The following is a 62,607-nucleotide window of genomic DNA, read 5'->3' on the forward strand; positions in this document are numbered from 1 at the left end:
TCCTTTCTGAACACCAAGCACGGATAATAACTTTGGAGCTAGGCCAGAGGAAGTCCTGGGAACACATGAAATTTGGTTGTTACGGAGAACTTTTGACTTTTTCCTTGGAATTTTACATCAATCCAGCTATCTCCACCGTCTCCCGGAAATAAACCAAAACATTCTGAGAGATGGATTAACAGTTCTATATTCTGCAAATGCCTCAAAACAACCTGTGGCTTGCATGAAACATTCTCTATTTATACATGTGAAAATATACGAGTAAGAGATTTGTTTTATAGAATAATTCTTTGTGCCAGGTTTTTAAAAAAAAACTTTTAAAAGATAAGAGGTGATAAACGACATTGTGCAACATTTGGTACTTTGATCACAATCAAGTTATGAACATACGAGCATACAAAATTGACGGGCAGGAAAAGATCAGCTGATCCATCAAGCCTGCCTCACACCATGATGGCCAGACCATCATAGCTAAATACTTCTTCCCTTCTCTGATCTCGCTCCACCCCCGCAGCCTTGTAATCTCCTGGGAGTTGTACAATCATGCTGTGGGTTCCTCCCTACCGGTTCCTCCCTATCGGCCACCAAAATGAAGCAAAGATATCAGATTGCACCATTTCCATGATGCCTTTCCCTTTCATCACCTTGTCTACGTATTGACTCATCATTGATAAATATCTTCAAACACTAAAATATTTAACTGTGTATTTGATAACCTCTTTAAATGCAGGCTGCAAAAATAATCAGACAATGAACTGCAGAAAGTAATATACCCACCTACTGCAATTGTTTTGCAACCAACCACAGATTCATCTGTGGTAGTCTTGCATGCTGAAGGCATACTGGAGTAAAGAACTCACTCAGCACTGAGTTGGCTTAGCACTTTGGAAAATAAGATATTTTGAACCTAATAAAAATCTGCCCATCTCAGTCTTGAAAAATTCAATTGACCCAGCATCCACCACGTTTTGGGGGAAGAGTTTTCCACATTTCCACTACCCTTTGAGTGAACTGGTTTAGCACTTGGGAAAATAATGTATTCTGAAACTATCACGAAAATGGTTTTAAAAGTGTCTTTAGCAAAAACCAGCAAGTTAATTCCTGCAACCTTATCTCAGAGTTCACCTGACGTTCATTAAACCTCAGGTTTTGTTCGCAGGATTTGTAAGTCGTTTTAATTGTACTGATTAAGATGATTTTTTTTTTAAAAAACCTGGTACAAAGGATTGTGAGATAATGATTTCACTGAACTAGTTCTAATCATGTGTGGGAGCAAAAGAGGCTAAACATTTCAACACCTGCCTTTTCTCTTCAACGAAAGGCTTGGCTCATGCTTTAAACAACAAATATTTCCCTAGCAACCAACAAGCAGAATTAGGTTGCTCAATTTCCTGTGTTCACCCATCACCCCTGTGCTCACTGGCCTACATTGGCTCCCAGTCCGTCAAGGCCTCAATTTTAAAATTCTCATCCTTGTTTTCAAATCCCTCCATGGCCTCTCCCCTCCCTATCTCTGTAACCTCCTCCAGCCCAACAACCCTCCAAGGTCTCTACACTCCTTCAATTTTGGCCTTTTCAACATTCCCAATTTTCATTGCTCCACCATTGGTGGCCGTGCCTTCAGCTGCCTAGACCTTAAGCTCTGGAATTCCCCCTCTAAACCTCTCCACTTCTCGACCTATCTCATCTCCTTTAAGACATTCCTTAAAACCTACCTCTTTGACCAAGCTTTTGGTCACCTGTACTAATATCTCCTTATGTGGCTCGATGGAAAATTTTGTTTGATAATCGCTCCTGTGAAGCGCCTTGGAAAGTATTACTATGTTAAAGGTGCTATATAAATGCAAGTTGTTGTTGTTGATGTTTTTGAAGAATATGAAATTATTCCCTAGATTAGGGGAGACACGTTTCCTGCCCCCATTATGTTGCTCACATAAGGTGGTGAAAGTCAACTGCTCATAAAAGGGGAATTATGGTTCCTTTATTTGGTTAGTCGAGTTTGTTGTGCTAAAACCATCATACAATGCAGAGCGTACAGGGTTGGAAATGCTGATGTCTGCACAAAACCCAAATGGCTGACAACTATGAAGTATTATGCCAGCATAGTGTTTCTTACAGCTGAATGTTCATGGACTCACATAAGCTGGCTGTATCCCTGGGCTATTGGTAGAACTCACCTTCTCTCACAATCCTCTTTCTTAAATATATCCCTTCATATCTGCTTCCAGTAGGAGGTTGCACAGATCAGAAGTATCACTTGTATACATCAGGTTACATCGGGTTACATGAAAACTATAGCACAGAAACAGGCCATTCGGCCCAACTGGTCTATGCCGGCGTTTATGCTCTATGCGTGCCTCTTCCCTCCCCACTTCATCTAACCCTATCAGGATACCCTTCTATTCCTTTCTCCTTCATGTGCTTATCTAGCTTCCCCTTAAATGCATCTATGCTATTTGCCTCAACTACTCCTGGTGGTATCACATTCCACATTCTTACCACTCTTTGGTTAAAGAGGTTTCTCCTGATAAGGATATCCTCTCAGTTCTGGTATCATCCTTGTGAATGTTTTTTGCACCCTCTCCAATGCCTCTATGTCCTTTTGGTAATATGGAGACCAGCACTGTGTGCAGTACTCCAAGTGCACAGGGCAGGGGGAGGAGGGGTCACCAAAGCTGCAACCCTTGACTTCTTACAAGGGGGCCATCAAGACTATGGGCATAGAGGAAATAGAGAGAGTACATAAGGATCAATCCAGAGGCTTCCTCCAAGTTCACGGCTAGCATCCTTTTAGTTTTTATTGCTTATCTCTTTATTTATCTACTCATTCATAAGTTGTGCATCAATGCATTTCATCATAACATTTGCAGCTTCCTTAGAAGGAACATATTACTGCAAGCATTGTAAAGTACGTTCTTCTTCTGACCTTCCAGATGCCTGAGACGAGGAGACGGCAGAGCCAATTTAGAGCTTCGGCCCAGCACTTCATATGAACCACTCCTACAGTGGTAACCACCAGCACAGATATATCCACTCCGAGAGGGATGGAGAATCCTGTAAGTTTGTTGCAAGAGGGAGAATTTGATGAACCACGGAACATTATTGCAGAGCAGAAAGTGCAGGTGAAATAGTAGGAGACTCAACCTGTTGGTCCCATGGTTAGCTAGAGGCCTCCTTCAGCCTAGGAATGTGGATCTCCTCTCTTGCGGAATTCCTCTCATGCTGGTATTCTTCTTGAATGAATCCCCCAATACTGCTCCTCTCTTCAAATGAATCCCCCAATACTGCTCCTCTCACCTCGAGTGAGTCCCTCAATACTGCTCCTCTCCTCGAGTGAGTCCCCCAATGCTGCTCCTCTCCTCGAGTGAATCCCCTAATACTGCTCCTCTCTCCTCGAGTGAGTCCCCCAATACTGTTCCTCTCCTCGAGTGAGTCCCCAATACTGCTCCTCTCTCCTCGGGTGAGTCCCCCAATACTGTTCCTCTCCTCGAGTGAGTCCTCCAATCCTGTTCCTCTCCTCGAGTGAGTCCCCCAATACTGTTCCTCTCCTCGAGTGAGTCCCCAATACTGCTGCTCTCCTCGAGTGAGTCCCCAATACTGTTCCTCTCCTCGAGTGAGTCCCCAATACTGTTCCTCTCCTCGAGTGAGTCCCCAATACTGTTCCTCTCCTCGAGTGAGTCCCCAATACTGCTCCTCTCCTCGAGGGAGTCCCCAATCCTGCTCCTCTCCTCGAGTGAGTCCCCAATACTGCTCCTCTCCTCGAGTGAGTCCCCAATACTGCTCCTCTCCTCGAGTGAGTCCCCCAATGCTCGGTCCGGCATTGCCTCAATTTTAAAATACTCATCCATGTTTTCAATCCCTCCATAGTCTCACCCATCCCTATCTCTGTAACCTCCTCCAGCCCTACAACCTTCTGAGGTCTCTGCGCTCCTCTAATTCTGGCCTCTTGCGCAGTCCCGATTTTAATTTCTCCACCATTGGCGGCCGTGCTTTCAGCTGCCTAGACCCTAAGCTCTGGAATTCCCTCTATAAACCTCTCCACCTTTCTAACTCTCGCTCCTCATTTAAGACACTCTTTAAAACATACCTTTGACCAAGCTTTTGGTCATCTGTCCTAATATCTCCTTATGTGGCTCGGTGACAATTTTTTTTTGATAATCGCTCCTGTGAACCTTTGGGACATTTTACTCCGTTAAAGGTACTATATAAATTCAAGTTGTTGTTATTGATGTTTTTGAAGAATATGAAATGATCCCCTAGATTAGGGGAAACACGTCTTCCGCCCTAATACTGTTCCTCTCCTTGAGTGAGTCCCCAATCCTGCTCCTCTCCTCGAGTGAGTCCTCCAATCCTGCTCCTCTACTCGAGTGAGTCCCCCAATACTATTCCTCTCCTCGAGTGAGTCCCCCAATACTGTTCCTCTCCTCGAGTGAGTCCCCCAATACTGTTCCTCTCCTCGAGTGAGTCCCCAATACTGCTCCTCTCCTCGAGTGAGTCCCCCAATACTGTTCCTCTCCTCGAGTGAGTCCCCAATACTGCTCCTCTCCTCGAGTGAGTCCCCCAATACTGTTCCTCTCCTCGAGTGAGTCCCCAATCCTGCTCCTCTCCTCGAGTGAGTCCCCCAATACTGTTCCTCTCCTCGAGTGAGTCCCCCAATACTGTTCCTCTCCTCGAGTGAGTCCCCAATACTGTTCCTCTCCTCGAGTGAGTCCCCCAATACTGTTCCTCTCCTCGAGTGAGTCCCCAATACTGCTCCTCTCCTCGAGTGAGTCCCCCAATACTGTTCCTCTCCTCGAGTGAGTCCCCAATACTGCTCCTCTCCTCGAGTGAGTCCCCCAATACTGTTCCTCTCCTCGAGTGAGTCCCCCAATACTGTTCCTCTCCTCGAGTGAGTCCCCCAATAGTGATCCTCTCTCCTCAAGTGAGTCCCCCAATACTGTTCCTCTCCTCGAGTGAGTCCCCCAATAGTGATCCTCTCTCCTCAAGTGAGTCCCCCAATCCTGCTCCTCTCTCCTCGAGTGAGTCCTCCAATACTGCTCCTCTCCTCAAGTGAGTCCCCCAATCCTGCTCCTCTCCACGAGTGAGTCCCCAATACTGCTCCTCTCCTCGAGTGAGTCCCCAATCCTGCTCCTCTCTCCTCGAGTGAGTCCCCTAATACTGCTCCTCTCCTCGAGTGAGTCCCCAATCCTGCTCCTCTCTCCTCGAGTGAGTCCTCCAATACTGCTCCTCTCCTCGAGTGAGTCCCCAATCCTGCTCCTCTCTCCTCGAGCGAGTCCCCAATCCTGCTCCTCTCTCCTCGAGTGAGTCCCCCAATACTGCTCCTCTCTCCTCGAGTGAGTCCCCCAATACTGCTCCTCTGTCTGAGTGCGAACCCTAATGTGAGTTATTTATATTGAGTTATTTGTATGCAGATCAAGATATTCAAATATATGTGTCATCCTTAGTAAACTGGACAAACTAGATTTTTTTATTTAGTTCACGGAATGTATCTGTCACATGATGTGTTACTGAACGATGCAGACAAGGAAGTTCCCTGATCTGTACTGACTGAGGTAGAAGATCACAGTTTGGGCTGTAGATACAATTGGCCTTCGTGCACTTGGATGAAACTGTAGAAAACCAGTCAGGATTTCTGCTGCTAATTACTACCTGCTGGCACCTGCTGATGGTGGCATGCGTGTGGACATTGAGTGAGGGCAGTGAGGGTCTGACCGCGATACCCAGCACAGTCTACAGCCTGCCTGCCACTGACTAGGTGCACACTTGAAAAACATCCACAAGTGAGGGCTGCAGGTAGAATATTGGGGGAGGGTGAATTGAATAAAATAAACTCCATTTTGAGTGGCAAAGAGTTTCACTGGTGTCCGTTTCAATGGTCAGGTTACAGACTTATACTTTAAAATGAACAGGTTCACGTAGCATGCGTGGGGATTGGGAGCAGTTTAGAATTCAGCAAAAATGGACCAAGAGATTGATTAAGAGGGGAAAAATGTTATGAGAGCAAACTTAGAGGGAACATAAAAGTGGACTGTAAAAGCTCCTACAAGTATGTAAAAAGAAGAAGATTAGTGAAGACAAATGTCAGAAACGGGAAAATTTATAATGGGGAACAACGAAATGGCAGAGCAATTAAACAAATACTTTGGTTCTGTCTTCACAGTAGAGGACACAAATAACTTCCCAGAAATGCTAGGGAACCAAGGGACTAGTGAGAAGGAGGAATTAAAGGAAATTGGTATTAGTAAAAAAGTAGTGCTGGAGAAATTAATGGGACAGAAAGCCAATAAATCCCCAGGGCCTGATAATCTGCATCCCAGAGTACTAAAAGAGGTAGTTGTCATCTTCCAAAATTCTATAGATTATGGAACAGTTCCTGCAGATTAGAGGGTGGCAAATGTATCCCCACTATTTAAAAAAGGACGGAGAGAGAAAACAGAGAACTACAGGCCAGTTAGCCTAAGATCAATAGTAGGGAAAATGCTAGAGTCTATTATAAAGGATATGATAACAGCGGGATTAGACAAAGTCAACATGGATTTATGAAAGGGAAATCATGTTTGACAAACCTACTGGAGTTTTTTGAGGATGTAAGTGGTAGAATAGATAAGGGAGAACCAGTGGATGTGGTTTATTTGGATTTTCAGAAGGCCTTTGATAAAGTCCCACATAAGAGGTTAGTGAGGTTAGTGTGCAAAATTAAAGCACATGGGATTGGTGGTAATATACTGGCATGGATTGAAAATTGGTTAACAGACAGGAAACAGAGTAGGAATAAATGGATCTTTTTCGGGATGGCAGGCAGTGACTAGTGGGGTACCACAGGGATCAGTGCTTGGTCCCCAGCTATTCACAATATATATCAATGATTTGGATGAGGGAACCAAATGTAATATTTCCAAGTTTGCTGACAACACAAAACTAATTGGGATTGTGAGTTGTGAGGAGGATGCAAAGAGGCTTCAAGACGATTTAGACAAGTTGAGTGAGTGGGCAAATACATGGCAGATGCAGTATAATGTGGATAAATGTGAAGTTATCCACTTCGGAAGGAAATGCAGAACGGCAGAGTATTATTTAAATGGTGATAGATTGGAAAATATTGATGTTCAAAGGGACCTGGGTGTCCTTGTACACCAGTCACTGAAAGCAAACATGCAGGTGCAGCAAGCAGTTAAGGCGGCAAATGGTAAGTTGGCCTTCATTGCAAGAGGATTTGAGTGCAGGAGCAAGGATGTCTTACTGCAGTTATACAGGGCCTTGGTGAGACCACACCTGGAGTATTGTGTGCAGTTTTGGTCTCCTTACCTAAGAAAGGATATGCTTGCCACAGAGGGAGTGCAGCGAAGGTTCACCAGACTGATCCCTGGGATGGCAGGACTGTCATATGTGGAGAGGTTGGGTCGACTCGGCCTGTATTCACTCGAGTTTAGAAGAATGAGAGGGGATCTAATTGAAACATATAAAATTCTGACAGGGATAGACAGACTGGAAGCAGGGAGGATGTTTCCCCTGGCTGGGGGGTCCAGGACGAGGGGTCACAGTCTCAGGATATGGGGTAGGACATTTAGGACTGAGATGAGGAGAAATTTCTTCACTCAGAGGGTGGTGAACCTGTGGAATTCTCTACCACAGAAGGCTGTGGAGGCCAAGTCACTGAATATAATTAAGATGGAGCTCGATAGATATCTAGACACAAAAGGCATCAAGGGGTATGGGGAGAGAGCAGGAATATGGTATTGAGATAAAGGATCAGCCATGATCATATTGAATGGGGGAGCAGGCTCGAAGGGACGAATGGCCTACTCCTGCTCCTATTTTCTATGTTTCTATGTCCTCTTGAATGGCTGTAAGTGATGATACAGGTCAGATTTTTTTAAAACTGTGGACAATACTAGTGCAATGTCAAAAATGATGTTGAATAGTAATCCTGTTAATGTTTGGTTCATGCAAAATTTGCTGAAATATTTTATACAATAATGGATAAATATTTCCAGTCTTGCAACTTATGAAGCATAATATATGACTTTTTGGCTCTTTATAAATTAGAGACAGCAATAGAGATATCAACACTAGATGAAAAATAATTCTTGTTTATTTAAATTATAACTGCAAGACCCTGGTTGAAAAAGACAGAATATAAATGACTTTAAACAGGGCGCATCTGGCTGTGTGGCAGCTCTGTAAATCTGCTTTTATATTAAGCGTACACACCATAGAAATGTTGAACAGTCAAGCTTAAGAACTGTTTTTGAAAGCAGCCCCTCAAACAATCAAATGCTGACAGACGAGTACCTTCCTTACCATTTTGCACTTTGAAAGCTTTTGAAAACAAATTTGCAAATGAGTTGCAACTGGTATACAGAGAGAGAAATCACGTTATTTTTCAGAATCACTTGAAATGTTACTTTTCCTTGTTTTTATACATCATGTACTGTTGTGAACTGACTTTCCGACCCTATTACCTGACAAGAGGACTGTAACTGCCTTCAGGAGGACATGGAATAGTAGATTGGATAGATATCTGATGAAATTCATTGCAGAGAAATGTGAGGTGGTATATTTTGGGATGAAGAATGAGAGGAAATATACACTAAAGGGCTAATGTTGAAAAGCAGTAGACGAACAGAGAGACTTACGGGTTCAGATTCACAATTTTTAAAAAGTGGGACGCCAAGTTGATAAAGCTGTAAAGAAAATGTGGGATCCATAAGTTCTTCAGCTGCCTAGGCCCTAAGCTCTGGAATTCCCTCCCTAAACCTCTCCGCCTCTCTACCTCTCTCTCCTCCTTTAAGACGCTTCTTAAAACTACCTTTTTCACCTGTCCTAATATCTCTTTATGCGGCTCGATGTCAAATTTTGTTTGATAACGTTCCTGTGAAGCACCTCGGGACGTTTCACTATGTTAAAGGTGCTATAACAGAAATAGACAGTTTCCTAGAAGTAAAGGGAATTAGGGGTTACGGGGAGCGGGCAGGAAATTGGACATGAATTTAGATTTGAGGTTAGGATCAGATCAGCCATGATCTTATTGAATGGCGGAGCAGGCTCGAGGGGCCGATTGGCCTACTCCTGCTCCTATTTCTTATGTTCTTATAAAAATGCAAATTGTTGCTGCAGGAAATAGTTAACAGAGCATTAAACCAGTTCCAACACACTCAAGACGTCAGCTCACCACCACCTTCTCAAAAGCAACTGGGGATGGGCCATAATTGCTGGCCTCACCAGCAACACCCAAATCCTAAGAATTAATTCATTAAAAAAACAATGATATGTGGCTTTACAGGTCAGCTCAAGTGCACTTATTGGTGATATTGACAACAGACAACGTGCATTTATATAGCTTCTTGATGAAGGAAAGTATCGCAATGCACTTCATAAGAGGAGTTAGGGGGATAAAGTAGATGCTGAGGTATGTGGTCAATGAGATAGGTTTTAAGGAGGGTCCTAAAGAGGAGACGCAAATTCAACTGAGAGGGTACGACGTGATAGCCATTACTGAGACATGGGGCTCAATTTTGAAATGGTGGTGGGTTGGCAGTGGGGGGGTGAAGGTGCGCGTGGCAAACCCAAATAAACAAAACCTACCGTTTCCGACGCGATCGCATCGTAATTGATGCCGGTTAACGTCCTCTCTGGGTTTCTCTGGCTGCCGTCAGGAGCTGCAACGTGAGGCGGGGGGAGAGAAAGAGAGGGAGCGAGACATCATCCAGCACTGGAACGGAAGATCGGGGGAGGAGAGGGGAAGATCGGGGGTGGGGGGGAGGGGAAGATCGGGAGAGGAGAGGGGAAGATTGGGGGACATCAGGGGGGATGGAGAAGGGGATATCGCGGGGGACATCAGGGGGGGTGAAGAAGGGGAGATTGGGGGGCATTGGGGGGTGAAGAATGGGAGATGGGGGAACATCAGGGGTGAAGAAGGGAAGATTGGAGGGACATCGGGGGGGTGAAGAAAGGGAGATCAGGGGGACATCGGGGGTGAAGAATGGGCGATCGGTGGGGGGTGGTGGTGCAGAAGGGGAGACCGGAGAGGGAGACATCAGACATCGGGCAGGGTGGAAAGGTAGGTTGATTTTGTGTTTTAACTTCGTGCAATGGTTTTTTATTTAATTTATTTTGTTTCTTTTTGCCTGATCCAGCCCTTCATGTCAGGTGAAACCAAACGGGAATCAGAAGCCGTGGGAAAGCCGCCCAGGTAAGTTGAAAATCATTCTAACTACCTAATATGTCACAAGTAAAGTGCCTTAAGTACCTCAATGAGGTACATTTGGTTCTTTAACTATCACAGCGGCCTTCTGGATTCGGGATGCCCGCGCACACACAGGTGAATCCGTGGGGACCTCGGAAGTCGGCAGGTTGGAGCCGGGCTCCGAGCATGAATGGGATTTCCCTGATTTTCGAAGCCCCCCGCCCTCAACGCAACCGCAATTTCCCAGGAAAATCGAGCCCATGGTTGCAAGACCGTCAGAACTGGGAACTGAATATACCAGGTTATAAGGGCTATAGGAAGGATAGGGAAACTGGTAGAGGGGGAGGAGTAGCCTTAGTGATTAAGGATGAAATTACTTCAATAATAAGAGAGGATTTAATAAGGGGTAAGCAGACAGTGGAGACTTTATGGGTAGAATCAAGAAATAGAAAAGGATTTAAGACTGTAGTGGGAATTATGTATAGGCCCCCTGGTAGTGGCTGGGAAGGAGCAGAATGTATAAATGCAGAGATTAGACAAGCATGTAGCAAAGGCAGAGTGGTTTTAATGGAGGATTTTAGCTTTCATATTGATTGGGATAAGGAGACGAGCTCATGTTTCTTGAGTGTATTCAGGACAGCTTTCTGGAACAATGGCCCCGATATTAGCAGGGAGGCGGGATGGCAGCGGGGGAGCGATTGGGCGTGTGACAAACCCGCATGAACCAAACTTATCATTGCCGACGTGATCACACATTGATTGATAGTGGTTAACGTCCTCTCCGAGTTTCGCACCTGGTAGCTAGTCTGATTGACAGGCTGGCTGCCATCAGGAGCTGCAACGGCGGGGGGGCGGCGGAAAGAGAGAGAGACAGACGTCATCCGGCACTGGACTGGAATACCGGGGTGGGGGGAGAGGGGAAGATCGGGGGTGGGGGGGAGGGGAAGATCGGGGGTGGGGGGAGGGGAAGATCGGGGGGAGAGTGAATGATCGGGGAAAGAGGGGAAGATCGGGGAGGAGGGGAAGATCGGGGGAGAGTGGAAGATCGGGGGGGAGAGGGGAAGATCGGGGGTGGGGGGGAGGGGAAGATCGGGGATGGGGGGAGGGGAAGATCGGGGGAGAGTGAATGATCGGGGGAAGATGGGGAAGATCGGGGGAGAGTGAATGATTGGGGGAAGAGGGGAAGATCGGGAGGAGGGGAAGATCGGGGGAGAAGGGAAGGTCGGGGGGAGAGGGGAAGATCGGGGGGAAGAGGGGAAGATCGGGGGAGAGTGGAAGATCGGGGGGAGAGGGAAAGGTCGGGGGGGAGAGGAGAAGATCGGGGGAGAGTGGAAGATCGGGGGGAGAGGGAAAGATCGGGGGGGGAGAGGAGAAGATCAGGGGGAGAGTGAATGATCGGGGGAAGAGGGGAAGATCGGGGGGGAGGGGAAGATCGGGGAGAGTGGAAGATCGTTGGAAGAGGGGAAGATCAGGGGGGAGGGGAAGATCGGGGAGAGGGGAAGATCGGGGGGAGAGTGGAAGATCGGGGGAAGAGGGGAAGATCGGGGGGAGGGGAAGATCGGGGGTGGAGGGGAAGGTTGGGGGGAGAGTGAATGATCGGGGGAAGAGGGGAAGATCGGGGGGGAGGGGAAGATCGGGGGAGAGGGGAAGATCGGGGGAGAGTGAATGATCGGGGGAAGAGGGGAAGATCGGGGGGAGGGGAAGATCGGGGGGGAGAGGGGAAGATCGGGGGGAGAGTGGAAGATCGGGGGGAGAGTGGAAGATCGAGGGGGAGAGGGGAAGATCGGGGGGAGAGTGGAAGATCGGGGGGAGGGGAAGATCGGGGGAGAGGGGAAGATCGGAGGGAGAGTGAAAGATCGGAGGGAGAGGGGAAGATCGGGGGGCAGAGTGGAAGATCGCGGGGAGAGTGGAATATCGGGGGGGAGATTGGAAGATCGAGGGGGGAGAGGGGAAGATCGGGGGAGAAGGGAAGACCGGGGGGAAAGGGGAAGATCGGGGGGAGAGTGGAAGAACGGGGGGAGAGGGGAAGTCGAGGGGGGAGAGGGGAAGATCGAGGGGGGAGAGGGGAAGATCGGGTGGGGAGAGGGGAAGATCAGACGGGAGAGGGGAAGATCGGTGGGGGGAGAGTGGAAGATCGAGGGGGGAGAGGGGAAGATCGGGGGAGAAGGGAAGATCGGGGGGGAGAGTGGAAGATTGGGGGGGAGAGTGGAAGATTGGGGGGAGAGGGGAAGATCGGGGGGGAGAGTGGAAGATTGGGGGGAGAGGGGAAGATCGGGGGGAGAGGGGAAGATTGGGGGGGAGAGTGGAAGGTCGGGGGGAGAGGGGAAGATCGGGGGGGAGAGTGGAAGATCGGGGGGAGAGGGGAAGATCGGGGGGAGAGGGGAAGATCAAGGGAGGAGAGGGGAAGATCGAGGGGGGAGAGGGGAAGATCGGGTGGGGAGAGGGGAAGATCGGACGGGAGAGGGGAAGATCGGGGGAGAGATCAAGGGAAGATCGGGACGGTAAAGAGGGGGGCTTCGGAGTGGGAGACATTGGACATTGGAGCAGGTTTCAAAGCTAGGTGCATTTAGTGTTTTCACTTCGTTGCATGTTTTTTTATTTAATTTATTTAGTTTCTTGTTCCCTGATCCGGCCCTTCATGTCTCGTTTCACCAGGCGTGAATCAGAAACGGTGGGCAAGCCGCCCAGGTAAGTTAAAAATCTTTCTAATCTCTTCATCTGTAACAGGTAAAGTGCCTTAAGTACCCAAATGAGGTACATTTGGCTCGTTAACTCTAAAGGCAGCGGGACTTCCGGTTGCGTGTCGCCCGCGCGCACACAGGTGGGTCCCTGGGAAACTCGGAAGCCGGCGAGTTGGAGCCGGCTTCAGAACCCGAACGGGATTTGCGCGATTTTTGGAGCCCCCAAACCACCCGCATTTGCCTCCTAAAATCACCCCCAAAATGTCCTAGTACCAACATGGGGCCGGCCATATTAGATTTAATAATGAGTAATGAGCCAGATTTAGTTAACAGCCTAACGGTGTGTGAACATTTATCTAATAGTGATTATAATATGCTCGGGTTCAACGTTGTGTTTGAAAGGGAGAAACCCGCATCAGCTACTAAGGTTCAAAATTTAGGTAAGGCCGACTTCAACGGGATGAGTCAGAGACTGTCCACAGTAAACTGAGCAAATCTGTTTATGGGTAAAACGACAGAAGATCAGTGGGAGGTGTTCAAAAAAGAATTTAAAGTGATACAGAACCAGTTTATACCCCTAAGGGGCAAGAACTCTAATTGCCAAAAAAAAACAGCAATGGATGATAAAAGAGGTAAGGGACAACATAAAGCTAAAAGAAAAAGCATTCAAAAATGCAAAAAATAGCATGGATCCTGGTGACTGGGAGAAATACAAAGAACAGCAAAGGGTGACAAAACACATAGTAACAGCTACAAAATGGAGTATTAAAAGAAACTTGTAAGTGGTATCAAAATCAACACAAAAAAAATTTACACTTATATTAGGAAAAAGAGGGTGGTCAAGAGCTATGTGGACCCCTTAAAAACTGATAATGGTGATATTATAAATGAAAATAAGGAAATGGCGGCCATGTTAAATAATTACTTTGCGTCATTATTTACAGGAGAGGATGAGGATAGCATGACAGACACCCCAGGGAAACTAATTTTGAATCAGGGACGGGGACTCACCATAATTAACATAAGCAAGTTGACAGTAATGAAGAAAATAATGGCACTAAAGAGTGGCAAATCCCCAGGACCAGATGGTTTCCATCCCAGGGTTTTAAAGGAAGTAGGTGAGAACATTGCAGATGCCCTAATTATAATCTTCCAAAGTTCTCTCGATTCAGGAACCGTTCCTTTAGATTGGAAAATTGCACGTGTCACTCCGTTATTTAAGAAAGGTGAGAGAGGGAAACCAGGGAATTATAGACCAATTAGCCTAACATCTGTTGTCGGGAAATTACTAGAAACTATAATTAAGGATAGAGTGCCTGAACACCTTGAAAATTTGCAGCTGATCAGAGAGAGCCAGCATGGATTTGTAAAGGATAAGTCATGCCTGACGAACCAGTTTGAAATTTTTGAAGAGGTGACTAAAGTAGTGGGCAGTGGAACGTCTATGGATTATGTTAATACAGACTTCCAGATAGCACTCGATAAAGTCCCTCATAAGAGACTGTTAGCTAAAGTTGAAGCTCATGGAATTGAGGGCAAATTATTGACCTAGTTAGGAAATTTTCTGAGCCGCAGGAGACAGAGAGTAGGGATAATGGGCAGGTACTCAAATTGGCAGGATATGACTAGTGGGGTCCCACAGGGATCTGTATTGGGGTCTCAACTATTCACTGCATTTATTAACAAATTAGATGACGGGATAGAGAGCCATATATCCAAGTTTGCCAATGACACAAAGATAGGCAACATTGTAAGCAATGTAGATGGAAGCATAAAATTACAGAGAGGTATTAATAGATTAAGTAAATGGGCAAAACTGTGGCAAATGGATTTCAGTGTAGGCAGGTGTGAGGTCATCCACTTTGGAGCTAAAAAGGATATAGATCAGAGTACATTCTAAATGGTGAAAAGCTCGAAACAGTGGAGGTCCAAAGAGACTTAGGGGTCAATGTACATAGATTATTAAAATGTCATGGACAGGTGCAGAAAGTAATCAGAAAGGCTAATGGAATGCTGGTCTTTATATCTAGGAGACTAGAATACAAGGGGGTAGAAGTTATGCTACAGCTATACAAAGCCCTGGTTAGACCACACCTGGAGTATTGTGTTCAGTTCTGGGCACCACACCTTAGGAAGGATATATTGGCCTTGGAGGGAGTGCAGCATAGATTTACTAGAATGATGCCTGGAGACCAAGGGTTAAATTACGAGACGAGATTACACAAACTAGGGTTGTATTCCCCGGAATTTAGAAGATTAAGGGGTGATTTAATTGAAGTTTTCAAGATAATAACGGGAACTGATAGGGTAGATAGAGAGAAATGATTTCCGCTGGTTGGGGGTGTAGGACTAGGGGACATAGCCTAAAAATTAAAGCTACGACTTTCTGGAGTGAAGTTAGGAAACACTTCTACACACAAAGGCCCTGACATTAGCGGGGAGGCGGGATGGCAGCGGAGGGACGATTGGGCGCGTGGGTAATCCGCCCAATAAAATCTGTCCGTTCCCCACGATCGCGATACAATTGGTGCCACTTAACGTGGATTCCGGGTTTGCCGTCCGAAAGCTGCGCAGCGGGCGGACTGCGCACCTGCATAACACGCTGTCAGCTGGAGGAACTCAATTTAAAGGGGCAGTCCTCAAATGGCTCCTCCTGGAGCAAAAACCCATGCAGCACAATAGAGCAGCACAGGGGAAAGGCTGCTCCTAGATTCAGTGATGCCTCACTCCATGTGCTACTGGATGGGGTGAGGAGGAGGAGGGATGTGTTCTACCCGGCGGACGGGAGGAAGTGGCCTACCTCTGCCACCAAGAAGGCCTGGCTCGAGGTGGCAGAGGAGGTCACCAGCAGCAGCAACATCTCCCGCACCTGGATCCAGTGCAGGAAACGCTTCAATGACCTGACTAGGTCAGCCAAAGTGAGTACACTTACTGATTCTCCTACACTCCGTCTTCCACATCACCACCCCCACCCCCCAACTCATTCTGCACTGCCAACAATTCTCTATCACATCACTCCTCACACCCACTCAAAGCTCATCCTCAACTTACCTGCACTTCCTCACCTCCCCATTAGTCACCCCACCACTACCACTCAACCCAATCCTCATACAATGTCATGACTCTGTCTCATACTCACCCTCTGATGCATCGCTTTCATGGTCAGCCTCACCCAAACTAATGCATTCATTGGTTGGCCACGTCACCATCACTCACTCACGCTGCTCTAATTTCTCCCCTTACAGGAGAAGAGAGCCCAGAATGCACAGAGGAGGGTAAGGACCGGAGGGGGACCGCAACAGATAGTCGTCCTCACAGATGCGGAGCAGGAGGCGCTGGAGCTGAGCCGTACCCTCGAGTGTCTGTCCATCGGGGATGCCGAGACTGGCACCCAACAAACGGCTGGTGACAGAACTTCAACATTCAGCACTCACAATCTGAATTGATGTTAACTTGCCTTGCCATCTTCAGCACCTCAGTATGTTCATCACAACATGACACATCTGTGATTATGCTTAATATTGCCTTCTGTTCTCTTACAGGGCCTTCAGCGACCGCTGTGACAGTGAAGGACGATTCCTTAGAGGACCTGCTGGACTCTGAGGGTGCAACGTCACATCTGAGCGAGCCACCCACCAGCGCAGATACTCACACCTCGGTGGGTCCCAGCCCACAGTTAGTTGGGGTCGCACATGGTGAGTCACCACACACATGTGAGCACGAGCAGACACTGCTGGCAGGGGCAGCTGTGGAGTGTCCGCATCAGTGGGAGCACTCCTCTCCAGGCTCTGCTCAGTTGGACACAGATGCTGAACCCTGGGGGCCATCCTTTAAAAGGAGAATGATCAAGGGGCAGCAGCACATTTGTGAGGAGCTGGAACAGGTGCCACGCGCACTCTCCACAATCGCGCAGAGGATGGAGGAGTCTAACTCCTGCATGAGTGGAATGGAGGCACAGGTACAGGAGGTAATCTCTGAGATACTGTCACAGGGACGTGAGGGCATCTCTGAGCTAGTGTTGTGGGTAAGTGCGGGAATGTCTGTGATGGAGGGACGGCTAGCTTCCATGGAGCTTCAAGCACGGCTCACAAATGAGCCCATTCAGGGCTTGAAAACAGCCGCTCGGACTCAGGGTGAACAACATTCTGCTGCCTTAAACAGACAGGCAGATACACTAGTACTGGCCTTAGAAGGCTTCACACGTGTCCTCCAAACTGTCATCCAGCAGAGTGGTAGGAGTGATGTGGGCCTGGCCCAGGGGAGGGATGATGGCGAAAGGTTACATGGAAGTGGGGATGCCACTCAAAGCGCCCCCACGTCTCACCCATTGCCCCCCTCTCAACCAGTACCCGCAATGCTGCCTCCTCTCCAGGTGGCCGAGTCTGCCCCTGCACAGGTGCAGGTGGAGCAGTCTTTGGAGGGGCTCTCACGGGCACCAAAACCCAGAGGGCATAGGCCCAAAGCATCTAATCGATCAGGGCATGAACAAGAGCAACCTGCCACTACCTCTGCTGCAGCCACAGGGTATGCACCACATAGAAGTAGTCGGAAGCGAAAGGCAAAGGTTTTGTAAGCACAAAGGGGATGAACAAGGGTGTTTGATGATTGGTCATGTTTTTTATTTATATTTGCTTTTTGTTAAAGTCACATTAAATATTATTATTGTCACCACTACTGCCATGTATTGGCCATTCTTGACTGGCTTCTGTAATAAGGCCCTTTCATGAGGTTCACCATGAACACCCAAGCTTGATGCCACACATTGGGTCACTCTGCACTGGGGGTATGTGTAGTTGCAGGACTGTTTTGTGTGGGGGGAGGGGGCTGGTGTGGCCGCTGCTCTATCCAGGTGGTGAGGACTGGACTCTTCACACTGTCTGATGTTATTAGAAGCCCCGTTCACATATCAGTGACTCCCTGGCCTCACGAACAGCAAGGTGAACCGCTGGTCTGCCCATGGGTTGCTCCTGCTCCTCCTCCTCCACCTTCTCCTCCTCCACCTCCTGCTCCTCCTCCTCCTTCTCAATGTGGGTGGCAGATGTGGATGGGGCCTCCTCAAGCGGCACCCCTCTCTGTTGTTCCATGTTGTGCAGGGCACAACACACGACTATATTGCGTCCCACTCTGTCTGGTGCGTATGGAAGTGCTCCCCCAGTAAGATCAAGGAACCTGAAGCAAATCTTGAGCAGTCCTATACCATGCTCAATTGTAGACCTGGTAGCGATGTGGCTGTCGTTATATCGACGCTGTTGCTTGGTGGTGGGGTTCCTCAGAGGTGTTATGAGCCACATGTACAGGGGGTATCCCTTGCCCCCGAGGAGCCAGCCCTTGCGGGTGTTCGGTGCATGGAAAAGGGGCGGGATGTTGGACTCCCAGAGGATAAAGGAATCGTGGCAGCTGCCAGGGTATCTGGCGCACACGTGAAGGAATCTCTTGCGGTGGTCACAAACAAGCTGAGTGTTGATGGAGTGATAGCCCTCCCTGTTGATGAACAGTCCTGTCTCGTGTGGAGGTGCTCGTATTACTATATGGGTGCAATCGATTACACCCTGCACCCATGGGAAGCCAGTCACACCGTGGAATCCAACTGCCCTCTCCATCTGGCTGAGATTGTCCATGGGAAAGTTGACGTAGTGCAAGGCCTTGCAAAACAAGCTGTCGGTGACCTGTCTCATGCACTGTGTGCAGACGACTGAGAGACCCCGGCGATGTCCCCGGTGGCACCCTGGAATGATCCGGAGGCGAAGAAGTTGGGGGCAATGGTGACTTTGACAGCGACAGGTAAGGAGATGCTGCTCGTCCCAGCCGGGAGTAGCTCGGCATGAAGGAGGCTGCAGATGTCTGTGACTACCTGGCGTCTGACTCTGAGCCTCCGTATGCACTGCTCCTCAGAGAGGTCCAGGAAGCTGAGCCTCGGTCTGTAGACCCTGTTGCGAGGGTGGTGCCTCCTGCGACATCGCTCTCTCTGTTGTTGCCCTCTGTGCTCTTGTGCAGGTGCCTGTGGCGCAGCACTGTGTTGTGGAGCTCCACGTGGCGGAGGTGGACGCCGTGCCTGGCGAGGCTGGTGATGTTGCTCATCCTCGGATGGAGTGATGAATGCAGCTATGGCACCCCCATCCTGATTGTGTGAGTTTGAGGGGGTCGCAAAGTAGTTAAATATGTTTGCACAGCAGAGTTTTGGGTGGAAAGTTAGAATTTTGAGTGAAAGCACAAAGGTCTTGCAGCCAAAACTTTGTCTGAAGTGACAGAGTGCCCTGCTGCAATAAATGAGGTTTTCTCCCCACCTGTCAAATAATCATTTGCATCTCTCACTGGCTGCTGGCTGAAACACGTCCGTTGCAACAGGAAGTGTTTCCCACAGCAAGGGAAACACGCTGAGGATCCTTCAAAGTTGCACCCCTGCCAAAATGTCCAGTCCATCAAGTAGTTCATGTACTTCAACTATCTGACAATCTATGTAAATTATCATCCTGCCGGCTTTAATTGCCGGTGGGACTCCCACATTCTGGAGGCACGCGCGCATCCAGACGCGTCAGTGGGGAACCCAGAAGTCAGCGGGTTGGAGCCGGGCTCCGAACCTGCTCTGGATTTCAGTGATTTTTGGAGCCCCCAAAGTACCAGCTCTGTCATCCGAAAATCGGCCCCAAAGCGTGGTAGAAGTTTGGAACTCTCTTCCGCAAACAGTCGTTGACGCTAGCTCAATTGTTAATTTTAAATCTGAGATTGATAGATTTTTGTTAACCCTTTGAGGGTTATTAAGGGATATGGGGCTAAGGCAGGTATATGGAGTTAGGTTACAGATCAGCCATGAGCTCATTGAATGGCGGAACTGACTCGTGGGGCTAAATGGCCTACTCCTGTTCCTAGGTCCCTATGTTCCTATGAGAGATGGAAAGGTTTAGAGAGAGAATTCGAGAGAATAGGACTTAAGCAGCTGAAGGCACAACCTCTAATGATGGAGTGAATGGAGGGAAAAATGCACAAAAGGCCACAGTGACATGGACAGAGAATTGGTGGGAGGGGGATGAGGACTGGTAGGGCTTCAGGAGGTTATGAAAATGGAAGGGTGGGCAAGGCCACGCAGGGATTTAAAGACAATGAGTAGAATTTTAAATTTGAGATGTTGGGGGACTAAGAGCCAGTGTAGGCCAGGTGTGATGGGCGAGTGGGACTTGATGAAGGATAGGACACAAGATGCAAGGGTGACAGTCCAGCATTGGAGGCAGTGCAGCCATGAGGCAGATCCCTAATGTCAAAGGTTTGAGTTATGAGGAAAGACCGGACAAACTTGGACTTTTCAGCCTTAAAGATCTGGGAGGCGATCTCATAGAGATATATAAGATAGGGGAATGGAAATGGTAAATCTGCAATATTATTTTGAATTAAATTTAGAGAGTAGGGCAAAAGGACACAGGTTCAAAATATAAGGATTTGAGGAAGTTCTTCTTTACACAAAGACTGATCAATTCATAAAATGAACTCCCGGTTAGGGCAGTGGAGGTGAAAAACTTGAAATCATTTAAGAAGGGATTGGATGCTGTAATGAGGGGACATTTGGGTTATTCTGGATGAATAAACTAAAAAAAAAGCAAATGGCCTTCCTCATCCATAATTCCCTTGTGACCTTTTGATGAATCTCATTCCTTCTCTCTCAAACTCGTGAAGGGTAAGGCAGAACTTACAAAGTGGAATCCATGGATCTTTAGAAGCTGCATCCTAAAGCCAGGTGTCTGTGATGTAAGATCCTAGTTGTTCTTACATCTCCCAGGTAACCTTCATTACCAGATACAATATTAAATGTATCCAGGTGTCAGCCATGGCTCAGTGGTAGTACTCTTACCTCTGAGTCAGAAGGTCATGGGTTCAAGCCTCACTCCAGAAGCTTGAGCATATAATGTAGGCTGGCACTTCAGTGCAATACTGAGGGAGTGTTGCACTGTTGGAGGTGCCATGAGATGCTAAACCAAGGCTCTGTCTGTCCTCTCAGGTGGATGTAAACAATCCCACAGCACTATTTGAAAAAGAGCAGGGTTGATCGCCCAATGTAGATGTGTATAAAGGGAAGCCAGATAAGTACATAAGGGAGAAAAGAATAGAAGTATATGCTGATAAGGTTAGATGAATTAGTGTGGTAGGAGACTTGTGTGGAGCATAGACCAGTTCAGCTGAATGGCCTGTTTCTGTCCTGGATATTCTGCACAACATTTATCCCTTAACAACCATGTAAAAACAGATGATCTGGTCATTTATTTCAGAACTATTTGAGCAAATTGGCTGCTGCATTTCCTGCAGTAGGGATTACACTTTAAAAATAAATTATTTGGCTGTAAAGCTCTTTGGGATGACCTGAGGTTGTGAAAGGCACTATATAAATGCAAGTTCTTTCTATCATTAAATTTAGCAAGACAACCGGCAACCCTCACTTGTAACTGCATCAAATATCTTCGATTTCTGATTAAGATGACAGATGTGTCCTGGAAACACTAGAGGATTCAGCCATTAGAATGCTGGGTCTATGTGATGGGCAAAAACAGGTTAACTGGTCAATGCTGTTTGTAGGACCTTGATGTTTGCAAATTACCCATTATAGTTTCCTACATAAAAGTTACTGCACTTCAAAAAAAAGTTCATTGGCTGTGAAGCACTTAGATATTCTGAGGATATGAAAGGCTCGATATAGTTGCAATTTCTACTTTTGCAGCTCTTTTGGCAATGTACTTTGTCCAACCCCTTATTGTACAACATCTGTTTATACCAAGACCTCAGATTTTTTTTTAAAGGAAAATCAAAAACAACATTTACGCTGTCCGCACCATTTCAATCACATTTAATCCAAAAACCTGGTGAATGTTATACAATTTGTTGCTGCAAGTGATGCAATAAAAACAAGGCCACACCCAGCTCTGGGAAACTTCCCTCCCAAGATGCAGAAGAAATAACTTCTCGAACTGGCCCTAGCTCAGGCCCACAGAGGTCAGGACACCCCTCCTCTCCCTTTATGCTTTTCAAATAAAGGAGGCAAGAGTTTGCTGTCTAGATCCTTCATCATTCTGTGAGTCCAGAGTATTCTACAAATAGCTGCTAGCCAGAGGTCCAAACCCCTGGGTTCCTCCCCTTCCCCAGACTGTAGAATAGTAGAGTTGACATGGCTACTCTCTCTAGGGATAGCTGCTCCAGGTCCCCCTCTAATTCTTCCTCCTTCCTTTGGGGGTCATTGCTCCAGGGTTCCTCCTCTCCCCTCATCTTCTCTGGGTATTGTTAGCCCAATATCCCTGCTCTTCCTCACTGGAGATTACTGTCCCTGTTTCCCTCCAATTCCCAAAGGGGCCACGTGTCCATACAGTTTACAGTCTTGTGCTATAAAGTCTTTTCCGGTTCCTGCATACTTCAGTCATATGTTCATAGTTCGCACAGATAACTACACATTACTTATCTACACCTGACATTATACCTAGGATTCCAGCTGAACCATTGTCAAAGGAGCAGGATGAAAGATAACAGAGTGGAAGGAGGAGACCAACATCTGAGCAGCAATCTCTCTGTGTCACTTATAGGTAACTTTCCAGCATTCAAATAAACTTGGTAAGAAAACAAAGGTTATGGCCTGTCTTGCAATTGGAGACATGCAAGGGGTTAAGTGGAGCCACGAGCCACTCTTTAGACAGCTGGTCATAATTTACAAGTTTTTAAAATTCATTCATGGGACGTGGGCGTTGCTGGTGAGGCCAGCATTTATTGTCCATCCCTAATTGTCCTTGAGAAGGTGGTGGTGAGCCGCCTTCTTGAACCGCTGCAGTCCGTGTGGTGAAGGTTCTCCCACAGTGCTGTTAGGAAGGGAGTTCCAGGATTTTGACCCAGCGACGATGAAGGAATGGCGATATATTTCCAAGTCGGGATGGTGTGTGACTTGGAGGGGAACGGGCAGGTAGTGTTGTTCCCCATGTGCCTGCTGCCCTTGTCCTTCTAAGTGGTAGAGGTCGCAAGTTTGGGAGGTGCTGTCGAAGAAGCCTTGGTGAGTTGCTGCAGTGCATCCTGTAGATGGTACACACTGCAGCCACTGTGCGCTGGCGGTGAAGGGAGTGAATGTTTAAGGTGGTGGTTAGGTTCCAATCAAGTGGGCTGCTTTGTCCTGGATGGTGTCGAGCTTCTTGAGTATTGTTGGAGCTGCACTCATCCAGGCAAGTGGTGAGTATTCCATCACACTCCTGACTTGTGCCTTGTAGCTGGTGGAAAGGCTTTGGAGAGTCAGGAGGTGAGTGACTCGCCGCAAAATACCCAGCCTCTGACCTGCTCTTGTAGCCACAGTATTTATGTGGCTGGTCCAGTTAAGTTTCTGGTCAATGGTGACCCCCAGGATGTTGATGGTGGGGGATTCAGCGATGGTAATGTTGTTGAATGTCAAGGGAAGGTGGTTACACTCTCTCTTGTTGGAGATGGTCATTGCCTGGCACTTGCCTGGCATGAATGTTACTTGCCACATATCAGCCAAAACCTGGATGTTGTCCAAGTCTTGCTGCATGCGGGCACGGACTGTTTCATTATCTGAGGGAATGGAACTGAACACTGTGCAATCATCAGCGAACATCCCCATTTCTGACCTTATGATGGAGGGAAGGTCATTGATGAAGCAGCTGAAGATGGTTGGGCCTAGGACACTGCCCTGAGGAACTCCTCCAGCATTGTCCTGGGGCTGAGATGCTTGGCTTCCAACAACCACAACCATCTTCCTTTGTGCTAGGTATGACTCCAGCCACTGGAGAGTTTCCCCCTGATTCCCACTGATTTCAATTTTACTAGGGCTCCTTGACAGCAAACTAATGGGGCAGTAATTGGCTGGATTGGATTTGTCCTGCTTTTTGTGGACAGGACATACCTGGGCAATTTTCCATATTGCCGGGTAGATGCCAATGATGTTGCTGTACTGGAACAGTTTGGCTAGCGGCATGGCTAGTTCTGGAGCACAAGTCTTCAGCACTACAGCCGGGATGTTGTCCGGGCCCATAGCCTTTGCTGTATCCAGTGCACTCAGCTGTTTCTTGATATCACGTGGAGTGAATCGAATTGGCTGAAGACTGGCTTCTGTGATGGTGGGGATATCTGGAGGAGGCCGAGATGCATCATCTACTCGGCACGTCTGGCTGAAGATGGTTGCAAACGCTTCAGCCTTGTCTTTTGCACTCACGTGCTGGACTCTGCCATCATTGAGGATGGGGATGTTTATAGAGCCTCCTCCTACCGTTATTTGTTTAACTGTCCACCACCTTCACGACTGGATGTGGCAGGACTGCAGAGCTTTGATCTGATCCATTGGTTGTGGAATCGCTTAGCTCTGTCCATAGCAGGTTGCTTTCGCTGTTTAGCATGCATGTAGTCCTGAATTGTAGCTTCACCAGGTTGGTACCTCATTTTTAGGTACGCCTGGTGCTGCTCCTGGCATGCTCTTCTACACTCCTCATTGAACCAGAGTTGATCCCCTGGCTTGTTGGTAATGGTAGAGTGAGGAATATGCCAGGTCAAGAGGTTACAGATTGTGCTGGAATACAATTCTGCTGCTGCTGATGGCCCACAGTGCCTTGTGGATGCCCAGTTTTGAGCTGCCAGATCTGTTCTGAATCTATCCCATTTAGCACGGTGGTAGTGCTACACAACACATTGGATGGTGTCCTCAGTGCGAAGACGGGACTTCGTCTCCACTAGGACTGTGTGGTGGTCACTCCTACCAATACTGTCATGGACAGATGCATTTGCGACAGGTAGATTGGTGGGGATGATGTCAACTAGGTTTTTCCCTCGTGTTGGTTCACTCTCCACCTGCCGCAGGCCCAGTCTAGCAGCTATGTCCTTCAGGACTCGGCCAGCTCGGTCAGTAGTGGTGCTACTGAACCACTCTTGGTGATGGACATTGAAATCCCCCACCCAGAGTACATTCTGTGCCCTTGCTAATCTGTGCTTCCTCCAATCGATGCTCAACATGGAGGAGGACTGTAGGTGGTAATCAGCAGGAGGTTTCCTTGCCCATGTTTGTCCTAATGCCATGAGATTTCAAGGGGTCCAGAGTAAATGTTGAGGACTCCCCAGGCCAGTGCCTCTTGACTGTATATCACTGTACCGCCACCTCTGGTGGGTCTGTCCTGCCGGTGGGACAGGACATACCCAGGGATGGTAATGAAAGAGTCTGGGACGTTGGCTGAATTTGTTACACCATAGTATTATTTCTGAGTAAATTAAAACTATCCTTGCCCATGGGCTTTAATTATAATTTAGGCAACATATGTTTGTATCATTAGACTTAAAGCTTGTGACTTTGCATCCAGTTGGCAGGCTCAGTCTTTTTTCCAGAAGTGCATATTTTCCATAATAGCGTAACATTTCTTAGAACTGAGATGCACCTGTTGATCACAATAGAGGAGAAAATTGGAGCTAAGTTGCTGTACACCATAAATAATTGAGTGCTGGAGCTTGATGAGAGATTTTTCAACATAAATAACCAGTGTAAGGGGTTTCTTTTTTACTGTTTCTCGGGCTTATAATAGGTCAGCCAGTTATGTTTTTCCTGAGCTGCCCTGCCCGCAGTGCGGTTGCGAATCGCTTACCCCTTCCTGATTCTGAGCTGAGGACTTATCGAGTGGTAACAAAGACAGACGAACAGACCAGTGGATTGGTACAAGGAAAACCAATGTTTATTAATAAGAAAACTAAAACTACAAGGTAAACAGTATAATACAGAAGATAAAGAAATCGCTATGGATGTAATACAGTCTTACACTTATCGGGTTGAAAGAAACGGACACATCGAGGGAAAATTCTAAAATCACAAGTTTAGCAATATCCATTAACCCCCAACCTTACACTTATGCTTGGTTGTCTTGTGGCGGCCAGAAAATTAATGCTCACCGGTGAAAACAGATGAAAAGGCCTGGCCCCTGTGCCTGCTGCTGCCGTCGACATGTGGTTGCGAGGTTTACTGGATGGCCTTCCTTCTTAGTTGCTAGCAGACAGACAGGATAGGGCCAAGAGGCGAAAAGAGAAGAAGCAAGCGAGAGATATACTGGGCAGCCCCAGTTATACCCTCTTGGTAACAGGTTTTTTTCATATCTTATCAGCTTGCTTCATTGTTTGATTTAAGCACGAAACGTAAGACAAAGGACCCCATCTCTGGCCCATTTACATTAATGGCCATTTTCCTGTATCGATCTGTTCGCTAACTGCTTTACCATTGTTCCGAATGTACCTTGATGGTTCACCTTTTGTCCTGCGATCACTTCCTGCTCGAATTTTGATGTGTTGGCCGGCCATGTTGATAGCTTGCCTCAGGGCTAGAATGCAGCTGCATTGTTTAAAGAAACCTGTCTGAGACACGAAGCCTGCCAAGTTGTTGAGAATGCAATTTCAAATCTGCCGGTCCTCGGCCATGTGTCTGACTGCAGCCATTTTGAGAGACCTTGGATTTTTTAAAACAGTCACACCAGGGTTTCTTTAATAACTCCAATAAATCTTCGGGGTGGGGGGAACATGTGAAATTTTGCAAATCCCTTCACCAGTTTGTAACTGGTTGTAACAAAACAATTAAGGGATCAGATGAAGTCACTTTCACCTTGTTTTGGGAAGTGGCTGCTTGAAAAATTTTCCATTTAGCACTGCTGATAATCGGAACTGCAGCAGTTCAAGAAGGCGACTCACCACAACCTTCTCAAGGGCAACTCGGGATGGGCAATAAATCAGCCTTGCTAGGGATGCCCACACCCCATGAATGAATTAAAAAAACCAAACAAGCATATGGGGGAGGAGAGGAGAAGAGCAATTTGATCCCATTCTATAGACCCATGCAGTGATTTGAAATCAGATTTTCCCCCTTTTCTTTTTGACATGATCTCGTCATTTCTCATTTATGAGTAGATCTTACTTGAAAAATAATCCAGGTAATGCGGATGTCTTATGAAAATGCACATGGCACCTTCTTCATGGCATTTGCCAGAGTTTTATGATGTTCAGCTCAAAGGTTCCCCCCAGATAGATAGTGCCCAGTCTATGCCAGCTCCAAAAGCAGACTTTCAATACCGCAAGAGTCCTTCGGAAGCACAGAGGCACATAAAGGCATCCTTTAAACAGCTAAAATTGGCAGTAGGTAATGCTTAGTTCAATATCATCGGTGCTTTCTTGAAAGCAGCTTTGTTAACTTTTAAAGAGCTCATGGAACTTCAATTTCCAGCCAACAATATGAATGTTGCATCGTTGCCTGCCTTGGGAGTTCCTGATATGTTCGATGCAATGTTCGCTGCAGTTCACTCTAACCTTCAGGGACTTGAGCATATAATCCAGGTTGATACTTCAGTGCTGTACCGAGGGAGTGCTGTACTGTCGGAAGAGCATCTTTCTGATGAGATGTTAAACCGAGGTCCTGTCTACCCTCTCAGGTGGACGTCGAACATCCCAGGGCACTATTTGGAAGAAGAGCAAGGGAGTTCTCCCCAATGTCCTGGTCAATATTTATCCCTCGACCAACATCACTAAAACAGATTATCTGATCATTATCACATTGCTGTTTGTGGGACCTTGCTGTGCGCAAATTGACTGCCGCGTTTCCTGAATTACAACAGTGACTACGCTTCAAAAAGGGACTTCATTGGCTGTTAAACGCTTTGGGCGTCCTGAGGTCATGAAAAGCATTACATAAATGCAAGTCAAAAGCAAAATACTGCAGATGCTGGAAATCTGAAATAAATGCAAGTCTCCCTTTCTTTCCTACTTTAGTCTCTCTTAAAACAGATGAAAATTTAAAAAAAATTCTAGCATCCTACACATGAATGCAGTAAAGGCATCAGACTGATCACATCATTGCATTGCCTTCTGTATTTGAGCAAGTTGCCTTTCAAGAAAAGTAACTATGATGAAACGGTGTCTAAAATATTTAACATAGGCCATACATCATAGTTTGCAACAAAGAAACTCCAATTTAATTCTACCCTCTGAGACTCAAAAAAGAGTCTAAAGATGGTTAGTCCATAAGTGATCTGTGAACGGATTTCAGAGAGTTAGGGCACTACAATTTTGCAAGTAATGGAAGAAAACAAATGAGCTGTGGTTCCAATTCCTGATCACAAACCAGTGTCTGAGTCAAAAGGTTGTGGGTTCAATCCTCACTCCAGAGACTTAAGCACATAATCCAGGCTGACACCCCAGTGCCGTACTGAGGGAGTGCTGCATTGTCGAAGGTGCTGTCTTTCAGATGAGACTTTAAAGCGAGGCCGGGTTTGTCCTCTCAGGTGGACATAATAGATCCCATGGCATAATTGGAAGAGGAGCAGGGGAGTTCTCCCTTGTGTCTTGGTCAACATTTATCCCTCAATTAAAACCTAAAACTAATTAACTGGTCATTATCTCATTGCTGTTTTTGGGATCTTGCTGTGCACAAATTGTGCAGCATTCCGCTACATTACAACAGCGACTACACTTCAAAAGTACGTCAATAGTTGTGAAGGGTTTTGGGACATCCCGAGGTCATGAAAGGTGCTATATCAATGCAAGTCTTTTTTTTTGACCGCTGCTGGAAAGTGCATCTGTGTGGGTGTTAAGTAGGAACAGCATCAGGCTGAGCTGCATCACCTCTCTCCCGACTTCTCTTCCCACCACCCCCCCATCTCTCCCCCACCTCCCCACCTGCAGCCAATTAAGTTTCATTGGCCACTTATGTGAGAGCTCTCTGTAGACCATGTTACTAGTCTAGTACCATCATACCTGTATGTGCATGCTTGCGGTATAGATCTGATTTTGTATTGCAAATAAAGGATCATACTTGTATGCAGAAGAGAAAATAAAAACGGAGAACAAAATAATACCTGGATAGATTATGGATCGATCTGTTTTCTACATATTTTATCATTTCAGGTGTAAAGAGTCAGAACAATGGCACATTATAGTTTTGGATGAACCTTTATCAAAAAAAACCCATGCAGTTTAGCAATTAGAATCATGCAGGTATATTCTCTGACTAGATCTGTTCCTTTCACACTGAATCCTCTGTCCACTTTTTTAAACATGGCTGTTATTCTACTTTGCTTAGAAACATGGAGAATTTACAAACAAATTGATGTAACACAAGGAATGTCCCTGGATACCAATCCCTCAGTCACTATAAACTCGGTCAGTCACAGGGCTAGTGGGAAGAACTCATGATTGAAACTTGACCAATGACAATAGAGGAATTAGACATTTATCCCTCCATTATTCTTTCCACTGGAATAGTGCACTCAAATGGGAAGTTATTCTCTTAATGCTGCAGTGCTGTGGTAGCTGTTACCTTTAGCTGGATAAATTAAACAAAAATATTCATGTGGGTATCTTAAAGTTTCTTTGTTAATGTCTTGTTCTCTACCTTCATTAAAATTCATAATTTTTATAGTAAATCTGTCTCCTTTCCCACTTTCTGTTTTCAAAACAAAACAGACTGAAAATGGTGCTTTTACAAAATGTCATACTTTGCATTATGAGACACGAGATCCAGCTCAGAAACAAAGTTCTTATCAATACAATTAGTCAGTGTATTGAGGAAATATATTTTAATAGTGAAGTATTTCATCTGAATGGCAGATATACCAAATCTTAATAAAAAATAAAACTTTATGGTGTCAATTAAGATTACTAAGACTTAGCACATTCATTTGTAAACCTTTTAATGAATTTTAAATGCTTTGGACGAGGCGTTAAACTGCAGTCACATCTGCCTGTTCTGGTCATCGAGGTAGATCCCACGACACTACTTGAAGAAGAGTAGAGCATCCTCCTGGTGTCCTGTTGAACATTCCTCCATCACCAAAAACATTAACTGGTCATCAGTCTCATTGCTGTTTGTGAGAACTTGCTGTGCACAAAATGGCTTCTGCACATACCCACTAACAGTGACACAATTGAATTAATTCTATGTGAAGCGCTTTGGGATATTTCTGAGAGATATGATCAAGTGCTAGCTTTTCTCACTTTGCACTTTTACAACACAGATATCCAGTGCAGTTTTGTGACCCTGTTAATTCATGATGTGGAGATGCCGGTGATGGACTGGGGTTGACAATTGTAAACAATTTTACAACACCAAGTTATAGTCCAGCAATTTTATTTTAAATTCACAAGCTTTCGGAGGCTTCCTCCTTCCTCAGGTGAACGTTTGTTGGAAATGTTCCAACAAACGTTCACCTGAGGAAGGAGGAAGCCTCCGAAAGCCTGTTAATTCATGAGAGAGACTGCACCAAATGATTTCACAGGGGCCAGCAAACCTCCTGGAAGCTTTGACTGCTAATGTTGCACACAGAAACATTCAATAACTAAAATGTGCTATGCTGAAAATTCTAAGTACTCTCAGTACTACTAAACATGGGAGTTTTTTAAAAATATACTTAAACTGCATAAAAATTCATTTTGCTACAATTGTGATGGTTAGAAAACTATAAACAGGGACCTTGTTCAGCTTTTACTTTTGTTTTTTAGCTATAGGACTGTCACTGTGTTTACAGCAGAAATTATGTAATACAGAAAATAGTAATACACAGTCATGAAGACAATACTCAGTCTTTTTGAATCGTAGATGTACTTCATAAATTATTGTATCTAAAACTGCAAATATTTTTCAAAAACTTAACCACAATGATCTACACATATATAAAAAATATTGGGCCAGAATTTGCTGTCAAAACAATGGTCAGGCTAATGGCATTCTCCATTATTTATGCACAGAATCTACAGCAACTTCAGGCGAGGGGCAGATGCGCCGTTAAATGCAGAAATCCAGAAGCTGCTGAGCGAGTTGCACTGCTCCGCCGTTAGCTTCGCAAAAACGGCATCTCGCTGTCTGCCTCACCATTGAAATGCATTGAACGGCATGAAGTTGCTGTATGTGTGGGATAGATATGAACTAAACTCACCACAGAAAATTAAGTCTTGTTCATTTCAGTCTAAGTACCCTTTTATCGATGTGATAAGTGTTAATTACTGCCAGTCAACCTCTCTGGCACTGAAAATTAACTATTACAAGTGTGGAGTCTCATTCCTTCAGGTTTTATTGTTGTTGGGAGAAAAATGTAAAATTTAAACATTTTTAATTTATTTTTAAACTTTTCCTTCTCAGTCTTTGTGCTGCTAATTGCACAATCCTTCAATCTGATTGATTAAGGAGATACACAAATGCTTGCCCTGTTTATTCATGGCCCGGTGTCCCTTGTTATGATGTTTATCAGCTCGCACTTTCAGCAACTTGCCACACAAAAAATTTTAAAACCTAAATGTGCAAGGACAAGTCTAACTAATGGCAGATGCCATTAGATGCTCTGCTACAACGAATTATGGCCCACAAAATGATACATCTAGCATAAATTTCCTGTTAATCATATTTCTCATCCAACACACTCATATTTCTGTGTCATACTTCAAAAAATAGTTTAAAGAAACAAAGGCCTCAGTATGATCTTATCTAGTGCACTATTTTAAACAAAACAGCATCAGGACCTGCAGCCTAAACAATTAAACTCTGACCTCATCCAGTGTTTATTTAACAGCAATTAGATTTTGTGTACTTAAAGGGGCATAGTTTTATTGTAGGAGAACGGTGATACATTTTGCATTACAAGGTATAAAATGGTCCTTATAAAAGAGCATACCATCTGGCTTATGACCAACATGAAAGATTGTTGTCAGATACCTAAAAACATTATTGGATGTAGAGCATCCTTCAGACTCCACATTTTGTATAAAACACCAAAAAGATCACAACTGAATATCCTTTTAAAAAAAACAAAGAACACAGAAAGAAACCCAATCATTTCCTAATTCATTTTCTGAACTTGAGATAGCCTAGTGCCTCTCCAAGGAAAAGAAGCTGCTATCTTCCAATAACAAGTTCAATTAGCCTCTAAATGATCTTACGATGTGCCCATTTAGACCACTTCTCCAATGGTGGACTTAAAGGGGCATCCTTAGGATAAATAGAGATCATTCTTAGAAGCTGAACACATTATGCTCCAGGCATCATGAATGTGAGGCAGGCTTGATGGACCAGCTGGTCTTTTCCTGCCCGTCATTTTCGTATGTTCATAACTGTAGTTCACAACCCAGACTATTCAAGAGCAATGGCATGGGAGCTGAGCAAATTTGTGTTCTAATTGATTTAAGTGGACAAAATGGCTGCGGTGTTAGCTCACTGGACTATTCCCTTAGTGCTTGCAAGATGTGCGTGATAAGTCTACAAACATTTAAGGAATTATTGAACTTTCAATAATAGGTTCATTGACTAAGTTGAAATGCAAATTTAAAAAGGTATACATTTACTATGCAGTGGTTGGGAACTAAGGGTATTCAGCAATACACATTCTGAAAATATGAGAAATGTTTTAACAGCTAATGCTGCTGCTCTTTTTGATGTTCTTGGTGTCGTCATTGAGCAACATGTTAGGCTTCTTCTTTGCAATCAGTCTGAGAGAGAAAAATAAAATAATCGAGCATCAGGAAAGTCGTCATTAGCACAAATGGTACCACAGTTTAATATAAAATGACTTAAACAGGATATGCATCTAATATGTTCAAGTCATTTTGTGCTAAAACATGATACCAATCTTTATAATCAGCCATGGCTCAGTTGGTAGCACTTTTGACTCTAAGTCAGAAGATTGTGGGTTCAAGTCCCAATCCAGCAATGTAAGCACAAAATATAGGCTGACACTCCAGTGCATAACTGAGGGAGTGCTATAAAGGCACTATATAAATGTATGTCTCTCTTTACTAGAATGCATATGAGGTAACCACTTTGAATATATCACCTTCCCATCTCATGGTTCATTAGCTCTGCTTCCAGTAACTAACTGGATTTTGGTTATACAGCAGACAAAAAAAAATGATTAAACCACATTTATATCGAACCGAAGTAATTGTGCAGTGGGATAGTAATAATAATGAATATTAAAATTTATTACTAGTTTCTAAGATGATTATTGTAGTCCTATAGAAATAAGTATATTTTGACAACATTTTTGAGTTCTTAAGGTTACTGATTATATTTTGAAAACCATAACTAATTTGCTGTTAAACAGAAAGCACTGGCCATATTGCCATTGTATTAAACACTCTTACCTTTTCCATCTGATCCAGTAGAGAGCACTCATACATAGTACCAATGTGATTGATGCTAAAGCTATGAGGACAACCAGTTCTGCCAAAAAGTTAATTTTGATTATCACATCTTCTCCTCCCTCGGAATGTCCTGCAAGTTCAGAGGACAAGAATGAACTCAGTTTCATTGAGCACAAGTCACAATCAGCAGTATTTGTCTGTTACTGTGCCATATTACCACTAAGTCTGTATTACTTATAAAACCACCTGTTAAGTCCTAAGAAGACGCCAATAAATCTTTTCACCACTGCCACCATCATCTGCCTCCCTAAGATTAAGCCTTGCTTGTCTAAGCACACCTGGCCAGTACAGAGAAACTGCAAATGGCTCATTAAATCAGTTATGGGTCCTTTGTTCAAGCAATTTTTCCACAACCTAACAGCAAAAATATTTTGCCTTCTTAACATTGATTATTTTGCCTTAGTGGGGTTTCATTTAAAAAAATGAAGGGAGGGGATCTTCATGTCTCCAAAGAGTTTGGTCTTGAATCATTATTGTACATTAGCCAGTGAATATAAAGGGATACAGTAATATGGTGGTTTGTTACATTTGGTTAAGATACCCTTTCCTCCTAAGAATGCAATGATTCTCTTAATATAATTTAAAGTCATTGAAATATTGGGGAAAATAGGCCTTTTCATATACTGAAATGAAAGACATTTTTCTGCTGGAACTCTTCAATTAACTGAAGTTTATTATACAAGGATCCCGCAGCGTCTGGGAATTTAACATTTCCTAATTTCACAGTAATGATAATGTAGTTTTATAAATGAAGACGCAATAGCTTTAAACTACTTTCACCAATGGCCCATAAGTCAAGCAGTCAGAATGCTGACATCCAAAGAGCAAACACCAGTTATTTCAATCCACCTGTCCTATTTATATCGAAGTAGCTTTGTTCCCAATAAAGTTAATAATCTAGTCTAATATCAGAATGCACTGCTGAGGAAACAAGTCAAAATAAATAAGAATATTACATGCTATACTGGCACTGCAATGAAAATTTGATATCAATTAAAATGTGCAAAACAAATAAGGAAAAACATTGTAAAGATTTGCAGTAATTTTTGTACCTTGCATTTGTCTCAGAATTGTCACAAACATTTCTCATGCTAGACTCGAATCAGACGTACCTGCCAAGCATTGGACAGAGCTCCAATCACTCCAAAAGCTATCGTCAGCACAAAATATATTAACAGTGGCTCTCAAACGGACACAGTACATAGGTTTAGCCGTTACATTCAGAAAAGTAGAGGTGGCTCCCTCTGGAATTATTTTAGACTGGAAACAAAGCACAGTTTAAAAAAAACATACTTCCAAGAATAGAAATTGTAGCACACAATTTAAAATCTTTCCAAGAACTTGTGACAATGTTATATTGCTACTTGTACAACAAGTGCAGAGATAAATTAAGCACGATAAACTGATGCTATATTCCTGATCTGACAAAAGATTTACAACTGAAATGTTAATCTGGCTTTTCCCTTTATAGATGCTGATGGATGTGTTGTGCATTTCCAGCAGCTTCTGTTTTTATTTTGGATTTACAGCATTACAGTTTCTTTTTATTAGCAAAATGCCCATACCAGAAAACCAAATGCATTCAAAGTGGTGATAAATTGAGAACTGACAGCACCTTCCATAAATTTAGAAAGTACCAATGCAAGCACAATAGGGATTTCAAGGCAAGAGGAATGACCATTCTTAGGTATAGGGTGAACACTTCTAAAATGAAGGAAAGGTAGAATGGGAAGCAAGAAAGGTTGAAAAGATGCACTGGACAAAGGTTAAATTTGGAGGCACACATCTTGAGGATGATGCAAGGGATACTATTGGATCTTGCTCGTGTCCAAATTGCAAAGCAACCAACAGATCTGGTAGACATGAAACTGGATATTGGGCCTAATGTTGGAACAGAATGGAGAAATGCAACAATCTTTGTCTTTTGCCAATTTTCTCCATCCTTTCCGCAAGGTTGATGGCTTCCTAGGGTATAGTTCTATGGGAGTCATTTACCCTCCAGTAACTCACCCAAGTGGCCATTCTTCATGTGTGAATTTTGACAAGCAACCAGTTCAGTCATGGGGGTATCACAGCTGAGCCCAGTCCCATCTTCATCTGATGTCCACAGATGCACTTTCAGCATACTAGCATGCAGAAGTGGGAACCCTGGCTGATATTCCTCTCCCTAAACCAGGGGCACTGTGGTCAATTGAAGGGCACTTAACATCACACCAGCTAACTTAATACAAATCAGGGATTGAACATGGGCTCAATCACAGTGGAAATGAAGCAGAAAAGTACACCATAAAGGTTAATTTTCTCTTAAAAAGAACTAACAGCTGAACCATCAGGACAGATGAAGGGTGGATTCACAAAAGCCAAGAGACAGTTTTGGCCAGGGACCAGAATAACCAGCTGCTAGAGTAGCAAGACAACAGCAATTTACACTTCTGTTCAATACATTTATAGCTTGAGAGCTGTAGTAGTGGATTTGCAGAAGTTGGGAGAAGAGATGAAGTTGGCTCAGATTGCTTCACATTAATCAAGATGTCAGATGTAATGGCAGAATTTTTACTAGAGCAGAATGCCACCTGAACCAAGATACAGTACCAGATCTGATGGGAGGGAAAGAGTGAGCTATGAAACCTTTCACTCCAACTAAAATAGCATCAATGACTTCATTGCCACAGAGAGAAGAATTAGAAGCAGCAGATAGACCAGGGAGCAGCAAAAAATTCTTGAAGATCATTCCAGTGGCTAAGTAATTAGATTCAATTTTGCAAGGTAAAGCTAGATAAGTATATGAGGGAGAAAGTAATAGAAGGATATGTTGATAGGATGGGATGAAGTAGGGTGGGAGGAGGCTCATGTGGAGCATAAATACCGGCATAGACCTGAAGGGCCGAATGGCCCATTTCTGTGCTGTACATTCTATGTAAATTCTATGTAAGTTGAGGCCGTCAGTGGGGAGTCTTGGTTGATGGGAGTGCAGATTGAAGAATCCGGCACAGAGGCCAGTTCACCTGATTCACGGTCATAATGATTGGGAGTCTGTGTGTAATGGATCCAAAGCCTAATTCTCTGATCCATGCACCCATTCAGTGAGACTTCTCACTGAGAGCCTCATCTCATGATATTTAGCTTACTGTGCCGAGCAAGAAGGGCCTTTTGAGAGTACAGAGTTTTGAGTCGTTTGTTAAAGTGATTAATTTTCCTACCTCCCAGTGGGAGTCCTTTCCTCGGAATTGAACTTCATATTCCAGACAGTGAGGCTTGATTTTGCCAGTTGGAGGATCCCATTGGAGATAAATGGTATCTGTTCTTGATAAGGTCATGTTAATCTTGTCAGGAGCTGCTGCCTTAACTGAAAATGCAACAATTGTACTTCATGAGTATAACCACAGGTATCTACTCAATGCAAGTTAAACATCTATGAGGCCATTTAATATGACTGAATAAAGCTACTAGGAATCCTCACCCTCCCAACAGAGACTAAAGGCCCAGGACTTCATACCTGCAGTTCTGTGAGGAAAAGTGCATAAAGAGGCTGCACTTCTTCAGTGAGGATGTCACAGAGTTGTGTCGCCTCCTGTAACAAGACCTACAACCAGCTGCCACAGCTAGCACAGTATTGCCTGTTGCAGTCAAGGTCAAGGCAGCACTCAACTTCTTTGCTCCGACTCCTTTTAGGTTCAGCTGTCCATGCTTGCATTAAGCAGGTGACTGATGCCAAGTTTGCTAGAGCAAACACTTTCATCACTTTCGCCTTAGACAAACGGATGCAGCGGGATAGGGCTCTGGGGTTCTCTCAGATTGTAGGCTTGCCCCAAGTCCAAAGCCTCATTGACTGCACCCATGTCATCCTTCACACAACCCCCGTGCCTTCATGAATCCCAAGAGCTTCCACTCCAATAACGTGCAACTGGTGTGTGCCTGCTTTTTTGACAGCTGCTTTTATCTTGTGCCAATGCTCCATGTCCCCACGCTTTACCCCTGTGCAGCAAGTGAGGAACTGGTTGCTTGAGGACACAGGATATCCCCTGCACACTCAGTTCATGATTTCTCTCAGAAACATGCTCAGTGGCCGAACTGCAATCAGATCCATGGCTCAACTAAGAGCCCTCATCGAGCAGGCCATTGGAGGAGAGCCACGGTAAGTGGTTTGAAAAATGCACCTCTCCCTTTAGGGGTGGCCGCTCCCCCCCACCCCCCCACCCCACCCCCACTGGATTTCCCATACTCCCAATTGACAAGTTGCTTCTAAGGAGCACGACTAGTGCGGACAGCTTGCTTTTTCAACGTCAATGAGTCCCGAACACAAAAATTGATCGGGCCTCCTGCCAAATTCATCGAGCAGGTGGAGCAGATGCCCACACACATTCGCCCAATAAACGTCTGAAATGAAAATCACCCCCACTTTCTGTAAATAATTATTGTTTTGGAGTTCTCGGTGTAAACAAAAGAGAGCATAGATGCGATAAGCACCCCATTTGCAACTCGAAGTGTTGGTTGAGGGATGAATGTTGGCCAGGACACCAGGAGAACGTCCTACTCTTCTTCAAATAGTGCCATGGGATCTTTTGCAAATAGGAAACGCACTACTCGTAAAATTTTTTGTAATATCAATGTTGATACACTTACATCATTTTCTGTAAAAACAATTTGGTTGTCTCAAAGATAAAGTGAGCAAATGCAGCACTTAAATGGTGTACAGACCAGGAAAGATCTGGGTTTGGTATTCTGGTTTACACCAAGTTTGCTGATCTCACCCAGGATGACAGCTATGGCTCAACAACTGGTTTAGCAGCCCTGTGCTAGGTCAAGTCACTTCAGATCAGTGCCAAATGATCCTTGAAAATGGACATGTAGGCATGAGATGAGGCATTAGTGGCTATTTTGGGAGGTGCTCAAGGCCGATTAAGGCCTGTGGAAATACACTTGGCATGAATCACTGCTTTCACGATAGCAGTACAAATTGAAAAATAAAATGCCTTCATTAAAATGTATTAGCTCATCTTACCTAGATCCTGAAGCTGTAACGTGTAGTATGCTGGTCTCACTGGCCCCATTTCAGAGGAGCCGTTGATGCATATGTTGAAATCACTGAACTCGATGAAATCACCACCTTGAAAATGGCAGCCAACACTACTCCCCTGATTTTTAATGTAACTATTGCACTCCACTGCGTACTCCAGCTCTTTATGCCTATAAATATTTAAAAGTTTATTACTTACAGTAGAGTTCACTGCAATCTGAATACAAGGCATGGGAAAAGACAACGTATTTAACAGTATATAATGATCCTATTTGGTTTCTTGTGCACTATTTTCGGGCAAGCATGCTATCACTAAAACAGATTATTTGGTATTTATCTCATTGCTGTTTGTGGGACCTTGCTGCATTCAAATTGGCTGCTGCGTTTCCTACATTACAATAGTGACTACACTTCAAAAGTACTTCATTGGCAGTAAAGCACTTTGGGACGTTCTGAGGTCATGAAAGGCGCTATATAAATGTACGTCTGTTTGCTTTCTTTCTATAAAAATTTAAAATGATCATTTTAATTCTGTTTAATGTGAAAGCAATGAGCTGCTTGCATATTTTGATTCTCTTGCATACATTTTGATTAATCATTTCTGTTCAGCAATTTTAGCCGAAGGTTGGTGAGCTGCAGGCTCTAATAACCACATGGGAATACGATGCAGTGGTGATAATGGAGACCTGGCTCAAAAAAAGTCAGGATTGTGTTCTAAATATTCCTGAATATAAGGTGTACAGGAAAAGTAGGAAAGGAAAGAAAGGAGAATATTGCAGTGCTGGAGAGAGAGGATGTCCTTGAGGGGTCAAGGACAGAATCTATTTGTTTAGAGCTAAGAAACATCAAAGGTGCCATTACAATACTGGGTGTATTCTAAAGACCACCAACTAGTGCGAAGGATATAGAGGAGCAAATTTGCAGGGAAATTCTAGAGAGGTGCAAGAACTCTAGAGCAGTGATAATGGGGGACTTCAACTATCCTAATATAGACTGGGATAGTAATAGTGTAAAGAGAAAAGAGGGGGAAGAATTTCTAGGAACATAGGAACATAGGAACAGGAGTAGGCCATTCAGCCCCTCGTGCCTGCTCCGCCATTTGATAAGATCATGGCTGATCTGTGATCTAGCTCCATATACCTGCCTTTGGCCCATATCCCTTAATATCTTTAGTTGCCAAAAAGCTATCCATCTCACATTTAAATTTAGCAATTGAGCTAATATCAATTGCCGTTTGCGGAAGAGTGTTCCAAACTTCTACCACCCTTTGTGTGTAGAAATGTTTTCTAATCTCACTCCTGAAAGGTCTGGCTCTAATTTTTAGACTGTGCCCCCTGCTCCTAGAATTCTCAACCAGTGGAAATAGTTTCTCTCTATCCACCCTATCCGTTCCCCTTAATATCTTATAAACTTTGATCAGATCACCCCTTAACCTTCTAAACTCTAGAGAATACAACCCCAATTTGTGTAATCTCTCCTCGTAACTTAATCCTTGAAGTCCGGGTATCATTCTAGTAAACCTACGCTGCTCTCCCTCCAAGGGCAATATGTCCTTCCGAAGGTGCAGTGCCCAGAACTGCTCTTGGTACTCCAGGTGCGGTCTAACCAGGGTTTTGTATAGCTGCAGCATAACTTCTGCCCCCTTGTACTCCAGTCCTCTAGATATAAAGGCCAGCATTCCATTAGCCTTCTTGATTTTTTCTGCACCTGTTCATGATACTTCAATGATCTATGTACCTGTACCCCTAAGTCCCTTTGGACATCCACCGTTTTTAACTTTTTACCATTTAGAAAGTACCCTGTTCTATCCTTTTTTGATCCAAAGTGGATGACCTCACATTTGTCTACATTGAATTCCATCTGTCACAGTTTTGCCCATTCACCTAATCTATCAATATCCCTTTGTAATTTTATGTTTTCATCTACACTGCTTACAATGCCACCAATCTTTGTGTCATCGGAAAACTTAGATATAAGACTTTCTCTGCCTTCATCTAAGTCGTTCATAAATATTGTGAATAATTGAGGCCCCAAGACAGATCCCTGTGGGACTCCACTAGTCACATCCTGCCAATGTGAATACTTACCCATTATCCCTACTCTCTGTCGCCTTTCGCTCAGCCAATTTCCTAACCAAGTCCGTACTTTTCCCTCGATTCCACGGGCTTCTAACTTAGCTAACAGTCTCTTATGTGGGACCTTATCAAATGCCTTCTGGAAGTCCATATAAATAACATCCATTGACATTCCCCTGTCCACTACTTTAGTCACCTCTTCAAAAAATTCAATCAGGTTTATCAGGCACGACCTACCTTTCACAAATCCATGCTAGCTCTCCCTGATTAACTGAAAATTCTCGAGGTGTTCAGTCACCCTATCCTTAATTATAGACTCCAGCAATTTCCCCACAACAGATGTTAGGCTAACTGGTCTATAATTCCCTGGTCTCCCTCTCTCTCCTTTCTTAAAAAGCGGAGTGACATGTTTCTGAAGTGTGTTCAGGAGAACTTTCTTGATCAGTATGTTTCCAGCCTAACGAGGAAGGAGGCATTGCTGGATCCAGTTCTGGGGAATGAGACAGGTCAAGTGGAGCAAGTGTCAGTGGGAGAACATATAGGGAACAGTGATCATAATATCATAAGGTTTAGATTAGTTATGGAAAAGGATAAGGAGCAATCTAGAGTAAAAATACTTGATTGGAGGAGGGACAATTTCAGTGGGTTGAGAACAGATCTAGCCCAGGTAAATTGGAATCAAGGATTGACAGGCAAAACTGTAATCGAACAATGGGTAGCCTTTAAAGAGGAGATGGTTCGGGTACAGTCTAGGTACATTCCCATGAGGTGGAAAGGTGGGGCAACCAAAGCCAGAGCACCCTGGATGACAAAAGAGATAAAGAGTAAGATGAAACAGAAAAAGTGGGCATATGACAGATATCAGGTTGATAATACAAGTGAGAACCAGGCTGAATATAGAAAGTATAGAAAAGAAGTAAAAAAGGAAATAAGAGGGGCAAAGAGAGAATATGAGAATAGACTGGTGGCTAACATAAAAGGGAATCCAAAAGTTTTCTATAGGCATATAAACAGTGAACCGGTAGTAAGAGGAGGGGAGGGATCAAAAAGGAGATCTACTCATGGAGGCAGAGGGCACGACTGAGGTACTAAATAAGTACTTTGCATCTGTCTTTACCAAGGAAGAAGATGCTGCCAAAGTCACAGTAAAAGAGGAGATAGTTGAGACACTGGATGGGCTAAAAATTGATAAAGAGGAGGTATTAGAAAGACTGGCTGTACTTAAAGTGGATAAGTCACCCAATTTGGATGGAATGCATCCTAGGATCCTAGGTTGCTGAGGGAAGGAAGGGTGCAGAGGTGCTGGCCATAATCTTCCAAACATCTGTAGATATGGGGGTGGTGCCAGAGGACTGGGGAAATTCCAAATGTTACACCCTTATTCAAAAAAGGGTGTAAGGATAAATCCAGCAACAACTGGAGTATTGTGTTCAATCCTGGGCACCGCACTTTAGGAAGGATGTGAAGGCCTTAGAGAGGGTGCAGAAAAGATTTACTAGAATGGTTCCAGGGATGGGGGACTTCAGTTTTGTGGATAGACTGGAGAAGTTGGGGTTGTTCTCCTTGGAGCAGAGAAGGTTGAGAAGAGATTTGATGGAGGTATTCAAAATCTTGAAGGGTTTAGGTAAAATAAATAAAGAGAAACTGTTCCTATTGGCGTAAGAGAACCAAAAGACACAGATTTAAGGTGATTAGCAAAAGAACCAAAGGCAACATGAGGGAAAACTTTTTTATGCAGCAAGTGATTATGATCTGGAATGTGTTGCCTGAAAGGGTGATAAGGTGATGGAAGCAGATTCAATCGTGGCTTTCAAAAAGGAATTGGATAAATACTTGAAGGGAAAAAATTTGCAGGGCTACGGGGAAAGAGCAGGGGAATGGGACTAACTGGATTGCTCTTACAAAGATCCGGCCCGGGCTCAATTGGCCAAATGGCCTCCTTCTGTGCTGTAACCATTCTATGATTCCTTAGATTTTCACAAATTGACACATGAAACATTGACTAGGCCACACGTTCTAAAACAAAAGATATTGCCACTACAGAATTTGTTAAACATAAATTGAGATTTTATTATAAAATATTTAGGCACATATATTGATCATGAGTTATACTTGACAAGGACCATTAGGGCAAAAAGCAAAACTAAGTGCAGAAACTCTACTGTTTTACAACTATTCATTGTGGCTTTTATTTTAAATAATGGGCCAGAAATTGCTTGCAAAACAACGGTGAGCTCAACAGCGCTCAACATTGTTAGTGGCGAAATTGAGGAGCAAGTCCCAGCATTTGCACATGCATAGTCAAACGCGGAAATCCGGAACTTGATCCTACTGGTTTGCCGGCGATATGACAGCTTCAAATTAAAGGAACATTGCACGCTGCAATCAGAGAAATCATTGAAAAAGTGTAAACTTGCTCATCTATCCAACTGGAAAATAACTAATATTGCCACAAAACAGGTACGCCTTAAAAATACCAGGTCTAAACTAAGCTTTAATAGTATGGTAAGTCTTAATAACTTCCAAACAATTAAAAATTAACTTTTAAAAATGTGGAGTTTCATTACTCCTTATTTTAATAGTTTTTGGTCATTAAAAAAAAATTTCAATAATTAAAAATATGTTTTAAAATTTTTGTTACTGTTCCCTTCAGTCTCTTTTATTTAATTCAATTATTTCTTACCCTCTCTTTCTTTGTTGTCTATAACTGTTTTTACAATGATTTTAATGTAGCTTTCACTTCCTGGTTTAACGCTGGAAGCCTGCAGAGACAGTGAATGCAGCGTGTCAAAAATGCTGCGATCTGATTGGTCGAGGGGACAGTGCACTCCTTTCGCTTCTCCCAGGGTCCTAGCATTGCATGAACTGACGCTGGGCTCCTCTCCGCTTCCTATTCAAGGAAGTACCCGAAGTAAAGGCCGCAGTAAGCTCGTGGGTTAGTATAAATCTATGGAGCAGTGAGCACTGTTGGTTTGCTGCTTGGAGCAATATCTGCCCCAGTATATTTATTTTCCATCCTAGCCTGTAATTTTCCTAATTTCACAGTCGTGGGGTTGGATTTAGTACTGAGTAAGACCACTATTTGTTACCCTTAAGTATTCCAACTAACTTTCTGAATTTAGAACTACAGGTATACAAAGCTACTGTAATTAATAATAATTATTAGAATGCAGCTGAGCATTACATCCTGAACTCATAAAGCATGATTAAGTATTAAGTACTTGCGGCCGCAAACGTGACTCCAGGATGGTATGTTGCCTACCTGGTGCTAGGATCAAGGATGTCACGGAGCGGCTGCAGGACATTCTGGAGGGGGAGGGTGAACAGCCAGTAGTCGTGGTCCATATTGGTACCAACGACATAGGTAAAAAAAGGGATGGGGTCCTGCAAGGTGAATTTAAGGAATTAGGAGATAAATTAAAAAGCAGGACTTCAAAGGTAGTGATCTCAGGATTACTACCGGTGCCACGTGCTAGTGAGTATAGGAACAGGAGAATAGACAGGATGAATGCGTGGCTGCAGGGATGGTGTAGGAGGGAGGGATTTAGATTCCTGGGACATTGGGACCGGTTCTGGGGAAGGTGGGACCTGTACAAGCGTGTCGGGTTACACTCGAGCAGGACTGGGACCAATGTCCTCGTGGGGGTGTTTGCTAGTGCTGTTGGGGAAGGTGGATGGGAACCTGAGCGGGGAGTCAGAAGGGAATAAAGCTGAGAGCAGCAAGAGAGGGGAAGACCCAGGGGAAATCTACAATACAAATAGTACAAATAGTTGTTCAAGAACAAGTGAAAGGGAAAAGCGTAGAGCAGCGGAAAGAAAGTGTACTTTAGGCACGACAGATAAAATAAAAACTAGAAGGCGTAAGGCGATTAACCCAGCATCAAAGCTGTGGCAGGGGGTTGGGAACCTGAGCAGGGAGACAGAGGAAAGCGTATCAGGAAGGGACAGAAGATATGGAGTAAAAGGTAAAGTGTTAAAAAAGGAAAAAGCAGGAACTGTCACAAAACATATTTGAAAGTTCTTTATCTGAATGCACGTAGAATTCGCAACAAAATGGACGAGTTAACGGCACAAATAACTACGTATGGGTATGATCTTGTGGCCATTACAGAAACATGGCTGCAGGGTGACAATGACTGGGAATTAAATATGCCAGGGTATTTAACAATCAGGAAGGACAGGCAGGAAGGAAGGGGAGGTGGAGTGGCTATGTTAATAAGGGAAGGAATCACTGTAATACAGAGAAATTATATTGAGACAAAGGATCAGGATAATGAAACAGTTTGGGTAGAGATAAGGAATAATAAGGGGAAAAAAACACTCGTGGGCGTAGTATATAGGCCTCCTAATAGTTGCAACTCTGCTGGAAGAAGTATTAATCAGGAAATAGTCGGGGCATGTAATAAGGGAACAACTATAATTATGGGGGATTTTAACTATCATATTAACTGGACAAATCAAATTGGGCAGGGTAGCCTTGAGGAACAGTTTATTGAGTGTATTAGGGATGGATTTCTTGAGCAGTATGTAACTGATCCTACAAGGGGGCAAGCAACCTTGGACCTGGTCCTGTGTAATGAGCCAGGATTAATTAATAATGTCCTAGTTAAGGATCCCCTTGGAATGACTGACCATAACATGGTTACATTCCATATCCAATTAGAGGGTGAGAAGGTTGGTTCTCAAACAAGGGTACTGAGCTTGAATAAAACAGACTATGATGGTATGAGAGCGGAATTGATTAAAGTGGACTGGGAAAATAGATTAAAGGGTAAGACGGTACATGAACAGTGGTGTTCATTTAAGGAGTTATTTTACAACTTTCAAAAAAAATATATTCCACTGAGGAAAAAAGGGTGTAAAAGAAATGACAGCCATCCGTGGCTAAGTAAAGAAATTAAGGATAGTATCCGACTAAAAACAAGGACATATAAGGTAGCCAAACTTAGTGGGAGGATAGAAGATTGGGAAGTCTTCAAAAGACAGCAAAAAGTAACTAAAGGATTGATTAAGAAAGGGAAGATAGATTATGAAAATAAATTAGCAAAAAATATAAAAACAGATAGCAAGGGTTTCTACAGTTATATAAAAAGAAAATTGGTGGCTAAGGCAAACGTAGGTCCCTTAGAGGATGAGACCGGGAAATTAATGGTGGGAAACATGGAGATGGTAAAAATGCTGAACAAATATTTTGTTTCAGTCTTTACGGTAGAGGACACTAAGAATATCCCAACACTGGACAAACAGGGGGCTCTCGGGGGGGAGGAGCTAAATACGATTAAAATCACTAATGAATTGGTACTCAGTAAATTAATGGGACTCAAGGCGGATAAATCCCCTGGACCTGATGGCTTAAATCCTAGGGTCTTGAGGGAAGTGGCAGTAGGGATTGTGGATGCTTTGGTAATAATTTTCCAAAATTCTCTGGACTCGGCAAAGGTCCCGGCAGATTGGAAAACTGCTAATGTAACACCCTTATTTAAAAAGGGTAGTAGGCAGAAGGCTGGAAATTATAGACCAGTTAGCCTAACATCTGTGGTGGGTAAAATTTTGGAGTCTATTATTAAGGAGACAGTAGCGGAACATTTGGATAAACAAAATTTAATAGGACAAAATCAGCATGGCTTTACAAAGAGGAAGTCATGTCTGACAAATTTGCTTGAGTTCTTTGAGGACATAACGTACAGGGTGGATAAAGGGGAACCAGTGGACGTAGTGTATTTAGACTTCCAGAAGGCATTCAACAAGGTGCCACATAAAAGATTATTGCTCAAGATAAAGAATCACTGGATTGGGGGTAATATTCTGGCATGGGTGGAGGATTGGTTATCTAACAGGAAGCAGAGAGTTGGGATAAATGGTTCATTCTCGGTCTGGCAACCAGTAGCCAGTGGTGTTCCGCAGGGGTCGGTGCTGGGTCCCCAACTCTTTACAATCTATATTAACGATTTGGAGGAGGGGACCGAGTGTAACATATCAAAGTTTGCAGATGATACAAAGATGGGAGGGAAAGTAGAGAGTGAGGATGACATAAAAAACCTACAGGGGGATATAGACAGGCTGGGTGAGTGGGCGGAGATTTGGCAGATGCAATACAATATTGGAAAATGTGAGGTTATGCACTTTGGCAGGAAAAATCAGAGAGCAAGTTATTATCTTAATGGCGAGAAACTGGAAAGTACTGCAGTACAAAGGGATCTGGGGGTCCTAGTGCAAGAAAATCAAAAAGTTAGTATGCAGGTGCAGCAGGTGATCAAGAAGGCCAACGGAATGTTGGCTTTTATTGCTAGGGGGATAGAATATAAAAACAGGGAGGTATTGCTGCAGTTATATAAGGTATTGGTGAGACCGCACCTGGAATACTGCATACAGTTTTGGTCTCCATACTTAAGAAAAGACATACTTGCTCTCGAGGCAGTACAAAGAAGGTTCACTCGGTTAATCCCGGGGATGAGGGGGTGGACATATGAGGAGAGGTTGAGTAGATTGGGACTCTACTCATTGGAGTTCAGAAGAATGAGAGGCGATCTTATTGAAACATATAGATTGTGAAGGGGCTTGATCGGGTGGATGTGGTAAGGATGTTCCCAAGGATGGGTGAAACTAGAACTAGGGGGCATAATCTTAGAATAAGGGGCTGCTCTTTCAAAACTGAGATGAGGAGAAACTTCTTCACTCAGAGGGTAGTAGGTCTGTGGAATTTGCTGCCCCAGGAAGCTGTGGAAGCTACATCATTAAATAAATTTAAAACAGAAATAGACAGTTTCCTAGAAGTAAAGGGAATTAGGGGTTACGGGGAGCGGGCAGGAAATTGGACATGAATTTAGATTTGAGGTTAGGATCAGATCAGCCATGATCGTATTGAATGGCGGAGCAGGCTCGAGGGGCCGATTGGCCTACTCCTGCTCCTATTTCTTATGTTCTTATGTTCTTACAGGAATTCCTAAATTAAAAATTAAGGGTTGGATTTTCCCCCCAAGCAGCATCTATATATTTTTTTTAAAGCAAATTAGATAGTTGTTTGAAAAAGTGTAATATTAAAAGGTTATGGGGAGCAAGCAGGAGAGTGGCATTAGACTAGGTGACTCATGTGAAGACATGAAGGCTAAATGGCCTGTTTCTGTACTGTAATATTAGATGATTATCTAAGAATGTCCTTTAAAGTGGCTGGGGTTGAGGTTCTGCTCATTTACCTCAGTAATATCAGCATTATCCGGGCGGAATTGGCCAAACCAGTGCAAAGATCGAGGAATTTTAAACGTAAGTTACACCCAAAACCTTTCACATTCGTGTTTTCCACTGGTCTAAGATTCAATTCACCTAAATCAGGCCCCTGCCCACAAAACTAGCCACACCCACAGGTCAAAATTGCAAGATTCCACCGATTCAGGAAGGCTCTTCAAACTGGCCTCATTTTCTTATGCACACAGGCACTAGGAGGCATGTTTTAAAAGTTTTTTCATATCAAAGAATATTTAATTTACTAAGAAACTGACTAGTGTACACCGATTGAGACTATTAAATAGTTCAGTATAGTTTGTTTAAGTCATTTTCAGTGATTATAAATCAGGTTACTCACAGGTGGAGCACTAGACATTCTTATTAAAAATGCTTTCTTTAGGTAATAAACTTATTTTCAACTGTATTCATAAAACTGCACCAGGTTACCACTTTTAAATACATCAAGGAATACTTTTTAATGGAAAGAAAAAAAAAGAAACAATTACATTCTATTATGCTGCCCAATTGCGCTTTTTTTTACATCTGTGATTATACAAATGAATTTTATCGGAAACTTGAACTGTAACCTAACCAACGCAATTTGGAGCACATTTTGGCTGCAAGTTCCCGATTGCTCCCAAAGCGGAAACTCTACCTCGCTATTTTAAAATTATTTTCTTATATTTCCCCACATCGACACTTTAACCAGGAAGAAGTTGCCTAAGGCAGACTTCCTTTTTCATTGTAAATGTCCATTCATTGTTTAATATAAGGTCAGCAACATGGATTATATTTCAGGTTGTGTACTAATAAAGGAAGTAATTCTGCGTTCCTTTTCGATGCCTGCAACATCTTGTGCGATATACATCAATATACTTCCCTTTACATGAACCTACTATTTTGTTGAGCTGTCAGCATTGTCGTACATACCAATAATAGAGTGCGTAATTGACATCATGTGGAGCGCTAGTTCCCTTCTGCCATATACAGTCCATATATTCCAGGTTGTAAACTATGCATTGTAAGTCCCTACCTTTGGAGTCTGCATGCCCTGTATAAGGAAAGAGAAAACATTGTTCATTGTATCTGGTATGCAAAGGAATGCATTGAGAGGGGAATCAAAAATAGCTCATTATTCTCTTCCCCCCCTATGAAACAACCCAAAGTGGCTGGTCACACTCTATTCACAGTAATGAAGGTGTCTGGTAAATAATGCGGTTTCATTAACTTTACACAGGTATGTTATGGAAGCAGCAAGCAGAAATGAAAGAACGAACAAACTTGCATTTATATGGAGCCTTTCACAACCTCAGGACACCCAAAGCGCTTTACAGTCAATGAAGTATTTTTGAAATGTAGTGACTGTTGTAATGTAGGAAACGTGGCAGCCAATTTGCGCACAGCAAGGTTCCACAAACAGCAATAAGGGATAAATATTGGCCACAACACCAGGAGAACTCTCCTGCTCTTTTTCAAATAGTGCCATGGGACCTTTTACATCCACCTGAGAGGGCAGTCGTCTCCGTTAATGACAGTCCATCACTCTCTCAGTATTGCACTGAAGTGACAGCCTGGATTATGTGCTCAACTTTCTGGAGGAGGATTTCAACCCATGACCTTCTGACTCAGAGGCAAGCATGTTACCACTGAGCCAAGGGCGACACATTAATTAATCACTCACTCTAAGGCAGTCTACGAGGGCAGGCAATTAAGAAAACAGGAAGTTAATGAGCATTGCTTTTGATGGACCTTAGACAAGCAAAGAAGAGAACTAAAGGGGCTTGGATAGATAAAATATGTCGGAACCTTTTTTTCAATGACCCACCACAGCCTTAAACACCTATTCCCTGATCACGCCACCCTCGTCTCAATGATCAAGTGCGAGGAGCTCAAGATTTCGTTGACACCAAGATCGAGGTCATCTATGCACCAGCCTCTGCTGTATTTTCCCCTTCCTCTCCGTTCAGGTTCCAGTTCTACCCAAGTCTCCTACCAACCCCAGCCCCGTGCTGTGTTTCTGAAGTTTGTCCCACTTCCCCGCTTCCACCCTCTCCAAATTCATCTCATCGACAAGACCCAAGATGCCACGATCCCTTCACCACTCAACTCCGCTTCCTGATATTGTTAAAGGTTCCTTCTCCTCAATCACCAATTCTCTTCCCTTCAAAACTATTGTTACCATCCCCTTTTTCAAAAATCCCACCCCAACCCTTCCGTCCTCACCAACTGCCAGCACCTCTCCAATCTCCCCTTTCTCTCTAAAGTCCTCAAATGCATCATCATCTCCCAGTCCCATGCCCACCTTCCCCGAAACTCCATCTTTAACTCTTCCAGTCTGGCTTCCATCCTTCTCACAATACTGAACTGGCCCTAATCAAAGTCACGAATGACATTCTTGTGATTGTGATCATGATACATTATCCCACCTTGTCCTCTCTACAGCATTAGACATGGATAGCCAACTCACTGTTCTCCAACACCTTTGTCTCTCAGCTCCATGGAACTACCCTCACGTGGTTCCAGTCCTACCTATCCAAAAATATAACCATCACATCTCCTGCAGCAGCTTCTCTTCCCTTCCTTGCATCAAACCTCCAAAGTCTCATAAGGATCCTTCCTCTTCCTTAATTACATGCTGTCCCTCAGTGACATCATCTACAGACACAGGATTAGCTTTCACATGTGCACTGATGACACACAGCTCTACCACTCCACCACATCTCTCAACCCCCAAATATCTCTGTGCTGACAGACTGTTTGTCTGATATCCAGTGTTGGATGAATCATAACTTCCTCCAGCAATACATTGGAAATACCAAAGCTGTCTCTTCGCCATGACCACAAACTCTGCTCCCTTGTTACTGATTCCACCCCTCTCCCTGGCCACTGTCTCAGGTTGAATTGGACAGTTTGCAACTTTGTTTGACCCTGCATTTCATACCCCATATCCTTTCGATCATAAAAACAGCTTACTTCCGCCTCCACAACATTGCCAGTCACCACCCCTACTTGAGCTGCTTCACCAGTGAAATCCTTATAATGCATGCTTTCTTCACCTTCTTTATTTCAATGTATTCCTCTCTGGCATGCCATCCTTGTCTGAAACTCTACGTTACGTATCCCATAACACACCAAGTCCCGTTTGCCCATCACCCTTATCCTTGTTATCTACATTGACACCCTGCCCTGCATTAAATTTAAAATCCTTGTCTTCAAGTCGCTTCACCTTACCCTGCCTCTGCAACCTCTTCCAGCAATATATTCCCCCACCCCCACACAAATGTGACTTTCCTCTGGCTCCAGCTTTTTGTGCAACCCCTCCCTTCGCCTCTCCATTGCTATGCAGAGCTTTCAGCTGCCTGATTCCTAATCTCTGGAATTCCCTCCCCAACCTCTATGACTTTCCATCTTTGAAAACCTTCTCAAAACCCATCTCCCTGAGCAAGCTTTTGGTCACGGCCTAATTTCTACCACCTTGGCTGGGCCATCAGTTTTCCTTGGGCTTATCTGTGAAGTGCCTTGGGACATTTTCTATGTTAAGGTGCTATATAAATGCAAGTTGTATGTAACAAAAGCTAGATTTTTGGCTTTGAAACACTGAACCATGAGATGAGAGCACTGATAACTGCGACAGGTGTCACAGGCAAGGCCAACATTTATTGCCCATCCCCAGTTGCCCTGGAGAAGGCGGTGGTGAGCCACCTACTTGAACTGCTGCAGTCCGTGTGGTGAAGGTACTTGTTTATTTCACTTGTTTTTTATTAAGGAAATTGGAGAAAAGTGAATATATATCCAGTATTTCATGTTATTTATCTATAAATATAATGTAAATATTTTATAACTAATAAATATCATTAGCATTCATCATTTCACAAAGCAACAGGAGAAAATTGAAGCATGATTTCCTGTGGATATAGGTGTTTACCTTCCATGGATGGCCAGTATATCGTTTCAATCCAGTTACTGTGTAGTTCAGTCCCATTTATACATTGTTCTTTTACTAACGTCTGGATTTTCACATTTATTCCCTTGTTGAGGTTAAATCCATCAGTGTACTTCAGTTGCCTGGTGATTACACGCTGTCAAAAGAAACAAATCCATCACTGTTTAAAAGATAAAACTATCCCCTTTTCAACCCTTCTAAAGAGTGGTAGAATGGATATTGGAATTTACAGTCCCCATAAAATGAGTTCTTTGTTTAAACCAGAATGTCTGTAAGATTATTCCTTAGGGGGAGGAAGGATCTAAAACAAATAGAGACATTTTGCATTTTTCAAGAAGAACATCAGGAACGAAAATTTTCTTTTCCAATTTGGTCACCCAATATCAGTACCAAACACCCCTAGGTGAGGTATGACACAGATCTACTTTGCTCTAACTATGTTTCTTAGCCCCAACCTCAGAAGAGAACCAATGTGAATCTCTAAACTTCACACATTAGCTATCCCTTGAGAGGTGTTGCCAATTAGTGCCAGTTTTGTACTGTGGACTTATGCCCACTAGGATATGGGTTGAGAGTACTCACATTCATTTCACATAGGACATTACAGCAGACAGAAAGAGAAGATTTTCACCTCGTCATCCTTGACTATTCACCCAGAGGGGAAAGTACTGTGTGTTAACTCACTGCGCCATCTTGTCCCAAAATGCAGTTTTTAGAAAAGGATAGGTAAATCAGTGATCTGTGCCACTCTTCCATATTTCCTAGTGGACTGCTACAAAGTGGCGTGCAAAAAGAACTGTGAACTACAAGGCTCTTGATTAGGGGAAAACTATAAGGAGCCAATACAGAAGCAGGAAACTTTTCTTATGGTGGGTAATGCAGAAGTGAAAACAAAATCGTACTTCAAATGTATTTCAAACTATCTTGGCCTTGTTCTGTTTTTTTGTTCACAATCTAAGCCCTTTTTCAGATGTATTTCCTACCACATCAAGTTGGCTTGATTTTTCAACCCCAAGTATCTTTGCCAAACAAATGTTACATGCAAGGCAGTCTGACATTGCTGAGGGGCAGTCTGTTAATTTAAGGATGTCACCAATGGTCCAATGAGATAAAAAGACAGGGACACTTAGCTTGCTATCCAAGTTATTATGTTGGACTGAATGAACAGACTGACATTCAAATCCCTCATCTGATTGATATTTGTGCGCAGGCTTTCCCAGGCATAAATTTCATTAGCCTCAGCTGGTCTTGGGAGAAGAAAGGAGGGAAAGAAAATTGACTTGAGGGAATTCCAGCCTGCACTGTTCAAGGATGGTTCCTAATGGGTCAATCAAGGAGTGGTACTGATGTCCTCCATGGAGATATACCATCCTTAATAATGGTATTAATTACACCTCTTGGTGGGTTGGGCAATCCTGTTCTCCTAGCTGAACTGGGTAGCACAGATATGAGAAAAATAACTCAGAGGATTTCTCTTAAACAGTCATCACACAGAGGGAAGTTCTGACTGGTTAACCCCATTTCTTTTTAAACTAATCCTGATTTAGATCACTTTGGGTTTTCTACAGTGATCCAGGTTTACCTTCTTGTACATGAAAAAGGTAACTATTCCAAAATTATATGTTTGAAAAAGTCACGCTTCATATTCAATGAGTTTCATTTACCTTACAGTTTGTCGAATCTACATTGCAATAGCGCAACATGTATCGGACCACACACAACTTCTTGTTGGTCAAACTGAGTGGAGCTTTCCAACGTATGTGAAGCTGACCCAGATGGCCAGGGTCGGTGACCTGCAGGTTAGTAGGTGGATCAACTAAAACAAGATAACATCTTTTAAAAGAGCAGGAATTCTGAATCAAAATATTTTGAAAAGTTATGTAATCGAAGAACATGTTTTAGTAATTGTACAGCAGCCCATCCTTTGGTTGTACCTGATGTCAGCATCTCTGATGTAACACTTGGCCATAAAATTATGGCAATAAAAAATACACCAATGGCGTTCAAATCCATGGTTCTAAACCGGTTGATCAACGCTGTGCCCACAAGAATAGCTCAGTTACCTAGAATAAGAAAAATACACATAAATCCATACATGATACTGCCAGTTAACTATCCAGTATACCACAGTCAGGTACAGCTAGACTGAACTATCCATTCCCAATTTACACAATAGTTACACACTAATATGTTGCTAGTCTTTGTTTTTAGATTGGAACATTAAAATAATATTTAAAAAATAGCATTTAGGATTTTTTATACAATTGTGCAATGTGAAATGAGCATTATACAATCTGATTTTGCTCACATTGAAGTGAAGCATCATTAAGGTCTTTATTGCACAATTCAAAGTTACTTCACCCTGATATTTTCAACTTTTCCTCTCCATTTTATACAATGCCAGTTTGGATTTTGTCGATGTTCAGACTTGGGTTATGAATCCATAATATCCAAATTATTGTTCAAAAACACAAAAAAAATCAAAACTTAAATCTTTAAGCAGAATATTGCAAAATCAATACATTTTCCTGACCCTTATTTCCAAGCTTTATGTTTGGAATTGCTGTTTTATGGAATACAATGTTTTGAGTTGACAGACAGCGTGAACATATTGAGAGATGCATAGCAAGTCTGTATTTCTAATTGTGGTCGAAAGCACCAAAATAGCACAAACATTAATGTGTGAGAAACGGGAATACCAGAGTGAGTGAGTGAGTCAATATTTTCATTTCTCAATAATTCATTTTGTTATTCCTGGTAGTTTCTTGAAATTTCACGCTTGTGCATTTGAAAGTATGTGAGTGGGGTATGGGAGTAAGGCCTTGGGTGGTGGCAGTGCTGAAAGGCTGGCATTAACAACAACAACTTGCATAGTAAAACGTCCTAAAATGCTTCACAGAGGCGTTAACAGACACAATGTGACACCGAGCCACATAAGGAGATATTAGGGCATGTGACCAAAAGTTTAGTCAAAGAGGTAGGTTTTAAGAAGCATCTTAAAGGAGAGAGAGGTGGAGAGGCGGAGAGGTTTAGGGAGCAAGAGAATTTTGGGATCTTGGAGTAGCAAGGATAGTATTGGGATCTGGAAGCATTGGGGAAGGGGAGTTGATCTTTATATGGATGCACTGGGGATGGAGATCATTGGGTCTGGGAGCTCTGGGGAGGGGGTTGTGGTGTTTAGGAGCCCTGGTAGGTTGGTACTGGTAAGAGTGGAAGAGGGAATCTCTAAGTGTGGGAGGACTGGTCAAGGGGTCCCAATGTCTGAGAACACTGGGAGAGGTTGCCAGGATGGAAAGGTCTAGCAGCATTCATCGGGTCCTGATGAAGTTGCTGGGTATTTCCAATGTTTTTGGTTTAATTTAGTTTTAATCTGCAACTATCCTACAATCCTACTTAAACTGTAGATAAACTTCAAGACCATTTATTTTTAGGGTCTTTGCAGATTTATTGCCCTTAAAAAATAAAGGCTTTCAAAAAAAGCAAAGATCCAACCTCACTGATGCATAAGTCTCTCTGTACCACCATGGAGCACAATCACCTCTATACCCACTCAGAGATCCAAATCAACTTGTCACTACCATTCAGGAAAATAGGGTGCAGAACTGTGCTTGTAGACAAGGGTTCGGACTCATCAGTAGATGCTGGTGGAAAACAGATGCACACTCACTGCTAGATTAATAGTCAACTAAACCAGGCAAAAAGTAACTTTATGGCAGCAGTTACAATGATGGAATTGCAAAGCCTGGATGTACATAATAGTAGCATGCATGTACACACACACGTTTTGCCTTCTGCCTATATGTACCTTTTTTTAAAAAAAAGCATGTTATGCCTTACTTTCCCTATTTTTGAAATGCCTTTGTACTTCTGAGCTCATTTTTAAAAAAAATATATAGCTGATTCAGCAACCCATTAACTCTTTTGGTTCTATCTCAGCAGGTGAGATTCCAGACCAAATCGTGGTCCTATTATGCTTAGGAAATTCGGTCAGGCTAGAGATGCTGGAGCTACAGTCTTTCTGGACTACAATACTGTCCTTGGTACAACTGCTACTTCAAAAGAAATTAATTTTTAAAACATGTTTCTATTATGGGAACAATCATGTCAAGGGTTCAGATTATCTGGTGACCCATGAAAACAAAGGTCAATCAATTCACAACAGTCAGCTAAGCTTCCACGTTTGAATTACTGTCACCGAATCAATTATACAGTACTATAAACCACTCGGTGGTTTTATTCCATTCTGAGTCCTTTTGTATGACAAGTTTCACTATGGATGCCAGTTGCCATTGCACTGTACACAGCGGCTGATATACACAGTACATGATTGACAATTGGCATAATCACTGTAAATACATTAAACTTGATGACCTCAGGATGTCCCAAAGCACTTTACAGCCATTGAAATACCCTTGAAATGTAGTCACTGTTGTAATGTAGGTAACAAGGCAGCCAATTTGTGCATAGCAAGGCCCCACAAATAGCAATTTAATAATGACCAGATCAACTACTGTTTAGTGATGTTGGTGGAGGGATGTTGACCAGAACACCAGGGAGAAGTTCCCTGCTCTTCTCCGAAATAGTGCCATGGGAGCTTTTACGTGCACCTGAGAGGGCAGACGGGGCCTCAGTTTAACATTTCATCCAAAAGATGGCACCTCTGATACTGCAGCATTCCCGCAGTACTGCACTGGAATGTCAGCCTAGATTTTGTGGCCAAGACTCTGGAGTGGGACTTGAACCATAGCCTTCTGACTCAGAGGCAAGAGTGTTACCAACTGAGCCACGGCTAACACTTAATTGCTAAAAAAGAGCAGAGTCAGAGTGCATTGTAGATTTTTCATTGCTAATTTGCTGCCTATGATGCCAATTAAAGCAGGCCCTTGAAAACAATGGGCAACTGAAGCCCAAGCAAATTGGGCCAAATTTAGATATTTGGCAAATTCATCTGAAATGGTTCATTTTTCTTCAGTTTTGAATCTAATTCAGTAGATATTCTTATTGCTATCATAGTAAATCTTATTTATTTTCAACTCACAGTGCTGGCCTGGGCATCTGGAGGCCATAGGACATCAGATCAGAAAAGGTCCATGTTGTCACCATTCCCTTCCCCCCACCCTCCCCCCTTCTCCTCCTCATACAACTTTCCAAACATGATTAGCTGGGGAGAAATGGGAGTCAGCACTCATGGGAAAAGGAATATTCAACTAAAAACATCCTGGCAAAATGAAAACCTTCCGGAAAAAAACACATAATTTCTGCCAAAAAGAAACATGACCGAATGTGGCGCACATTCCCAGGAGAGGCCCATCAGGGTAGGTTCTCTCTGCTAACTATACATTCCACATGAAATCATTTTGGACAGTCTCAATCTAGTTCTCTATGGACATGGGTCCGCAACGTTCATCACTCAGTGAGGGCATAACTATTGCATAAATCCATAATATGCAGTACAGGTCACTTTTCTGAGGTTGAAGTTAAAACACTCACTGTGTTTTAACTTCAACCTCAGAAAAGTGACCTGTACTGCATATTATGCATCTTCACTGCCTGGGTTGTAATCTGACAGAGCAGATCGCCTGCCTGTTGTACAACCCGCTGAATTTTCAACCCAGGTGTGTTTTGTACAAAAGCTGTTTTTGCTCTGCATTTGGCCACGCTGCACCTCACGAGAGAACTTGACACCAATATGGAGTGCGAGTACCAAAAATGGAAAGAATATTCCAGTCGGCAGCTCTTTGACAAGAACGGACATATACAATTCAAAAGAAAGTATAAATAATATAAAGAATAAATGATGCTTTCACAGATGTAGCCCAACTGGCACAGATACACCCTCTGGCACAGATACTTAGACAGGATTAGTAAGGTCTTGTTTCACTTTCTAAACTGAATGAAATGTTATCTGACAAGTCTGAATGCTTGCATCAACCAAAAACTTACCTTAAAGCCAAAAGCAGGTCAACGGCCCCAGAAGCCAATCCCTTTCTATACAGTGACACACAATGGTCCTTCCACTCTATATATCGGGGCAGAAATTGCTCCTGCCACAACGGAGGAGCTCAATAGCGCACTCCACTGTTAGTGGCAAATTGAAGGAGCAAGTTCCCACCTTTGCACATGCGCAGTGAAACTTAGAAATCCGGAACTTGCTCCTAGTGGTTCGCCGGCAATACTACAGCTTCGAATTCAAGGGCCATCGCACGCTGCAATCAGAGAAATCATTGAAAAAGCGCCAACTTGCTTATCTGCCCAGCTGGAAAGTAACTAATTACGCTACCAAACAGGTACGCTTAAAAATACCAGGTCTAAATTAAGTTTTAACAGCGCAGCAAGTCTTGTTACATTACATAGAATGGTTACAGCACAGGGGGAGGCCATTCGGCCCATCGAGCCTGTGCCGGCTCTTTGTAAGGGCAATCCAGTTAGTCCCATTCCCCCGCTCTTTTCCCGTAGCCCTGCAAATTTTTTCCCTTCATGTTGGTTGAGGGATAAATATTGACGAGCACACCGGGGAGAACTGCCCTGCTCTTCCTCAAAATAGTGCCCATGGGATCTTTTACATCCAACCGAAAGGGCCTCGGTTTAACGTCTCGTCTGAAAGACGGCACCTCCGACAGTGCAGCACTCCCTCAGCACTGGCGCCGGGAGTGCCAGCCTGGATTTTGTGCTCAAGTCTCTCGATTGGGGCTCGAACCCACGACCCTCTGACTCAGAGGTGAGAGTGCTGCCCACTGAGCCCAGGCTGACGAAGTGACAGCTAAGACTGCAATTTGAACTCAGAGGGGGGCCTCCAGATGGGGAGATGCTGTGCTTTTTCTGCTAGAACTGCCTGATGGGCTAATTGTGGATGATACACCAGTTATTGAGCTGTGTCCTCCCATGTATATTATCTCATTCATTCCTCTTTCATATTTAAATCCCTGCCAAGAATCTCTCTGGATTCACCTTGAAGTGTCTGTGGATTGATACCCAGGTCTGGTCAGGAGAAAGCAGATGCCAGGTTTTATGGTGACCTCACCATGAAGGTTGAAAGTTACGAGATAAAATAAATGAATGTCCCTTTTCAGCTCAGACTTTGTAACTCTTAACAGTGGACTGACGATCTCCTGCTCTGGGGTCTGACATTGCAATCCCATCCTTAACTGATATTCAGTGTCGAATGTTCCTGATTGACGACAACAACAACTTGCATTTATATAGCGCCTTGAACGTCGTAAAACGTCCCAGGGTGCTTCATAGGAGCAATTTTCAAACAAAATTTGACACCGAGCCACATAAGGAGATATTAGGACAGGTGACCAAAAGCGGCAGGTTTTAAGGAGCGTCTTAAAGGAGGAGAGAGAGGTAGAGAGGCGGAGAGGTTTAGCGAGGGAATTCCAGAGCTTCCTACATTACATTGTTGTAATGTAGGAAATGCGGCAGCCAATTTGCGCACAGCAAGGTCCCACAAACTGCAATGTAATAATGACCAGACCTATTTTAGTTATGTTGGTTGAGGGATAAATGACAAATTTTGTGGGCGTGTCTTCTCCTCTCACAGACTTTTCAAGCCTTGGCAACTTAAGGGGCTCAGTGGCTGGGATAATAGCCCACAATTTTTCTTAAAGTTCAAATTCAAACAATTCGAAACCACAGAGCCTATAGTAATTAATTTCGTTAATTTAATTGGCAGGAACGGCGCTGACCGTTGCCTCCCTGCTCCTAACGATTTCTGGCCCATCGTTTTTTTTAAAAAGAGCACACAGCAATGGTTATATTCGAATGATTGAATTATACGCCACAGCATTACACTGCATCAAATATACACCTAACGTTAAACACCAGCGCTGAAAATATTTGACTGGAAAGTGATAAAGGATTTTTATTGGACTTCAGAAATTGTTAGGGATACTTTAGGCTGATAAACTACCGCACTGGTGAATTCAACGTTTGCCCATTATTATATTAACGATATCGTACGATTTATTGTATCTAGCTATAGCGTACAGTTATAATGCATGTATCTGTTGACTTCCTGGCGTAGTTTCCAGTTACCATGCACTTAAATTTATTGCCGATCTCGTTCAGATACAAGTGAAGACAATATTACGATGACAAAAGTGCTGGTGCGAAGTGTGTGCTAGGGAAGTGAAGCCCTAGAATATACATATACATATACACTGTGAAGGGGGGAAACGTACTGAGCATTGGTTAGTATCAAATTAGGGACCTAAGTTCCATTTATATCTCATAAGGGGCGGATAAACAAAAACGTAATCAATATTCAAAAGGTACCACTTTACCGCTTTGAATTTTCATTACAACCCAACTTGAATTTTAGAAAAATAACCAAAATAATTACAATTCAGACAACTGATGCACCAATTCTGCTTCACCGAATATATGGTTCAGAAAATAAAGCCACGTACAAATGAATTAACACCCCAAAACGTTAAAATTCACAACGTGCCTAATATGTATTCTGAGCGTCCCTCACCTTTTCTGTTCTTGGTTCAGCGATGCTGGTCCCTCTACCGAGCTGTCGGTCAGTCGATCTGACTGAGCACATACAGGATGTGACAGATCTGTGGGGCTACCCGCTCCTTCTCTGTACTCCTTCTATTTGAACTGTAACCAGTATCGACCTCTCTTGTCAAGCCAAAAGCAATGTTCCTCTTGTTATCTACGTAACTGATTACGAAATGTGCTGATCCGTTTGTAAAGTTTACCTCTATCAACTTCCGTGGCTCAACTGTACACCGTGTATCTTTTTCTCTCCCTCTCCCCCTTCCATCTCTGAAGGCAGTGATTCATTAGAGGCAGCAGCTTCCGCTGCCTTGCCCATCTTTATGTAAGTGAGCAGCTGCAGGCTATTCGATAATGCAGGTACAGCACCAACGCTGGGAAACCCCGATTACATTCTATCAATATACACCGAACTGAATGCCAGCACCGCAAATATTTGACTGGAAAGTATTAAAGGATCACTGAATCAGAACCAGGGTAGGCACACCCCTGGTGATTTTATCCTTCTCTCTTTCACACGTCTTCTGTTCCCCCGCCCAGGATATTGATTGCATTGTAGTGTCCCCTCGCTGCCTTGGTTAAGATCTTTGTAAACAATTTTACAACACCAAGTTATAGTCCAACAATTTTATTTTAAATTCCACAAGCTTTCAGAGGCTTCCTCCTTCCTCAGGTGAACGGTGTGGAAATGACATTTTCGAATCCTTCGCATTTTAAGATCACAGAACAAAGCCTGGTGATTACTGCCCGTTGCCAAGGCAATCACAGTGAGCAGACAGAAAGGTGTCACCTAAAAGGCCACCGAATATACAAACCCCCCAAAAAAAAAAGAGAGAGAGAGAAGGAAGACAGTCAATGGCCCGTTATAGTAAAAACAGATAACATTTGTTTGCTGGTGGGGTTACGTGCAGCGTGACATGAACCCAAGATCCCGGTTGAGGCCGTCCTCATGGGTGCGGAACTTGGCTATCAATTTCTGCTCGACGATTTTGCGTTGTCGTGTGTCTCGAAAGCCGCCTTGGAGTATGCTTACCCGAAGGTCGGTGGCTGAATGTCCATGACTGCTGAAGTGTTCCCCGACAGGGAGAGAACCCTCCTGTTTGGCGATTGTTGCGCGGTGTCCGTTCATCCGTTGTCACAGCGTCTGCATGGTCTCGCCAATGTACCATGCTCTGGGGCATCCTTTCCTGCAACGTATGAGGTAGACAACGTTGGCCGAGTCACAGGAGTATGAACCGTGCACCTGGTGGGTGGTGTCCTCTCGTGTGATGGTGGTATCTGTGTCGATGATCTGGCATGTCTTGCAGAGGTTACCGTGGCAGGGTTGTGTGGTGTCATGGACGCTGTTCTCCTGAATGCTGGGTAATTTGCTGCGAACGATGGTTTGTTTGAGGTTGGGTGGCTGTTTAAAGGCGAGTAGTGGAGGTGTGGGGATGGCCATAGCGAGGTGTTCGTCATCATTGATGACATGTTGAAGGCTGCGGAGAACATGGCGTAGTTTCTCCGCTCCGGGGAAGTACTGGACGATGAAGGGTACTCTGTTGGTTGCGTCCCGTGTTAGTCTTCTGAGGAGGTCTACGCGATTTTTCGCTGTGGCCCGTCGGAACTGTCGATCGATGAGTCGAGCATCATATCCCGTTCTTACTAGGGCGTCTTTCAGCGTCTGTAGGTGTCCATCGCGTTCCTCCTTGTCTGAGCAGACCCTGTGTATTCGCAGGGCCTGTCCATAAGGGATGGCCTCTATCGATGGACACCTACACCAACAATCGATGGACACCTACAGACGCTGAAAGACGCCCTAGTAAGAACGGGATATGATGCTCGACTCATCGATCGACAGTTCCGACGGGCCACAGCGAAAAATCGCGTAGACCTCCTCAGAAGACTAACACGGGACGCAACCAACAGAGTACCCTTCATCGTCCAGTACTTCCCCGGAGCGGAGAAACTACGCCATGTTCTCCGCAGCCTTCAACATGTCATCAATGATGACGAACACCTCGCTATGGCCATCCCCACACCTCCACTACTCATAAGAACATAAGAAATAGGAGCAGGAGTAGGCCTATCGGCCCCTCGAGCCTGCTCCGCCATTCAATAAGATCATGGCTGATCTGGTCCTAACCTCAAATCTAAAATCATGTCCAATTTCCTGCCCGCTCCCCGTAACCCCTAATTCCCTTTACTTCTAGGAAACTGTCTATTTCTGTTTTAAATTAATTTAATGATGTAGCCTTTAAACAGCCACCCAACCTCAAACAAACCATCGTTCGCAGCAAATTACCCAGCATTCAGGAGAACAGCATCCACGACACCACACAACCCTGCCATGGTAACCTCTGCAAGACATGCCGAATCATCGACACAGATACCACCATCACACGAGAGGACACCACCCACCAGGTGCACGGTTCATACTCCTGTGACTCGGCCAACGTTGTCTACCTCATACGTTGCAGGAAAGGATGCCCCAGAGCATGGTACATTGGCGAGACCATGCAGACGCTGCGACAACGGATGAACGGACACCGCGCAACAATTGCCAAACAGGAGGGTTCTCTCCCTGTCGGGGAACACTTCAGCAGTCATGGACATTCAGCCACCGACCTTCGGGTAAGCATACTCCAAGGCGGCTTTCGAGACACACGACAACGCAAAATCGTCGAGCAGAAATTGATAGCCAAGTTCCGCACCCATGAGGACGGCCTCAACCGGGATCTTGGGTTCATGTCACACTACACGTAACCCCACCAGCGAACAAATGTTATCTGTTTTTACTATAACGGGCCATTGACTGTCTTCCTTCT

General features: G+C 44.0%; 1 protein-coding gene across 1 annotated transcript; it reads right to left on the minus strand.

The window, feature by feature from the left end:
* Positions 1–29,408: 29,408 nt before the first annotated feature.
* Positions 29,409–60,063, minus strand: LOC137332694 (interleukin-13 receptor subunit alpha-2-like). The gene is made up of 10 exons (XM_067996640.1): positions 59,772–60,063; positions 53,227–53,355; positions 52,957–53,108; positions 51,275–51,428; positions 48,280–48,400; positions 38,039–38,223; positions 36,237–36,382; positions 34,149–34,296; positions 32,977–33,106; positions 29,409–32,322 (listed from the first exon to the last, which is right to left on the minus strand). The coding sequence occupies exons 2-10, from the start codon at positions 53,303–53,305 to the stop codon at positions 32,241–32,243; spliced, it is 1,197 nt and encodes a 398-aa protein (XP_067852741.1). The 5' UTR covers positions 53,306–53,355; positions 59,772–60,063; the 3' UTR covers positions 29,409–32,240.
* Positions 60,064–62,607: the final 2,544 nt, after the last annotated feature.

The sequence above is a fragment of the Heptranchias perlo genome, chromosome 15 (assembly GCF_035084215.1).
Source record: "Heptranchias perlo isolate sHepPer1 chromosome 15, sHepPer1.hap1, whole genome shotgun sequence".
NCBI lineage: Eukaryota > Metazoa > Chordata > Chondrichthyes > Hexanchiformes > Hexanchidae > Heptranchias > Heptranchias perlo.

Bases quoted from the DNA above. Each gene is read 5' to 3' on its own strand.
- LOC137332694 (XM_067996640.1), bottom strand. From the start codon at position 53,305: ATGGATTTGAACGCCATTGGTGTATTTTTTATTGCCATAATTTTATGG. The intron at 34,297-36,236 runs GTAGGAAAATTA...CTTTGTTTCCAG, and splicing joins GAAAGGACTCCCACTGGGAG to TCTAAAATAATTCCAGAGGG. The intron at 32,323-32,976 runs GTAAGAGTGTTT...TTTCTCTCTCAG, and splicing joins TACTGGATCAGATGGAAAAG to ACTGATTGCAAAGAAGAAGC.